Raw genomic sequence first — 72,089 nt, 5'->3', positions numbered from 1 at the left:
CGAGGACCGGAAGATTAAACAGTCGACTGTTCAGGTGACGTAACACATTTAAACGCATCAAACAATATTTTGCCTCGAGAGTAGACTAATCTTCCTTCAACAAATATCTGTCATTGCAGTAATTGCTTTCTGTTGATAGTGGTTGAATGGTTCTAAAGCTTTGTGACAAGCAACTAATAGTTAGACAGAAGATGAGAAAGCGCTCTCTCGATCATAGTGTTGTGAATTATTTCCTTTTCTTGTTCGTGAAATGCCCAATGTCGATGTTACAATGCAGTCTTTCATGTGCATGATAGGAAGTTTCGCGCATTAACTTTAAGTTATTCCTAATGACGACTAGGCAACTTAAGCTACCTTTATGAAATGTCTCCTGTTCTTCATTTTCATTTCATCTCATCTCCGTAGATGAAAAATCTTGGTCGGTCTATTTTGTATCATCGTCATAGTCTTGTCTGATTGAAATATTTCAACATCCAGGCATGGAGTCTCGTGAAAGTTACCGACTTCTTGATTGTACTATGAGCAATTATGCATGTTTCTTTCATATCACTCTTTCCTGAAGTTGCTTTGGAAAATCTTTACAGGTTTGCGAAGTTATAGTTTTTAGCCGTTGGGGAAAAAGTGCTTCTTTTGGATTTCTTTATAAATAGCAGTCTGCGTATTGAAAGAATGAGATGGCGATAATGTTTATCGATGCATATACAGTGTACCTCAGTCCCGACTTAATCTCTGCGTGCACTTCTTTTCATTCTTCACAGAGAAGAACACTGAATCCTGTGTTCAATGAAATTTTCAAATTTCCCACCACCTACGAGGAACTGCAAGAAAAGATCGTCCGCTTTTCCGTTTTCGATTTCGACAAGTTTTCGCGCCACGATGCGATCGGCGAAGTCGTGATCAGAATCTGCGATGTAGACGTGTCACGTGAGCTAGACGTATGGAGCGAACTACGGTCTCCCCAATCGGTAAGTTCTTCAGTGTTGCATTCAATGAATTAAAAGAGGCACATGTTTAAAATAGGAAAGGTGGTTTGTAACGCCTTAACGCGTTAAAATGGGCAGGGTGTGACACTCAACAGTATTGAGGTCCGAAGTAGCAGCTGCATATTATACAGTTTAACCCATATCCTGTTCTTTGTAAAGAGCTGCCATTCTATCCGTACAGGATATTTTGTGGAGGGCCCATTGTGTGTGAGAAACATGTAACCAAGTTTCCCCATCACAAGACGTAAAGAGAAGGAAGGAATCCATTGGAATACAATAGATCGGAAACGGCAAGGCAATATATTCTCAAGAAAAAAAAAACATTCTGCAAAAGCTCAGTCAATAATTGTCAAAGCTTTCAAATTTCAAATTTCATTGCACCATACCTCTGTTAAAGGTAAAAAAGACTGGTGACCATATAGTACAAAAACAAAACAAAACAGAACACTGAATCACAGTAGACAGCTCCGTGACCTTAAAAAATGTCTGTAGAAGTTAATTGAAAACATGAAATGACAATCGATGAAGAAAAGAATGTATGGAGTCCTAAACACATTGGGATGCATCATACACGTCTCCTGGAAATTATGTTTTGATTAGATTTGATGATTATGGACTCAAGAGTAACGGGGGAAATCGTGAGTAGAAGGTGAAGCATCACAGACTGCCATAAACCACATGGAGAGAGTGAAACGCACAAACAGGCAAATCAGACACTTGAGAATTAGTTTATTGATGTCTGAAATGTGTGTTTGCGTAGGAAAAAGTGATTGATCACCGAATATTTTTTTTAATTAGTGTATAGAAATATCACAAACACATAAGCACACACATACACACGCGCGCGCACACTATTTTAAGCAATATCCAAATAATTGGGAAACTTAAGGCTGCAGAGCTGCCCACTACAAGCCAAAAACCCATACCAAGGTATATCTTTAATGTATACATGAACAATCAAAAGCTGTGACAGAGCATTTTACTTTATAGTGTGTCGATGCATGGAAAGCTAAGGAGGTTCGTCTGCTATACGTCACTCGTTCCCAGTCTCTGGGAGGAGGTTCGGATGTTTTGAATCTGACAACTTGCAATATCAGAATCCGTTGCATTCATTGTATATTGTTTCCGTTTCATCCGCATCTTGTAAAAGATACCTTTTGCGATATTCTGTCAGGTGTCCATGCGCAATCCCATTGTCTTTTGAGCGTCTTCTTTTTTTCCTTTTTTCCTTTTTTTTTTTTGGGGGGGGGGGAGGGGGTGTAGGTTGGGGTTTCTCGAAGGCTGTATCTGAGTCACTTTGCACATTGGCGTAATGACATCCTTTTGGAGCGCTGTACGTATCATGCTGTCTCAATGTTGAATCATATGATTCCATTTCATAACAACACACGATGGCAGCTCTTGCTGCAATGGCAAGTGTCATGCATGGTAATTGCTATCATAACATCTTTTATGAAATGAGACCTATAGAACAACATTTCGTAATCCTTAATCAGGGTCTCATTTCATAATTGTTATGATAGCAAATCTTGCTAGATTGGTAACTTCTTGCAGCAACAGCCAATCAGGAAGAGGGATTTTTGTCATTACAATGACACTTGCCACTACAGCAGGAGTTGTTACCTTGACAACTTGTTATGAAATGGAGCCCAGGAATAGCATTTTCTGTATGTGACATCATAATCAAGCTCTCAACTCGTTGACTTTGCTCCTCGTTCCTATCACCCCATTGAAACTGGCCGAGTTCAAGAATAATATATCACCTTCAGTTGTTTATGTTCACCCATTGTACCGCTAATGTTAAACGACGTTCTCTTTCACTTAATCGTAAATACTTACTGATAAGACCATGTGAACGCTATGAGCACATGACACGAAAAAATATCCACAAAGCACCAGAACGGCACATTATATAGATGATGACTGGCGGGGGAGGGAACATACCGAATGTTCCACCCGAAGGGTTTGAAATGCTATTGAGGGAGGTTATAAGTCCCGAGACGAAGTCGAGGGACTTATAGCCTCCCGAAATAACATTTCAAACCCTGAGGGTGGAACGTTTGGTACATGTTCCCGACAACAAAAGTCATCATCTGTTATATTATATGGGTTAGTCAAATACGTCAACGTCAACCACCAAAGATCGTAGAGATTCAGTGTACTTACGCGTAGCTAGCGTAGCCCGACCAGCTGTTAATACGCAGTGCGCTACACAGCGACTGGGCTGTAGTGTACGATCTTTGCAACCACCAGCATGCATCCGCATATCATGCAGAGCACAACGCACTCGATCGCTCGCTCGCGCAGAGCCAAATTCACTGTGCGCGCGGTCCTAGGCCTTCTGTCATTAAATTTGTTACGTGTAAATGTTCTCCCATGGGAGAACATTACCAAGAATGTTCGCCCATGGGCGAACATAACGAATGTACCTCCATCACGTGACTCTGTTTAGCCAATCACTAACCGGTATTTAACTAACCCATTTAATATAAATGAATAGTGACTTGCTTTCATCGCATTTCAATCTTTTGGCTGATTGCAGAGAAAAGAGGAACTGGGTGATCTGCTGTTCTCCATCAGTTACCTGCCAACTGCAGAGAGATTGACTCTTGTGGTTCTCCGAGCTCGGAACCTTAAAACCATGGATATCAATGGTAGTTCAGGTAAATTTACAACAACAGCAATAGCGAGCGTGAAAAAAAAAAATAACACTAAGAGTATTTCACACTTTGGCATTGAGTGCGTCAGACTACGTACTGTAAAATTCAATGGAATAAAAAGAATATATATCGTTTGTGGTTATTTCATTGTGAACGTAATACCTATACATTTTCAAACAAAATTGAATGAAACATACGAAAAGAAGAATGTGTGTGTTAATGAATAGTCTACAATAAAACAACAAATAAACAAGGAGCATTGTGATGTGCCCATATGTCGGAACGGGTGAAAATTTCTCGTCCGCTCTCGTCTTATTTGATGATGACGATGACCTGATGCAGATTAAACATTCGATTCACAAATATCAATCACACAGCATTAAGGCCTGAAGTACAGCAGCTGGCATCTTTTTTTCTCCTTTTTTTTTTCAAATCCAACTTTGGCTGCTTTGACTCATGAACGTGATTATTAGCTTACGTGAATACCACATTATTATAAGAAGTGATATGCTTTTTACACCAGCCTTAGAGACAGTCATTTGTCGTTTCTACCACCAGATCCTTTCCTGAAGGTGTCTCTTCTCCAAGGGGGAAGGAGAGTAAAGAAGAAAAAGACCACCGTCAGGAAGTGTAATTGCAACCCGACTTGGAATGAAGCTATCATTTTCAACGTGCCGGCCGCTGCTCTCAGTGCTTGCAGCTTGGAGGTACAAAAATCTTCATTAATATTGTGTTCTTTTCTGTTTGGAATATTCTTGAAGAATGAACAAACTCTGACTATCATTTGTGTGTGTCTGTTTGATGAGAAATCAATTCGTGTGCTTTTTCTCATTGTTCGAATGATTTCTAGTTGGAACGAAACATTGCTTGCCAGCAACAGACATGGAAACGAGAGATACACGTCTTGCAAGTATATAATTTATGTCGAAATAAATCATACAAGGTGTAGACGAATACAAGTGTTTATGGTGCAAATATTTTGCCGTAAATAATGTTATATCATGTATTTCATAACATCATTGGTTATCACATAATGCATGTTAAAAATAAATTTGACAACAACTGCGAAATATCATTTTGTCTATGCTTTACAAATCATCACTTTCAACGGGAGTTGATTAATACATAATAATTTGGTCTTTATCATATGATGGCGCAATAAGCCTCTTCAATTTCGTATCGTCAGGCCCCGTAAATCCATCTTAGATGTCTCAACAGCTGTCACTGGCAACATTATTCATGCGTTCATACAGGTACATAATATCACGCTTGAAGTCCCCCTCCTGCCCTCACGCCCACACCGTGACACACACACACACACACACACACACACACACACACACACTCACACACACCAGGGAGGTGAGAGGAAACACACACACACACACACACACACACACACACACACACATGAAAAACCCGAAGTTTTCTCTTCTGATTAGTCTTCTTGTCATTTCCGTACTCGGTTTCGATGCAGCTTGTAGTGATGGACTACGACCTGCTTGGTCAATGTGAGAAGATCGGCGAGACCGAGGTGGGACCTCACTGCGGTGGCATCGGCCAGGACCAGTGGACTGAGATGGTGCAGAACCCAAGGAAACCAGTCTCCGTTTGGCACACGTTAAAACCGTAGAATTGCACATCACTTTACAGACTTGAATCTTGAAGTGAGAAAAAAAGGTAATATTTTGATAATTTAAAATATGAACGACACCGGTAGAAAGCAAAAATTTAAACAAATTTTGTTGCAGATTTAATAATCTGAGAGATAAGCAATGAACATTAATTTTGAATCTTTGCAGCAGACAAATCCTGGTAACGCGACCGATTTTGTTAACTCGGTTTGACTTTCGCTGTTTTGCGACATGATTAGAAATCTCATGTCCCTGAAATATAAAATTAATCATAACATCATGGAAAATACTCTTCTGAGATAATGATATGTCACATGTGGCGTGATAGGTCTGGAATTTCAGTCAGGTGGCAAAGCCAACAGTTTTCAATATATTCAGATCATCATGTCGTCTCCACGTATCATGAAAGTTAATCATGAAGCCATGGAAGAATACTCGGCAAACATAGATTATTACACAATACGACACGACAGGTTTTGAGCTGGTTCCAGTCACTTGACAAAGTTGGCTAAAAATGCAATACACTGTATAGGGTTCGCAGGAAAAATTGTTCAGAAGTAGGAGATACAAGGAATAGATATTTACTCGCCACTGTAGTTGGAAAAGACAACAAAAACAGAATGTTTCAGAGTCCTTTCAGAACACACCAAAACAAAAGCGAACAAACAAGATTATTGCAGCACCCCCATGATATCACATTTCCACACGGGAAAGTTGCTTTTAATGTCATCTTATATTGCAGCTCATCGCAGAATCCCCGATGCTCTTTTGTTCTTTTTTCCACATTAGTTATAATTATGCTCTTGAAGCTAAAGGTATAGGTACATGATATAGGAGAGATTCTGTCAGTGCCAATTAAATCGACTGACCACTATTAAGAGAGTGTATGATTTCTAAGCAAAGTTGTCAGAGGGTACATCTCCAAACAAGAACACTCGACCTTGTTTGACAATTTTTGTAGCTCTCTGGAACAAAACTTTTACTATCACGATGAAGTTTGTTTTCATCCATAGTTGACATCAGGATTAAAATTATGCCACATTGTAGACCCAAGTGCCTCTAGATTAGGAATTTCAAATCTAGATATCGCAGGAATGTCCTGGGATTTTCTTCTGAATAATTATAGCATTTTCCACCTAAACAAAGAAAGACAGACAACTCTTTAGATTTTATGTTATACTGTTTGCAACTGATTCAAAGCTGTATTCAGTCGGCTTCTTTTGAACACTATAAGAATGCCTTGAAAATGAAGACTTCTTCCTTATTTAGTCAATAATCATACCGTCCTCCCATTACACCCGGTATATAAGGGACATTTGTGTGCGGGTCAGTATGACGTCATGTAAAAGACTACAAACAAACTGTTGCTGGATCATCTATGACATCAAATGGACATTACCTGCAGTTACCGATGGATGGTGGTAAAATTTACTACAGCCAGTGTAACAATAGTGTTAACTCAAGTATAGACGATTATACGATCTTTTGATCTGATGTGATATATTCAGGTGCTTGTAATGTTACTATTTTGAAATAGACGTATTCATTTATTTGTGATATAGACGTAACTTGCAAGTTATATATTATGTTATATACACTCTACTACATACTTTTGTATGGAAAAGTCAATTCAGTATGTCAACGTCTTCTGTATGTATCTCCCTTGACAATTTATCTTGTAAATACTACCTCGAATCATATATACTTGCTGTCAAAAAAAAAAGTTTGCGAAGTTGACCAGAGAAGCTATTTATTCTTGATATTGTAAAGACTTTTCTGAATAAAGTGTATCAAGGAAGATTTTTGGTCACGTTTTTAGCCGTGCTGTATTGATAACAAAATTAATGTATGATGTTGAACAGTTTTTATCACATTGAATTTATTGTATCTGTATACATTATGTTTTCTGACGATTGTGTGGCGAAGTGCTAATGGCAATGTGTACAAATTATAATTTTGATTTCAAGATATCGTAGTGCACTATCGGTCTTGTACAGAAAGGGGACTAAGCTGATGCATAGAGTGGAAAGTGCTTGTCATTCCAACCGTTCTATTAGTACACAACTGTACCTGGAGATTCCTTTGTCTTTATGACTACAGTATTGCATTAATCCAACGGCTCTTTATTTTGCAGGTTCGTTTTCCGAAAGTGTACTAGGGTTCGATATACTAAGAGTTCATTTCATCTATATATGAAACTCAAAAGGGCTTATTAGTCCGAAGATTTAACAAGGTTAGTTGTTCCCAAACTTAAATGAGATTGATCAAAGCAAATATTTTTATTGAGCTATGCTGCTTAATGAATTTTGATTTTTGTTTTTGTTTGCTGTTTGCTCCTTTGCGGAAACTCCTTCTTGTCTGACGGTAGGGTATATGGATAATCTAAAGTCCCCACCACTCTATTGAAATCAATTTTGCTAGGAACTGAGAATCAACGTCCTTCCAGCACAGGGAACCCATCCGCGCAACTGCTCGAGACAAACGATAAAATGTCGTGCGCTAAAATGTACACACAAATCATCCTCCCTGAGACTTTAGTTTACGAGAAAAAAAGTCATATCATATGTTTTTGAATCATTCACGGTATTTTCTTTTACAAAAAGTGCAAAAAACAAACAAACAAACAAACACCTGTTTCATTTTGGAACTAACGAATCTTCGGAATAAATAGCTGTTAGTCATACGATGCTATGGTTTCATAGCATGACTGTCGTTAACATTGATGAATATAATGACGGTTGAGTATCCTCTCCTGTCTGTCCGCTTTGCACGATTCCTCTAAGTCTTTTATATCTTGTAAACCCTCTTCATCCACTGTCTGGTAATTGAATCTGACTACATCGTTCCCAATACAATTTGGAAATTGTATCGTACAGTATTAGAAACTATTACCACTGTATTATGGCAGCAATAAGTTGTACTGAGCAAATTAGTTAAAAGGATCGGTATATTGGCCACAACCTGTGTCGTCACACATGATGTTCATTAGGCGTAAGACAATTAGCGATTGAAGTATAGCCATATACCAGCAGAAACTGCAGCATTATGTAGATGTGGTCATGTTATATACTCTATAATTCTGATCCCCCCTAGAGTAACTGGTTTATTTTTTTTTTTCCTTGCAGTTAGTCGAGTATCAATACGGCCACATGAAACAAATGCATTGACCGAGCAGGTATCCTCCTTGTATCAACCAAGTCTTTTCCTCTTTATAGTATTTAGCTTACTTGCCGATGAATCTATTCTCACAGGTTTTCACCTTGTCATTGCAATCCCAAGTCCGAAGATTTAACAAGGTTAATTGTTTCCAAACTTAAATGTTGTATAATTTTAGATTATACTGTAACACCAAACAGTTCTGTTGGTAGCCAGTAATGACGTATAAGTGTCGATCGTAGTGAATACAGCAGGTTGTGAAGGCTCCATTAACGAGCCAGCTTAGGGATGGAATAGTGTTGGTTGAGATGAGGATTCAGCTTTTAACTTTTTGTGAGATATTTAGAATCTACTTATAAAATGTTGAAAAGCACACAATACTATAAGAGGAATGTAAAGTTTATTTGATGAAAATCGTTTCTCAAATGGCCGAGATATCCTAAAACAAAGTACAACAAAGCGATCCTAATGGTAGGTGGGTCCCATCTATTATCAAGATCGCGTTGTTGACTATCTAAGCCATTTCAAAACCAATTTTCATTGAATAAACTTTGAATTCCTCTTAGAATTATATGCTCTTTTATATTTCATAGCAGGTTTCTCATCTCACACACAAAAAAGTTGAAAACCTGAAGCCCAGTCTCACCAAAAATATACTATCCCTTTAGGCATGTTTACAAGGATTGGTGCGTGTTTGTTATGGTATTACTCAATCTTTGAATACACCGTAGAATTTTGGGGCCTACTTTCATTTTCTGAACTCCGTCTTTCCAGTTTATTTTCACCCGACTTTCTTTTTTTCATACTCCACTTTGCATTCGCTGAACACTTTGCATGTTCCTTTCAGATGTTATTAATAGCTGCGTGGCGTACCATGTGAACCTATCTATATGACATTTTCCTCATGTTTCTTAACTCCAATACAATGGTTGTTTGATTGTACCAGCTCTCACATTCGCTTAATGACATTATCTTTCTTATTTCTCCTTCCTCTCCCTCTTTATCCCTTTTATACCAATTTTCCTTTTTGCTGTGACAGTGCCCTCTTAGAAATTTACCTCTCGCAGGCTGGAAGCTTCCTTTCAACTAAGAATTACGACAACTACGTTTTGAGTGAATTTACTTTAACAATTCCCTGTGTTGTGAATCTCGTGTGAATTTACTTTGAACAAAATACATGTATTGTATTCCAATATTAGTGCAATTGAGGAGTGTATAAAGCATGTCTGAATGTATATCTTCATAATATTTTCAGAGCAATTGTATTTATTTTGAGAGAAAAATCGACTTAATGAAATTCTATTCGATGTAAAATGTCGGTATGGGGGCAAAAGTGGATTTTATGTACAGCAAGGAAAGCTGTAATAGACGTCATATAAATGTAATATGGTATTGACTGCTAAATTGCAATGTAATTGTTGAAAATATTTATGCATGCGAATCACCTGATTGGTCATATCAGGATGACTTTCTTTATATCTCTGATGTTTTATCGATTTTTGTGAGAATAGCGCATAAGATGTGTCTCTCATTTGAGAAGATTATTTATGACATTCTTTTGAACGTTGAAAAAATTGTCATTCTGTGTTTTAGTTCTGGTTTCTATTGTATAACATAAGCAAAGTTCTGTGTCCAGATATTTTACTGTCATCTAAAGTGTTTGAATTAGTGCTGTATATACATCTGTGTGTGTTCTCAACTTGAAAGTGAAGATGTTCAATGTGTGAATAAAAACAAGATTGACGTATTGTTTCCCTACAGAAGAAAAAAACAAGAGACTGAAGGTGTACCAAAGAATTGTGGTTTGGAGTTGATTTGACAAGCTTCCAAATACCGCGAAAATCTCGCCTTAACATGTAATGGCTGTGAACGATAGATTTACAAAAGAGAGAGAGAGAGAGAGAGAGAGAGGGGGGGGGGGGGGGGGGGGGTGGGGAAGAAGAAGAAAGAAAGGGCTCTGTTGGCAATTCGACATACATTATGCACATGCAGTGTAGTGAAAATGCTTTATATACTGTATATGCACACTCTATGCACACACACACACACGCAAACACGCGCACACACACTATACGGAAATACATTCAATATAAATATTATATTATGTGTGTTGCGTGTTAGTATATGCATGTATATTTAGGGGTGGGGTGGGGTAGTGCTTGTGGTTGTTGAGGTCAAGGGTCAATTCCCCCCCCCCCCCCCCCCCCCCCCCCTTGCTCGATGAAGAATGTCTGGATGGAACCCTCAAAAGACATACATGGTTACATTCTCTGTATTCTGTGTATTAAAAAAAATTAAATACTGCATTCTCGTGTCAATGGTATCAGTCCGACACGCACACACACACACAAAAACTGCCAAAATCACTACCCCAACACACACACTAGAAAATGTTCCACATACATAATTGTTGTACGAGATCAAGTACAACATACAAACAAATGTTAGAACTGATTCCTTGAGAACATACATGTTAGACATATGTGTAATGATTTTTTTCCCTAATTTCTGTGTATGTCTTACTATCTAAAACTGTTTACATACAATGTACTAAATTACGTTTTTAGGAAGCATGAGTTACATTCAGCATTTTGCAGATAATGGGAACAATGTTTGGACACTAGTTGTAAGCATGATTTCATTACAGGTGTGTTTGGTAGTTATTCTGCCATAAAATCTGCTTTCAGTTAGTGAATATCTATAACTGAGGAAGGAACCTAACTAACTTAAATGTCTTTATCATGTGAAGACTTAAATAACTAGACAACACACTTATATAGCTGTTCTATATAAAAGAATAATGTCTCTTATGCATTCTTCTTTAAATACCACACAAACTCAGAAATCGGGATAAAACTTCAATCAAGTACTAAGATGATATACAAGACAATCACTTGTGCAAGGCAAATATTTAATGATGATGCATCTATTTTTCAGTCCATCATAGTCATCATACACTACACTGACTGAATAGTTCTTCAGTTAGTGCCAACATTTTCCTTATCAAGTATACTTACTTGACTTCTGAAATATAAAAACTACTACGTGTATGTCTTCTGTTCTCTCTCAAATCCTTTTGTGAGTATGTGTATTTCCACACCAAAAATTTGCAGTTGAAATAAATTCCACTGCTTCTTAGTTAAATGAAATGCCTCCACTTCTATCACAATCACTAAACAGTGTGTGCCATACATGTGCATGCAACTGACCTTTCATATTGCCATGAAAAATTTCTTGACCTCTGACAGATGATTGACCTTAACATCATTTTGAATAGAGAATTTTTTTTTTTTTTTAAAGTTTATGATGTGCATATCCAATTACTTTCGATGCTTTACACTCATGCTTCTCAACCTGTGGGCCACAATGTCTTAAAATATATATATATACATACAATTAATTTGTATTTGATTTAACTGGGCCTCAAAAATCTTTTTAGGGGCCAAAGTGGGTCTCAGAATTAAAATGGTTGGGAAGCATGGCTTCACACCTAGTCACACAACAAAATACACTTGATGAATGGAATTTATGGCTGGATATTGTATTTTTGGTTGGAATATTACTTTTAAGATGAATTTTGGTGGCTTTTGACAATTGATCTTTTCAGCCCTATCATTGCAGGTGACTAATATTCAGAATCTGAATGCTGTTCTGCCAAGAGTAGCTGAAGATTGCATTATATTTGCATTGCAAATATGCAAATGTATGGACTTCAGAGTGCTCATGATTAACACACATCTCTGCCTGACAGCCTGAAAATCGTCCACAGATGGGTAAAGTCAGTATAATGATTATGGTCGCTCCAATATGAGAATATACATGCACGTGTTATTCATGTGTACCATGGCAACATCTTCAACATTCTGATCCCTTCCAAGCTCTCCCATGGATTAGCAGTGCATCTGTTATCTGTATCAGTGACTAGGACGTTAGCGTTTCTTGATGGTGTTCCATTTTTTCTTTTCCACTTCAAAAACAGTTGAGTGTCCCTTGAGTTCCAGAACACGCACAGCTGAGGCACAGTTACTTAATATGCTGCTTATCACAGTAGCATTGCGTGAAATGTCCAGAACCGCTGCAAACTCTGTCTGATTTGAAATGTCTCTCTCTCAACTGGAACAAGAAGGCCCAGTCATCATGTCAGCTTTGGTGAAACTTCAATGCTGTTTATTCGCAGAACAGTCAGATCTGTGTACTTTTCTGTAAACAGAAAAAAGAAAGGAAAAACAGAAAGGTAACCTTTTCAGGAAGGTGCAGCAGAAGGGACATTCATTTCTTTGGATTCTGATAATTGTTTATTCATTTTTACATATCTAACAAAAATCATATCACCACTGGACATGTTGTAGATGAAGGAATAGCTGAAAATGTTAATTTTAACCAAAGTTCCCTGACCTTTGTCCTATACCTTGAGAGATTCTAAAAAATAAAAAAAAAATGAAGCATCTGATCTACGCCTCATGTAGCACATCTGGACCAGGTACATGTACCTAGCAAATTCATCATGCAGTTTCTCTTAGATGACAATAATGAAATGGACAAATGCACACACAGAAAACCAGAAAACATAATGTTCCCAGCACCTTTCAGGGCGGAAGCACAAATCTTCCCACGGTATTGATGATCATCGTAAGTTTGTCACACTGTCTCACCTTTGTACTTTGCAGCACGTTTCCTTCTTCTGAATTTGAAGACGACCTTTTTCTCACTAATGGTCTTCTCAATTATTGTGGCTTCCACTCTAACTGCATCCAGACTGAAGATAAGATGACATATAAAATTCAAATGCTGTTTGGTTGTTTCTAAAGACATGTGATATTAGGTGATGACAAAACCTCCAAATATCTACAATTTTCAGACCTACTACAATGTATTTCAAAATTTGACCAATACAGTTCACATGCCATACTTCGAAATCAGGAAATTCATGGCATTTTACTGCAACTGAATATGAAGCATGCTAATTAAAAGCAATATCATATACTGCAATATCACTTTTGATAGTCATTTAAAGTAATATCATAATTTGCAATATCACTACCCCACTACCCTGCGTTACCTCTGCATTCTACTACCTTCAGTAATCAGTTACAGGCTTTCACTTGTCTGCACTGTCATATAACACAGAGTCAAAGTATGAGTGATATGATGGTGATAATGATAATCAGCATTATTTTATTTACTGCCATTAATAAACTCTTTACGGGGTATTATCATTGTTACATGAAATGATAATGAAGAAAAACTGCTCTTTATTTCTTCAGACAGTTTACCTGAGGAGTGGCTTTCCAATCAATGTGAAGTTATCTCCACCAACCAGAAGAACCTATAAAATGATAAGTATGCATAGAACAAAGAGACACATAATGAATTACAATGAGTACAAAATAGTTGGGGTTGCAAGTACTACTAACTGTATTTGTCAAGCCAAATCCTGAAGTATGCATATTCTAATGTTTATGTGAGAAAAAAAAATATATACAATGGACACTACTACTTGAATGCGAAGTCCTTGTCCTTGCTTTGGACAGAAATTACAATCTTCAATCAGTAGTGACCATACAAAACATCACTTGGAAGCAGTAGAGACATTTACAATTCTGCACAAGATATAATATTTAACTCTTTGAGGAATGGTGTTACCCTATGATTGGTCCTTGTTTTTAATATGTGAATAATGGAATCATTTACACTAAACTCAGTGATTTGCTATAAATGTTAACGCCGTAGACAAAATCAAGCTCTGTTGTCAGGAAAAGCATGAAGAGGGTAGCAGTCAAAAAGCCTCAATCTTTACATGGAAGACAAGCCTCGGCATTTTTCATGACTGATCACAGCAAATTTATGATGCAGAGGAAGAGTATAACAGATCCATCATAATAACTTAAAAACAGAAAGCTGACATCAAGTAGTTCATACATATACACCCCTGATCAGTGAGTCTATGTTCCCATACTTCATGCAAAGAATAGATTGATCACCAGTGCAATTAATGACCATGATTTAGAGGTCCCCAAACTCAGTCCTATCAAATGTCAAGTGTTGCCAGCATTCAATCCTTTGATTCTACCATAACAGGTTGCTGCAACAGAAAGCCTTACCTGTATAACCACAGCAACTGAGAGATTTTTGTCAGTACTTTAAGACAAACCTACTCATAGTCATAATGCTGCATTAAATTACTTACAGCACAAAAAAGACAAGCAATCAACAAGCAAATTTTAGTCAACAAGGCAACATTCATGTAAAAGAGAAACTGGAAATGATTCTTATCCTGTTTGTGGGACAGCAAATTTCAGTCTAACGTGTATACAAAACACCTAGAATAAATACCATATCACCTTCCTGTAGTGTGGCTACTCTCCCCATATTCATCTCATTTTACAATTTAAGCCAAGACTCAAAAGTGTTCCACAGTTTAAGTGACAAATCCATGACGCTATGATGACAATCTTAACGAAATCAACAGATGACATCAAAATTGGGTCAATATCCACACCTTTTCAAGTCGTATCCTCTCTCCGACATCAGGGGGCAAATGATTCTGAACAAGTATCAGATCACCGACGGTGACTTTGTGCTGCAAACCAGACAGATGGACAACAGCGAAAAGGCGTGTGTGGCCCTGGGCGATTTCACCACTGACAGCATCTACAACATCTGTGATTGCAAAGAAGAAGAATGGAATACTGAAAGATTACAATTTCCAAACTCTAACAGGACTTTATTGTCTGTTTTGAAATCTGCCAGAGTTATGGAGAGTGAAAGGGTCAAGAAAGCAGTTTAGAGAATTTGAAAAGACAGCACACTCTTCAACTGCACTATGTTGATAGATATTATGTGTTCAGCATTGCCTTTAATACTTTTTGTCATATCTCAGGAATTAAGCAAACATTAAATGCCCTCGTTCTAGCTGTTACATAAATTCAAACAAATATTTCACTGGACTATCCACATTCAACACTGACTTTTAAAAGATGTCTGGATAGGGTGTTCAGTGCATGAAGTACTTTAAGAGATTTGTCTTATTTCATTCTTTCTTTTCTGCTCATGCAACCATACTGATTGTGTTCCAGTATTCTACATACATTGTACAGCTTTTTTTTTTTTATTCCAACAGCTAGCAGCATGATAACATTTCTTTTATCTGAATAATGTCTCTTTAAAATCAATTTACAAAGCATAATTCATGTCATTCACTGTTGTATGACAATTGTAATTTATATGCTTGCATACATCTGCAAAGGGTTACACATCAAATTTATTCATTTGTGTTCTCCTTGGAAGTCATATATTTTTCAATTTATTTGGAGTTTACACAACTGAATGTTGCATATGTGTGTCTGTAACCTCAAGACTTAGCACTTGCAATTCCCCCAGAAGCCAGTCCTCAAGTGCGAGCAATAAAAGTTTACAAGGAGCACAAGTACCTTGGTTAAAGCATGTTAGTAAAGTGGGGTATCCTTTTTTATCAAGTGTTAATTCACACTTTGCACCAGTGATACTGAGAATCTTTGGAGCATAAGATTACTCTGGCATGATGCTAATATGTAGAGTAAACTTCATTAAACAAAATGTAAACTTTAGAGTGAAGCTTACTGTTCTTGTCTGTTTTAATTATCACATTACATGACTTGATGAAACATGGACATAAAGCATAAGTCATACACTTCCTGATTTATTTGTCTGAAAGGTTAAATCTGAAAATTATACAAACATGGTGGGCACATCCTTCCTGATTGCGAAGAACTCCAACACACATTTGGTTTGAGACCTCTGTAAGGGTTTATAAGAGATGAAAAGACTTGAGCTCACACGTCACAAAATTCCAGTTCTCTCTTTCTACATCCTGCATCATACACCAGTCCACACATGCTTGCTTACCCACCTGATGAATTAGGAGGATGAAGACTTGGTACCAAAGATGAACAGAGCCTGTGAGGTTGCCTGCAGGAACATTCAACATCAACAGTGCATTCTTGATGTTAGCATTGCTATTATGAAGAAATTGATTCCCATAAATATACTGTACTGAAGCCCAACAAACAAACAAACAAACAAACAAGAGACACACATACATGTATCCCATATATATACATGTATATAAAAAAGATCACTATGAATTGAACATGATATCTACTGTAGCTACCATGGGAAATGGCATCATCAAATACAAATTATGTCCCCCAGGGTCAACACTTGCTTCTAGAGTGATCAAGAATGACTAGGTACTAACTGGCTACATGTACTATGTGGACTTATGGACTCAAAGCATGCAACCATTTAAGACTCTTCAAAGCATTTACACTTCTTTCTATGATCTGGTGAAGTACACAATTATGGAACTTGGTCTTCTAAAATACTTGCATCCATAATGAAGAGCCATTCATATTCTTTGCCTTCATGATTCAGCACAACTTCAAAGAGCAAACATACAATTTTTCATCTTTTTTTTAACTCCTTCAGTTTGCTTGTGCTAAATTTGCCTGTTACCAGGAGATCATACTTGTACAGTACATTCATCAACTGAAAATAAATGATAATTGAACCCTCTATATTGAAGGTAACCCTAGAAATGGCATGCATACTGCAATAACAACTGCTACACGTAAACATAGTAACACATCATACCAGTACTAAAAAAAAACAACACTCAAAAAAAAACAAAAAAAAAAGAAAGATATATTTACTCCACATTGTTACCAAGTTGTATAATTTGTATCATTGCTGTCACTGTTGTTCATGGGGTCAAACAGTCGATTGTACAATTCTCACCTTGAATTATCTGGCAGCAAGCTGGACATTGGATAAAGTTTACTGCATGCAACTGGATGTGGAAAGCTTGAATAAACATTCTGGCATACAAATGTTCTGCACATGTGAAGAATATCTGGCTTCTTCCTCGAGAGGTCTATAGAAGTTAAAAGAAAGAAACAAAAATAAAAACAAAATGATCTTGAATTGCTTGGATACCTCATTACAAACAAACATATGATTTAAAGTAAATTGACAGTGGAGAGGATTGAGGATAATCCGATGGCATACAGTGGGTGATTTCAAGTTCAGTGCTAGTGCTAGCTCCCAAATAACAGCGTTAAATCGAGCTCCAACACCGACGGTCAGATTAACGAGGCGATACCGATCAAAATTATCGATCACCAGCACTACAGTGTAGGTGTTGTAATCACAGCACAGCGAGCTCCGCGGGAATTGCGCGACGAAAGAAGTGATGGCGCGTGATTACAGTCAAATATTCAAGATGTAGCCAAACCTGCTTAGTTTTAGACACATAGTGAGGAAGACGGATTAAAATGCCACAAATTTCATCCATTCCCCAAAATACAACTATTTTTATTTTGCTCCAAGGCTCAGATTTATGTAGTCATGTCTTGAGTGTTCATTTACGTTTACATGGGCGAGCACTGCATTAGCATAGACTTTGCACGTAAAACGAAGAGAGGTCTACCTACTTATGGACGTGAATGTGGGTTTCGCACAGCAACGCTAACACCAGCACCGAACTTGAAATGACGAAAATGATAATCCCTAGGGGCTAGTGTTAGTCAATGGTGAAAAAGCATGTACCGGTAAATCGCTAACACAAATGGCGGAGCTCGGTTCAGCAGACAACATTCAACACCGTGTGACTCGGTCGAGAGGAACATGTGAGAGCTACACTGAATTGACGGCCAGCGCATGCGCACAAATTTCAAATCCATTGACTTGATAAGATGTCGTTCTCCCAGGTTCCTCTCGACCGAGTCACATTAAGTCATCAATTCGAACAGAAGCAAAAAGGGACTATACTTGTAGAATTGGCAGAACCAAACGTTGCACGTTACCTGTTGTCAACACTTCAACTTCACCTTTAAGTCTTCAAATTGAAGAACTTTTTCGATTTTAAGTTGATATTCATCCGCCATACTACCTCTGTCATGATCCTGAATGCTACAGTGCGCAGCCCCAACGTGCAGTTAGGCAATGCCTAGCTACCCATACACTATACAGTTAACACAGTTGTAGCATGTAGACCCACGTTTTAGATTCTTATTTAAATTTATTATAAATATTAAGTTAACTTAAGGCCTATACTATGCATGCCTATGGCGCATATAGACCCCGCAAGGTACTAGTACTAGAGCTAGAGTAGTTAAAAAAAGGACAGTTATGGCCCAGGAAAGATACATTACAAGTAGACAACCGCCCTGCTAGCTGAAACTGTTTAGGACCTAGAACTGGGTCTAGTTACTCTAGATACTCTGATACTTTCATGTCTAGTTACCACAGAAATGTGAGCGTATGGGACTAGCGTGGAGCGCGTAAGTGTGACAATCACTGAGAATGGCAGTGAGCTGCACAGTCATTTATAGTTAATTTGTCCCTCTCAAGATGAAATTATAAAATCATTATATTTTTAAAATCATACGTACGACAAAAACGTATATAAATAATAGGGCACGCCAAAAATAGTATCGTTCTTACGGCAAAAAGCAGTCAGTGATCTCCGTAGAATCGTACTCATGGTGGGTTTTCGGTTTTGGTTGATCTTAGCACAAGATGTATGTCCATAAAATGGCTAGCCAGTAACGGGCTAGGCGGCTACTGAATATGAATGAGCAAAAATATAATGGGGGGGGGGGGGGGGGGGACGGAAGAACGTGCTGTGAATACAGTACGCTTGGCTAGTACCATGACAGTGATACTGAGTGCACGTATTAATTTATACATGTACATAATTATAATATCGAGCTCCTGCGCAATCGCCAAGTCCGAATGAACTCAATTTGGATTAAAAGGGTAACAAATATTTGTGGATTGCGAAGTAAAAATGCAGAAATTTTACTAAAACACCAAGACTGAGGGAAATTAGACCATCCGTTGGGTAAAAAGTTATGAATGGACAAGAAGACTGCCATGTTCTGTAATGTCACATTTGAATAATAATGTAAAGAAAATATAAAAAGGATTCAAAATATAATCATATTTTCATTTGGAAGGAGCACTTGGTTTACCTCTTTCTGAAGGGAGGGAAATAATGTCACCCTCAACATGTCAGAGACAAGTGGAAGGAAGTCGTACGTTTTATAAAAGGTGAGCTTTTGTTGAATTGTCTTTATTTTCCATGGAATTATAGCAGCAGTGGCAAAATGATACTAATACTCAAGTACGTTGATGAAGTTCTTACTGAAAGGACTTTTTTTTTTTGATAGAGGAAAGAAAATTTCTTGAAGGTATAGATATCAAATAAAAACATAGATCAACCTGAAGGATATTCGTGGGTGGAATGTCACATTATCATTAGACCTACTTTTACAGACCAAAGAAAGTTTGTATTTATCATGCCTGTGGTAGGCCCATAATTGACAAATTGAGTCATCAAACTCTGTTTGGTAGTTAAAAAATGGTTAAAATGAAATCATTTGCATTCTGGTCTGGAATCATTCTCCACATGCTGGGCGAAGTCATCAATTCGTTACTCATCTTTTTCTTTTCTTTTTTTTTCTCTTTTTTTTTCCATTTCACATTGTCAGTGTTATATGACTTTACTGGCTAGCCATCTATAGGCTTTTACAGCTAATCTGCACTGCTGATAGCCATTCTGAGTTTTTCATATCATTGACGGCGCTGCTCAATGGACAATTATTTTCTTCGTATTATCATGTTTAAAGTGACATTGTTCAAATCTTGCACTGTCCTTTCCATTCATTACCAGAAAATGATCAACCTGAAAGAGGTGATTTATACAGTCAACAGCACAAACCCAAGAAGGATTATGCTGGAATGGCAAAGTGAAGATCAGAGCTGAAACTTTTCTGGAGCCAAATCATAGGCCTATAGGCTATTGATTTTTAAGTTTGAAAATATGACCGTCCCTGATTGGGCCCCTCTAGATGAAATGTCTGAAAGGGGTATATAAAATGTTAAAGGGATGGATAGTTTCGGTTGAGATGGGGCTTTGAACAGGTTAAAGGGCCGTTCACACTGGAGCGGTTTTGCGGCAGCGGCAGCGGCAGCGGCGTGCCGCAAAAATCCCTCGCGTGTTGTTCATGTACAACCGTTCACACTGGAGCGGTAGCGGTGACTTTTCAGAGCGGCAACCGCAAGCGGTTTTCTCGAATCGCTCCCCAGAGCGATTTTTCTAGTCTGCCGCTGCGGCGAGGTTGCTATTGACCAATCATAATAGAGTACAGTTCGTGACGTCATTATGTGGGTGGGGTCTAAACTTTAGCTTGAAAAAGAGTCTCGCGAAGGTGCAACACGTCGGTCGAAGAGCGGAACGAAGACGTCCAGAAAAGACAACTTTTGTACAATAAACTCAATTATGTTCACAAAAACACTCCTGAGGAAAATATCGAATTGGAGACCATTGGTGATGAAATCGGGCTAAATGGTAAGTTGCTCATTTGGTTTTCTCAAGGTTTTGCCATTTGTTTCGACCCTTGACAGCGGTCACTCTCTTGCAGAGGCTACATTGCAGATTGTAACTTTCCACGTATTTTGCCATAGACGCAGACTCGCCAGCGAAAGAAAGCAGTCTATCACAGTCCCATATACGCCTATCTATGTCTGATATACTAGTAGTATTCTGCCAACGTGGTACTGAAGCCTTGAAGTCTAGAGTAGATCTAGAACTACTAGGTCCAGTAGGAGCACTCGTACTATCTGACTAGTCCCACACCTACTAATGACCAGTAATGTATGGAGTCCATAGATGGGAAGGGCTTCTCATATGATAAATGGACCACAATATGGTGGATTGTATACCGGTAGGCAGGCGGTAGGGCCTGGCCCTAACAATATCCTCATTAAAAAAAGAAAAAAAGTTACGTAGGCAGGCGTATGCAACATATTCAACGTTACAATATGTTTCTTAACTGTTAGTAGACTAGACACTCTAACGTGAGATATATTTGATATCATAGAGTATTTTTGAATTATTTCTAATAAAATTAGAATAATGTAGGCCCTGCCTAGTAGAGCCAAGACTCCCAAGAGGGAGTTTTTTTTTTTTTGAATTAGAAAGTAATTCATAAGTAAAAATTTGGCATTAATTAGAGCTAATACGAGGAAAAAATGGTCAATAAACGGCAAATAAACTCAAATAAAAACAACAGAAACATCTAGCCTCTAGGCCTGATACTGTTTTATTGTTAACGTTTTTTAGACATAGTTCTAGACTCTAGTCTAAAGTTTCTAGACCTAACGTGCATTAGTGTCTAGGCCCTTTAGGTATGTTCTGGGTATTGACTCTGCCTTTATACAGGCCTAGATCTAGGTCACGTACTACGTAGGTGTTTTTGTGCTGCCATACTGCCACCGCACTGGTATAAATGCATACACATAACCACAAATTTGTCCATTGGCATTGGCATGACAAAGACAATCTACTTGAATTTACTTGCGTTCAGTCTCGCATCATCAGACAGGCAGTGAAGTAGGAGTAGGACTGATTTGTCTTGTTAGAAAGTGAATCAAATCCTCTCATGAGTCTCGGGCTGAGTCTGACCAAGTTAAGGGTAATGTTTTAAAATCACTTTAACTGTAACTGTACTGTAGCTGGTAAGCATACGTGTGCATTATCTTGTCTTGCCTTTCCAAAGATGCCCACATTTCCCACAATCAATAGACTTGGACGGTTTCTTCAATGTATGGTAAGGGTACCAGCTATCGGCAGGGTACATCGACACCCTGCGTATCATGGCTGTTTGCGTATAGAACAAAAAGGTACGCGTGGGATTAAGTGCCATTTTATAGCTATGAAAACAGTAACAAAGAAACGAAAATCAAGCCAACAAAACAAACTAAACACGTTTCAATTACACATCCACACAGTATTCAGTAACAATGCATGACTATGAAATTCACATGTATTACCTATGGAGGGAAGGGGTGCAGATTGTGAGGTACCCTTTTTCAGCCACGCAAAGAAAATGCATCGCACGCACTACAATTGCATAATTTTGCAACAGAGATTTGGAATCAACAGAACGGTCACAAGATTTGAAACTGCAGTATTTACAGGTTATTTGAGGAAAAACTTTGGTGAATATGTTTTATACTTTTGGAATAAACGAGCTGCAAATTCATAGGGTGCCGATAGGTGGTACCCTCATTCATACAATTGAAATGCCAGTGATGCAGTGGTTGGTTAATTGCTGACCCTTGACATATTGTATCAAGGGTTGAAGCAGCCATTACTTCTTCTGGGAGGCTGTGCCAGTCCTTTGTGTTCCTCAGTAGGAAAGATGACCCTCTGTATTGTGTTCTGCAGGTAATTCAGTGCATTAATTCATGTTGGTAGCAATACCAAATGTATATTTTCATGAATAGTTTCATTGATATAAGCACTTAGCATTTTAGTAATACTTACACTGTGCTGCAAAATGAGCAATTTAAGAGCAAAAATCAGATATCAAAAGTTCAGGCAATCAATTCCTGCATGTGGTGTTGGTTATGGGAGTGAAGGGCTAAGGTGCTTTTTAAAAGAGAGCTGTTTATATTACATTTTCTTTGTGCTGAGTAAAAAGTTCCCCCTATTCATGTAAGGAAATAACGTTATAATGCATTGTACATGTATAACACATCATTTGTATAACACCTCACTTGTATGAATATTATTTACCCTCAGGTAAACAGTGATTGAATCTACTTCCCTCCTTTTCAGTGAATGCGGAAAGACCATGCAAAGGAGGCTGCATCCCTGACCAGGCTTTGATGCAAGCTCACTCATTGACTGGAAAGCTGTGAGTTTCAGCTTTCAGGATTTACTGAAAGTGCATTATTCAAAAGATTGACATTCTAGGTACATTTATACCATAACCATTGTTCAGAACTTGACCTACTCCTGTGGGAGGAAAAAACAACAACTTTATTTTGGAAGTGATGGTACATGTATTGTAGTGTACCTGATGATTCTAATGACAACACAGGTACATTATTTTGTATGTCACCTAGAACTAAAGAGTGATCTTAACTTAAGAGTGAAATTTCTGTGAAGGCACATCTTTTAATCTTTACCCTGCCCCTTCATTCAAGGAAGTGTACATGTATGTAGATTCTTCTCTTTCTTTATAATGTATATGGCAACATCCCATACATTTGACAGGTCTGACAACATGCAGCATGAACCAATCAATCATTTTGATAGTATATATTATAGTGTACCATAGGTGCCTAGGTCTAGTAATTGGCCCATACCAATTTAATCAGTTTCGGAGGACATGAAAATGCAAGTTAAATATAACTTTGAATGTAAAATTGTCTGTCACTTTTATTATATTTTATTTTATTTTATTTTTTTTTTTTGGGGGGGGGGGGGGGGCTTGGTCAAAAAAAATTGACTTAAGACAAAGTTAGAGGTACACTTCTTTGCAAAGACAGTTCTGGTTTGTAATTAAGCTAGACATGGGAAAAAAACAAACAAACAAACAAACAAATAGCACCATGAAGGCCAGAATTGTGTGAATTGTTCTGTTGTGATCTGTAGCTTTCTTACAGGCCTGTACTACCTCCCCATTCCCTTCTGAAACAATTTTGCCCCCTGTTTCCAGATATCATGTTTGATTCACTCCTGCATGTGCATAGTAGATCTTCAGCTTTAAAGAATGACCTTCTGATCTTGGTCACTCTTGCTCCTAGTTTGCTGGAGTTGCTAGTAAATATATGATACAAAATTACTGGAAACATCATGTGTATAAATGCATAAGAAAATAGTGCACATCAATATGTTCTAAAAATTTTTACACTGTTTCCATATATGCCTGCCTTTTTCGTTCTTCCAGGAAGGACTGTTTTAACTACTCATATGTGGTCGACACAGAACATCCGCAGTCACAGCCCTTCATTCTTCTTATTGGAGAAAGCAAATTATACCCTCTTCAGGTACGTGTATCTGCAGTTGTGGAGCACAGGGCACAGTCCTCAAGGCATTGTGGGTACAGCTGATCTTGTCTTCAAGTTGATCTTCGTTCTAAATCGCAACTACTGGCCACATTGCATGGCGGTGAGACCATTTTAAAAGGGACTCCTGTACAAACAAGGAGGATTTGAAACTTTGGCATCCATCCCTTATTTTCTAAATTTGCCGAGTCAACCATAATGCAACCATTTATGTATCATCTCCACCCTTCCCATAACAAGTCTGCATAATAAAACAGCATTTGCTTGAGAAGTACATACAATGTTATAGGGAAATAGGCACTGACCCATTAATTGTGATCTCCTCATAACAGTGACCATGTTATTTCACAAGCCATTTGCCATTTGGATATTGTTGTATTTTGACTGTACACCTGTACCATGTATGAATGATAAGGTAACTTTATATTGATACTATTAGTGGTTAATGCTTCTCTGAAACATGTACATGTATTCACTTTTCAAGGAGTTAGTTTTACTTATGATAATGTAGACAAGCATTGAATATGTGAAAAGCTGCTAATTCCATTATTACACACCACGCCCACACATAATGTGTACAAGTTGACAAGGGATGTATCGATCGCACCAAACTGTGACATTGCCATGGAGACTAGTTCTAAATGACCTCACCTGGCCTAAATATCTGTCAACAGTATTTTTGCTAACCATGCTTGCACCTTGTTCCAACACAAGTTACAACGACTATTAGGAGAATCATGCATTATGGCGGAGGCATACCAGTCGCCTTAGCGACATTTCTAGTTGTTGTATTCCTTTGTTTATCCTGATTTTCTTGTGTTTGTGTTTGTAACTTCAATACATGTCCATATCATTGTAAGTCTCAAGCCTCATCCACCCTTATGTATCCGCTCTTTCTTGCTCACTTCATTTGATGAACTCTGTACTGCTCTTTTCTCTCAATCCTATTCTCTCCTATATTTTTCCTGTCAAACAGATTTTTGTACATGCGTATCCGAGCAATTGCCCCAGAGGGCAATTACCCCCTGGCTATACAGGTTAGTGGTGAGGTAAGAGTAAAGATTAGGGTTAGGATTAGGTCAAGGGTTAGGAGTTTGGGTTAGGATTAGGTTCAGGATTAGGATTAGAACCAGGGGAAGGGTCCGGGGTAATTGCCCAGGGGATGATTGCCCTAGACCCATGTACATGTAATACAAATACTTTTTGTTTCTTATTACTTAGAAAGATTGGTCCTTATGAGGTTTGAAAGTGAAATGTAAACAACTTATTTGTTATATGTTGTAAAGTATGCAATTCTGCTTGGAATTTGTACTGAATTAATTCTTCTTTTTTTCAGATGTAGGAGATGAGAATAATATGCTTATAGAAAATTGGTCCAAGATACAAATTACGTTGGTGTTAATTATCATACATGTACTTCAATCATTCATAAAATCCAGTACCATACTACCATTACTGTATTGTTTTGACAACTCATCTCTATCCATTCAGATTTGCAAAGTTGCTCATACAGTGTCAGATCTTGTGAATTTTCATTTTACATGTGAATGTGCTATATTACTTCCCTTCGCAAATGTTAACAGTATATGTATACACTGTACTTTATTTCTGCAACAGACTGCCATATTAGATCACATCAAATGAGATTGTATGTTGGAACAATTGTCCTGAATTAGTGTCTCAAGTGCTAAATTTGACGTGTGGTTTGTATTAGTGTATGTACATTGTTTGACGTGTATTTCGAGTGATGTTTGTCATTTACCGACATAAGTTGGTTAAAAAAAAATCCTGTTAACTAATGTTTTCATTCGGTAGTTAAATTTCGAAGAAAAGATTTAGTGCAATTCCACAAAACTTGCTTAAGATAAAACCGACCTCAGTTGGCTTTTGGTAATCACTTTACCCAACAGTTGTGTGGTTCACTTGGAAATCGACTGTCTGTTAAAATGCTATCCAGATTTCTGAAAGCGTAGATTTAATGGTGTAATGCAGATGTATGAATTTGAAATCCAAACTGACATCGTATGTGTGTGTGTGTGTGTGTGTGTGTGTGGTTTTTGTTTTTGTTTGTTTGTTTGTTTTTTCTAAGAGGATGCAAAACGGCCATTGATTTCTTCCCCATGCATAATATAAAACACATGTTGTGGAGAGTAAAAATGCTACTCTTGTTTTTCCATAGCTGGGAGTACAGTATGTGGGTGAGTTTATTATGGGCCGTTTGTGGATTACATTATACTCTACATACGTAGATCTAGTAGGTTTGAGTAGGAGAGTGAATGGTAGGCATATTCCCTAAAACATCCCCTCACCTTTGTAACTATGACACTTCCAAAAAGAGCATGAACTATGACATAAATCAAATCAAACATTAACATTTCATCCATATCGAGTTCATCGGTAATAATGCTAATAATAATACAGTATACATTTAATGTGCCAATTCCACATGACTAACATGCTCAAGGCGCTGTAGGAAAAGTGAGTTATGAAGTACAAAAATCATTACACAAACATGCACATGAAAATGAATGACACAATCATGATGATCTACATATATATGTATATATATATATATATATATATATATATGAAGACTTTGTTCGCAAAAACCGATAAGTCCATATTTGCCAAATGGAGATATTTGCGATTAAAGGTCAAGAAAAGTAAAGAAAATAAAAAGAAAATTTGTGCTTCTTTTGGCCATAACTTCAAAACTATACCTTTATATGTAGTGACCAGGTATTATTTTGTACCTTATGATAGAGACCATAACTCAAAATCTTCAAAAATGGACTTATCAGTTTTTGCAAACAAACTCTTCATATATACATGTATATATATATATATATATATATATATATATATATATATATATATATATATATATAATACCGGTATACTATTCTATGGTAAAAGATTGGAATGACAACTAAAGAAGTATGTTGCTGGTTTTTCTCTTTTTTTTTTAAGAGCTCATCTTTCATACAGTTGATTACTTTGCCGACACCAGAAAAAAAAAAATACTAGTCATTTTCTCGTTAACATGAAACAAGATAAGATATCATTACTTTGGATGCTGCTAATTTTGTATAAAAAAACAAAAAAACCCAATAAAACAAAAACAAGGAAAATGTGACATTCGCAGATCATATTTGAGATATTGAGGTGTTGGATGTACACATTTTATGTACCGCCTTCTCGGTATATATGGCAGTGGTCCGATGCAATAATTTCTGCGTGCATACCAATATCAGTAACACAAGGAATATTTTGCAGTTTCATTGAACAGTCTGTGTTGATACTAAAGTGTTCTTTTTTATTTAAAGCAAAAAGTTGAAAAGCTGAGATTTCAGTACTGATTGTCCAATAGTCTTCTTGCATGTTACGCATCCTTGATTTCCTTTATTGTTTGTTTTGTTTTGGGAAAGTGATTTTGTAAATTCTCAGATCCATGGGGAATGTATTCACGGTATACATGTGCATGATAATTATGTAATTGATTACAATAAACTGCAGGTGCCCAAGGGCAACAATCTAATTTGCATATTACGCGCGGCAAACCGCTCCAGTGTGCACAGCGTGCCGCTGCGGCAGAGTTTAGCGGCAAACCGCCGCCGCTGCCGCTGCCGCAAAACCGCTCCAGTGTGAACGGCCCTTTACAACGTTTTATAATGATCTTTTAAGATAATGAGAAACCCCTTATGAAATATGAAAAAGCATAAGAGGAATTCAAAGTTTCTTTGATGTTGTTGGTTTTGAAATTGCTGAGATATCCAAAACAAAGCAATCCTAATGAAATAAAAGGTGGTTCCCACCTTTTATTAGGATCACTCTGTTCTTAATACTTTTTTAATGATATATTAGTCATTTCAAAACCGATTTTCATCAAATAAACTTTAGATTCCTCTTAGAATTGAATGCTCTTTAACATTTTAGAAAGTGGTTTCTAAGCATCTCGCAAAGAGTTAAAAGCTGAATCATCATCTCAACCAATACTATTTTTTTCTATAAATTTTGAACCACCATATAAAAATCGCCCCATAAAATTCCTAGTCGTACAGGCCTGTGATAGCATCAGTGTTGTTTTGAGGCTCTTATTTCAGGTTCTCATGCATGTGAACTGACGGCGCACCCACCATACAATAGGCCGAAATTTCTCTTTGCCGCTTCATTAATATTCATAAACACATGTGGACGTAGTTGCTTATTAATATTCAGCAGCCTGTTACTGGCTAGCCATTTTATAGACCCTCGTTTTTCCCATATACCTGCGTTGAATGGTAATCATGGCGCCGTTGTCAGCGGACGCCAAAATAGTTCTAGTGATAATTTTCACTGTGAGCTTCAAGCCTGGCTCTCCTCAAACAACGGTTATTTCCACTACTCCTGCTGGTGCAGGAACATCTGCTGGTCAAATTCTAACCACGAATCCCACAACACAGCGAGCTGCTACCACTCAGGGTCAACCTCAGTCCACTGCAAATATTCTTACAACACAACCACCACCAACAGATGCAACTGAAATTCCACCGAACACAGGTAACCAAAGTACACACCGCAGCGACAGCCGTTTTCACGGTCCCATGCGTTATATTCGGCGTCTGATCATCACCGCCAATTCAATGGGGCCGTAGGAAACAGTCGATAATACAAGTTTCAACTTGATTTCATTCATGAGTAGACAACTCTAAGGGTGAATTAAATTTACACTTATTTACTTCGTCATTATTTTATCCATAGAACCATCTATGTGGTCAGTGTATGTTCCAGTCAACCTGTTTTCTTTGTGTGACAATGTAGAAGGAAAGAGTTCCTTATGCCCCCCCCCCCCCATCACTAATTTGCACAAAATAAATAAATTACAATTTTTTTTTTACTAATAGTATAAACTAAATAAAGGTTACACAATTTGTATGCTAGGGTTATGTCTCAAAAGGAAGTCTTCTCATAAATGGCATAACCTCTATTTAGTTCATTATTAGTATTAAAAAAAAGAGTAACGTCAATTACGGTATGTTCACCACTGCGGTAAGGTCGCCAGACATTCACATCGCATGTAACGCGCGCCGCGATCGGAGATCAGGTTGGGCGACGGATTTTCATCACTCTCAAAATACATTCGTAATTCACCTTTTTCCTCCGTAAAAACACAAATAATTGTAATCAAAATATATTTTACCATATGTAAACAGGTGATAAAACCATTTTTAATGCGAGGATGTTTTTGATTTAGAAAGGATTTCAGGTGGCAGATTAAGGGAGATTTTCAAATGCGGTGACCGACAATGCCTCCTTCATTGAAGCGTATGTATAACACACACGCTAATAATATGTTGCAGGTTATGGGCGGCGAACTAATTCAGTGCCGATATTAGTTCGCCAGCGCGGACGTGCACAAGAATTACACACAAGTGGCGACCAGACGGTAATTGACGCTAAACTTTAATTTAGTTGGGGGGGGGGGGGGGACATAAGAAACCCTTTCCATGTAGAATATTAAACAACACATGTAATGCGTCACCCAGCTCCAGAAAAATATGAACTGAACCAAATTGAGTGACTTGAAGTGCCAATATTGACTTCAATCTTTGACATTGTCACCCTATTTGGATTCGATCATTCCTTAACCCTAACTTACACCTAATCCCAAGCCTGGAACCTAAGCCCTAGACTGTAAATTGTATCCCAAAACCTAAAATACTTTAAATAAACACAAACTTTATAATTCTGAAGTAGTTGTAAGATTAAGAGCGTGTACTAGTTGTACAGTACTAATACTACTATATATGAAACTGCTTTAGTGCTGACAAATTTGTCCCAAGTTTTTTGACCAATATCAAAAGTCCCATAGAATATTTGTGTATTGGCAGCAGGGGGTACAAATGTGCTGTATGATGAATTTTCTATTGTTTGTCATGACCACCATTTTTGCCTTTCCCCAGATATTGGAAGGTGCATTTGTGATTTGACAGCAAACGGCTGTGATGTCAACTGCTGTTGTGATCCTGACTGTACATCTGCAGACATCTCTACATTCAGCCAGTGTGAAGATCAGACATATGTGTGAGCACTCACTCAACTAAAACCATGCTATGGAATGCAGTGGCTCATTGGATAAATACCACTCACATCAATTGCAATTCCAAAAGTCTAAATGGTCAATATCTTCTTGAAAAATGTGATAATCATTTCATGAACAAGCGTGTGCAAGTATCTGTACAGCAATTCAGAAGAAACAATAGTTTAGCCATGTACATGTGCATTACTCAGTTCTAATGCGGTTACCATCTTTTGCAAACTCAGTGTTCTGACAGATCGAGCCTTAAGAATTGTAGGCCCTATAAACACTTTATGTACATAAAACTGGCGAATAGAAGTGTGACATATTGTACATTTCTGGATTACACATTCCTATGAAAATTATCAAAATATACTAAAAAGGTTTTGCATCTTTACAATACAGTTCTATATAGAATATTTTAATGAGACCGGGTTGACAAAAAGAGAGCATGTACAGGTTGCATTTATATATTGAAATAACACATAAATGTGTCCTGGTAAGGAAGGAAAAGCAATTTGTGTTTAGTACAAACTGCATTTCATTTGTATTTTTGTTGTTCTTTATTGTTTTTTGTTTTGTTTCGTTTTTTCTTCTGCTTCAACAGTGTTGAGTCTAGAGTATGTTTGAGAAGTACTGTTATATACAGCACCAATGCCCCACCAGAGCAAGTTGATGTGACAGACCCAAGTCTCTTCTGCATTTCAACAGACAACAGTGAGTGATAACAGAGTGTCTCAAGTCTGTCAGTATTTTGGTTAACTGCCCATAGAGCACTCTGCCTACCAAACTCTGAAAATTATTGTTTAGAAATGGAAAAAAGATGATCATCCAGAACTTGAGAAAATGCAGGTCTACCTGTCCTATCAATCTATTTTACTTACATTCCATTTTAAATGTGCCTAAATTTTGAGACAATAGAACTTTTAGCAAGGATATTATTCATTCGATAAGATGCTTTAAGTACTCCATGAAACTGTTGTCTCTATCAAACCAAAGCTGTCTGTAACAGTTGCTGCAATGATACCAGTGTATGGGGAGTGGCAATAAAGTTTGATTCAGATCAGTGGTCCACCCGTCTTGCAAATTTTAGACAAGTGTGTTCTGCACAAATTTAAAATGTGTCACTGCTGATTTTGATTCATGCCTCTTGTATTAGGTTGAAGTCTAGTCAATCTTCTTTCTTAGATTTTGCTTTGCTATCAGGTTACACAAGAACACCTACTGTTCTCAAGCATTACAAACTTCCCTGTCATTTTGATTTCATGGTCAAAAATATGACAGAAACATTGCAACAGTGTCTGATTTATGGAAGCGTGTACACAGTAAGTGTACACAGTACAATGTAATTGTCCATAAAACAAGTAGGTGAATTTTGTTTTCCTTGCCAATAGTGAGTTTGTATTGTTGTGGGCAAGTTTTTGTGTTGGTTTGGTAGCACTTTACTGACCATGGCCCACACTAATATCCAATCCTATCGGCTGCAATTGTTTTATAAGCCATTTCATTGACAACTTCATGAAATGTGCAGACGCTGACAGGAACTACTACTCCGTTCCTGAGGAGGTTGAGACTGTGGAGAGGTTTTATGAGCTGAGTGAGCAATATGGGGACACATCCTACCAGCAGCCCTCTGACGGCAATGACACCTACAGTGATTTCTATAAGGTCAGCAAACAAGGCTTCCTCAGCCAGGCATTAAATGATAATGCTGGTGCCAAATGTAGAAAGATGTTAGCTTAAAGTTTGATTCCAATACAAATGCCCATTTATCAATTTTTAGCTGATGATTTTATTGTCTATCCTTTCGGGTTATCCTTACTGTGTTGAATGGAAGACCTTAGCAAACAATCTTTTTTATTTCCCATAAGCCTCAAATCATGATTTAGTCCTCCAAAATTCCAGACTGTCAGAATGATTTTCATGATCCTGAATATGGGTGGTGTGTAGTATTTAATTGACTTCTGCACACCATTCATATGTGGCATCATATCTTTATACATTGCAACAGCCGTACAGCAACTTTGTTGCTCCTGCATATATATTTTAAAGAATTTTGTAGTTGATAATCTTCGCTTCATAGTCACAGCTTGACATTAGCAGGGTACCGGTGGCTCGGTTGCCCAAGCAGGCCACCAGAGCAAAAAGTTAGTGTCAAGCCGTGATGGTGATATATATACATTTCATTAATGATGATTGCTCTTATAAAATATTCTACTTTCTTTCATTCAAGACTTTCTGTTTCACTTAAAGTCTTATATGGGTAGTTCTGATCTTTGTTGTTGTTGTTGTTATTTTTGATAGTGTATAGGTTTATAGATTTGGATTACAGTTTTATTTGTGTCTATATGGAGAGCATGATGACAAGATAGCAAGTGATCTTGATTGTTCGTGAGATAAATAGTAGAGTAAACTAGAGATGTCACTACGGCGACTGGTGTATGCCTCCGCCATAATGCATGGTTCTCCTAATAGGTCTAGAATGTCTTGACAATGTGTGATGACACTTTCACACAACTGGCAAAATATTAAAATGACAGGTTTGCCACAAATGTGCTGAATGTTCACTTTCCTAGAACTAGGTTCAATTGGATGAATGATTAAAACGTCAGAGTGCAGGTATTTGGGGGAACTGATGATTTTCACTTGACTTTTGACCCTTTTATAAGTTTATGCATTGAGTAATTTTCAAGGTATTGAGAAAAAGTATAATTTCAGTATCAAATGGTAAAATAGTATTATCTAAACCTGGCCTTTGACCTTTGACCCCACAGTTCCAAAGAGAATCACTGTTAGGTAGAACATCCATAAATATGTAAGTTTCATGATAATACCTTGAGTTACTTTTGAGATATGGAGGAAGAAGTGCAATTTAGCACTTTCACTTGACCTTTGACCTTTTGACCTTTGACCTTTTGGCAAGAAACTTCCCACAGAATATATATTGGGTTATACATGCATACATTAAGTTTTAAAAAATCCTTCAGGCATTGCATAAATATAAGGCAAGTAGTGATATTTTGAGGAGTTGACCTTGACCTTTGACCCCCTGACCTTTGACCCCCTGACCTTTGACCCATGATCCCCAACTTCCCTAGATAATCACTGCCCATCGGTACATGCATATATACTAAGTTCCATGAAGATACCTTGAACCATTTGCGAGATATGGAGAAAAACATGAAATTTCAACAAAATAATCTGTGACCTTTGACCTTTGACCCCGTGACCCTAAAATTGAAACAAAGTATTATCCCCCCAGGATATACCCTCATACCAAGTTTGATGCAAAACCACCTCACGGTTCTTGAGATATCGACAAAAACAAAACGGGACGGACGGACGGACGGACGACCCGAAAACATAATGCCTCCGGCCACTTCGTTGGCGGAGGCATAAAAATGCCTGTTACGTTCAGTGGTGTGTACAGTAAGAAGTGTAACTGTGCATGAAGCAATACTCCAGCCCTGGCTAGCACTTTTGAAAGTATGTTTGTACTTGGGAGAGCAAAGAAATTGGAGGAGGTACAATTGTACCAGAACTAACTTTAGAAGCAAAATAGAGAAAAAGGCAGAAATTGGTCCATGGGACACCTTGTTTGACGACTCAGAGCAACACTTTCATTACACACACAGTCAAGCACATGGAACAGGTAAACAGCTATCAGTGCACAACAGCGCACGACCATCACTTGAACAGTCAAGATGTCACATGACCTTTAGCTAAATTTTTGTATTAGTTTTGCAAGAGGCTCATACCCTTGGGAGGTAAAATAACCAATTAGAAGCATTGAAAAATAGGTAATCTAAATATAACAAAATGTGAGTCTCTATAAGGAGCTCTGTGATGTGCTAGATTTGTCTGCAACTCAAGTGGGAGTCTTGGGCCATGGGGCGTCCAGTTTTCACCTCAAGAATGTTTCCCGCAAAACAGATTTATGCACCAATGGGTGTAGGTGCATTGGAAAATCAACCCATGAGACTTTGTGGGTTTTATGATTCGGTGTTATTGTTATATATTGTATGCTATTTTCATTGTTCACCCTGCTTTATTATCTATTTTAATCATATTGCAACACATTTGTTCTTCTTCTTTCAATTGAGCCAGTAAATGTTCTATCACATTGGCTTCGATAGCATAATTTATTTTTTTGACATTTATTTGACAGTCTGGAGACACGATCTACACCCTGTATGAGACGCTGGCACTGGGCCAACTTGGACTACCACAAGGACTAGTGTCTGACATTTGTGATGACAACAACCCTGCTGGTTAGTTTTTTTATGGGATAGGTTAGATAGCTCTTCTTACAACTTTTTTTTTTTTTTTTTTTATACTGTCAGTAGTTTCATCAAATTTCATTCCTTCCCGTCATTTTTCTCTTTCTGTGGCAATCTATTGCTTAATGTAGGTTTGGATATGTTTCAAGCAAATAGATATTAGACGATGGCAAATATCTATGCCGATATACCGTCAGCTATGTGTGTGACATTCAATACGAAATGTTTCTTTGGCAGATACATGTATAGTGATTGTGTATAAAGAAATAAAATGTTGTAGTTCTTTCATGCTATCTTTTTAACCCTAAAAAGACTGGGGGGGGGGGGCCTAAGAGGCCCACCCCCCCGACATTTCGCGCGATTATTCTGCAACACGCAATGCTCTCGCCGCGATGCTCTATGACTTTTTTCTTTCGAGTTTCCCGCACATTTTGACACCAAATTTGTGACGCCAGGGGGTACGGTTCTGAAGTTACATGACTTTTTGTACATGCACGTGAGGCCGAAAATGGCTCAAAAATGTGATTTTGTGTACAAAGTCAATGCAAATTGAGTTTTTTCATAGTTTGGTTCATATAAATATGCTTATTTTTACTCTCAATGGCTAAAATTAATTTGTTTTAGGAGTATTATGCTTCAAAAAGTGTCTGCCACAAATTTTGTTAAAAAAAACAACAAAAACAGGTCGAAAAAACACAGAAATACATAAGAAATTCATAAAAGAATAAAATAAATAAGAAATTAATTTTGATACCAATTTTTTTTTCAAGTACATTTGCTAAGAATGCCACAAAGAATAATTAGACCAAAAATGAGCACTTTTGGAGCTTTATTTACTGATTTAGGTCAAAGAGTCTGATTTCTCGCATAAATTAGCATAATTAATCAAAATAAAATAAAAAAAGACTATTTTGGAAAATTTAAATATATGATCTTGTAGATTACATCACACACTACCATTGTGCAAATTTCCGCGGCGATCGCGCGATCCACGGCCGAGATCTTAAGGGGGGCCCTTTAGGCCCCCCAGTCTTTCGAGCTACCAAAATAGCCCAGTCTATTTAGGGTTAACATTCTTTAACTCTATTCCCTTAGGAAGTTGGATACATCATGCCCTTATAGTTTTCTGCCTGTCTATCTGTTGTTTCATCTACACACCCCAAATTTGTTAATCACAATCCTACATATTTTCTTTGTTTTTTTCATTGTAACCAGCATACCTGTATGCTGCTACATCAGTCTGTACAAGGAAACTGACCAGCTTGAGAAGGGATTGTGAGAACCAACCTTTCCTATCTGCCAGAACTTACTACAGTGGCTTCAAGATTATTCCTGTGAGCATTGCCTCTACTTTAAAGTATACATCTGTGTATTCATGATCTGTCATATTGATTTGCAGTTTGGGCAAACCCTGTTATGACGAGATAGTCTGGACCGCAAGAATTTTATAGTCACAGTATAACAAATTCTTGTTAAAAGTGGAAGCCTCTGTAGGTTGCTACATAAATACACAAATGTAGGACTACAAACATTATATGTGCGACTACCCATGTTGTAATGGTGTTCATCATAGTAGGGTTTACTGTATTTTGTCCTGACTTGTGTTATACCAAAGGCTAATTCTTACACTTGAGTTTTTTGGTCACAACAACATTTCACGTTTTGTGTTTTTTCAAATCTCACAAAGCAAATGAGGCAAATGAGGACTGTTCTACTGATAAAATCCTTTTCTACAAAGAATATTGTGTCAAGTTTCAGAAATTAGCTTGGTGTATCATATGAGTTCCAGTGTGTGTGTTCAAAAAGTCTTAACCATGAAAATCTTCCCACAATGACATAATCTTGTTGGTTGTTGTCTGTTATACCAGAGTTTGCCTCTATCATCATTTCAAATTAAAATCATCTCACAGATTGCTAGTGTGTGTTATGATCCCCAATTCGAAATTCCCCTGTTGGATTCACAAGTTTGTCTGGTAAAGTATTTGGATTGTTTTTTTCTTGCAAAGTCCATACAGTGCAACTTTTTCCGCATTACAAGATACTGAAATATGCACGTAATTAACATGGTACCTTTTTTTTTTGGGGGGGGGGCATACTGTTTGCTTTGATCTTTTTCCTTCTTTTGTATGGAAGATACCTTCAGGCCAAGTAATGAAAGTGTAAAGTGACATAATTTTCCTAAAATATATCACAGCATTCAACAAGCTTATGTGCATAAAGGAAATAACTTCCACTGGGTCAAATGAATACTGATGAACATATTTGAATGTGTAGCTGGCGTGACTGGAAAACTGTTAAGAAATTTGTTTCAACCATTAGATAGATTTGATTGAGTTTATAGTGAGGATTCACCCGTTTGTACTAAAGGTAAAGATGAGTACTTCATTTTTGGCTATATATCTTTCTATTCTTCCTATACTAGACGCCACAGTTTCTTCAAGACAATCCACTCCCACCACCGGTTCTGGTCAACCTCACCACGCCCTCACTGCTCACCACAGGGAGCACCACTACAGACTCCAACTTTGTATCCAATGCAACCACAGCTCTCCCCCAGCCAGGACCGACCACAGAATTTCCTGGATACGGTTTCTATGACAACCCAGAGCTGGTCAACATATCGGTCCAGCTACCCATCATGTGCAGGATTGAATATGACTTCATCGTTGACTGCAACTACACTGTGGATGAGATCCCTGTCCCCTTTTACAACAGCTCAACAGATACTTGTGACAATGTAGTTACAGAGGTACGAATGTATTTTATTCATTAATTTTATAAGATTTCTTAACTTTCCAAACTCTGTTGCAAAGATAATTGTAATTACAGTAACTTACCAAATACAACATGTAATGATAACCTCCTCAGCAACAAGTATAAAAATCTAATGAAGGGACATCTCATTCCGACAAAGTGCACAAACAAGGCTAGAATTTTTAGGAGACATATGGATTAGTTATCATTGCATTTGTAAAGTACTTTGAATTATTGCCTTGTTTCAACTAAGCATGCGTGCACTCAAAATGAGAATAGATGCTCTTGCAAAATGAGATCTGAAAGGTTGCCCTAGGACATGCTATGTTTCAGTGAGTTTAAGTATGGTGAAAGAGAAATCTATTTATATATTTTTCCATTACCTTGTTGAATGACTGTGTGATAACCTCAACACAAGTATCTAAAATGTTTTAAATGTACATTTTTGTGTGGAGTAGAATAGTTTTGATTATCTTTGAAAAGATCAGATTAGATTAAATTATAATTGAAGTAGATGAAGTTAGATTGAATTAGATTTAGATTCCTTTTGCTTTCCTGACATCTGATATATCTATTATGCATAGCACCCCTTGTTCCCTAAGATATGAGGTGAGTTGTGCTGTAACTTTGTCATATAGAGGTTGCATCATTTTTTAATGACTGCTGGTCCATATGTTAGTAGTTGATATGAAGAATACATCAGGCAATTGCCTCCAACCAGACACTTTTGGTTGTTCTACAATAACTGACAGAGTAATATTTGAATTTGTTTTTTTGTTACCAGGTGAAGTACACTATTACTCACAATGCAACAAATGGAATCGAGGCTGTGGACGTGGGACTTACTCTGGGGTCATTGACCTCCAGCGACACTTCGCCTTCACAAACATTTTCTACAGAGTTTGTCAAGGTGAGAATTTTGTTTTTGTTGGGGGGGGGGGGTGTTGTAGAAATAATTTGTAGTCAGTGGAATGCCTTATGATATTTTTATTGGGCCTGACGACACATAGTCATGTAAAGTTGGAAACTCATTACCTGACAGAAAATATCAACGTACTGCAGTAATCTTAGTGAAATTGGTGAAAATGTAGGTTCAGTGTCTGATTAACTTCCTGTTGGAATGGTAGAGTCTTAGAATGTTTGGAAATGTATATCTTTTTATAAGTTTCTGAAGTATATTCAATGTGATATATAGCCATTTTGAAAATCCCTCATGCTGTTGTTAGTAACGACAGTCATGAGTGAAGAGCTAGAGAGCGGAGTCTAGTGCAGTCAAGTGCATGAAGTGAGAGGGCCTTCTGAGATCTGCCATTGTGATTATCTTTCATGACTGGGAGAAAGGCTAACCAACACACCACTCCTGAAATATTCAGTCACTACATAATCCAGTCAGTCTCTTGGATCAATCAAATTGCATGAATTGCCCATTGGACATCAGTGCGAAACATGTATGCAGCAGCCTCATTGGATGGAGTTCTGCTGATTGGTTGTGATTTTTGCTACCAAACACTGGTAGGAAAATTCAGTGATTCAAAGGCATAAGTTCAGAACTTCAGAGAGATCTCCAAAGAAGCTCTTGTTCTGGACTCTTGCTGGTGTCTTGACTAGTCTTGTGAAACAACCCTCTGCTTGCTCCTCTTGCAATCACTACAGCAAGAGAGTCTTTGACAAAGACTAGTACATTGATTTGTCCTGTTGAATTTGAATGCCTACCAGGTTATTCTCCAGTATGCTTCATTACGTGACACACAAGTCCACCACTGAAAGCTGTGTTTGTTTATAAGGTGGTCAACTTTTTTTCTTTTCTTTTTTTAGTAGGAGGGGAGGGGGGACTTGGTCATTAAAAAAAAAAAAAAAATAGCGTCAACAACTCTACTTGTCAAGTGTACATACTATGTAAGCAATGTATTTTGTAGGGTTCTATTTCTGAGTATTATGCAGGTTGACTGGTATTCTTGATACTAGCAACTAATGTGAAGATTGCCTCCTGTAACACAGATATCATGTTTAATGTCCCTAATATCAGTAATCAGTAAGCTTTCTTGTGGAAAGGGATAATTCCTATTTCACACTCTGTTACTTCTGTTCTCAAGCATGAATTCAACCTTTGACGAAACTGTTCTTGTGTGTCCAAATTTGTGTTATATGTAGTAAGAAATTTGATAATATATCTAGTAAGAGACGGTATTGATCCAAGATTTTGCAAATGGTATTACCGCAGTATGACTTTCGGAAGAACAGTAATATAATCGAAAAAAAAAATTTTTTTTCTTTCATTACTAAAGCTTGGAGAGACAGGCAGCTTTCCCCGAAGCGGTAATCCTGGTTACGTGATTGGTCAGCCCCTTGTTGCTGGGAACCTTGTCCAAGAGACCCAACTTGATGGCTCCATCTTATATCCTTTGTCAGGAAGAGTACAATGATGTACTATAAATTATCTTATCTCAGCATGCCTTGCCCCACACTACCAAAGCTTTGTGTGTGGTGTCCATTTCTTGCTGTTAGCCATTGCCCATAGTGCCTTGTTTGTAATGGGAGCAGTAATAATTGTGATAACACAACAATGGTCACCACTGCTGTTCTACTGTTAATACTGCTGCAGTTTTTAAAAAAAATAATGATTGAAGAGTTTAGTCGCAAAACAGGTCAAGTGCTATTCTAATATATTTCAAAGCAAGTTCATCATCAGAGCAAAATAAAGCCTTTCCAGGTAAACCTCACTTGTTGCATAACAGGGAATATTCTTGAAGTTATTAAAATGTCTGATATTTTTTTTTCTTTGTTTTTAGCAGCTTTAATCACAAATATCTCAAATTAAAAAGAATGGAGTTAACTCGTTTTGCAATCAAGCTCTTCCCTGCTGCTGCTACTAATTTTTGTTGATGTAAGCATTGTTCTCCTCAGACACTTTTGCTTTGAATGCAGCTAAGATTTTGTGTTTCTAACTGTATATATGGTACAGTATACACTAAACATGTCAGGAAATGACCATCCACAGACCTGGCTTAAAAGATGATTTTCACGTATAAATCCAAAATTCATATTGCATTATTGTAGAGGTGAAGTGTGTTTCTTGTCATCAATATACAGCTGGAAACCAGTGTATGATACAAAAATGCTAGTTGGTGTCAGTTGATGCAACATTTCCAAATTTTGTAGATCTCAAATACATAGTGATGACTCTTGATTATCTTTGAGGGGTAATCAGTAGAAACATACATCAGAGACTAGTGATGGAGGTATAGCCTTGACTTTAGCCATACAGAGGCCATCTCACTGAGTTCGGACCCCACCAACTGGCTGACAGTCGTCCGGAGCTCTGCTGACGGATCATGTTTGACGGACGCCGACTCCAGGATTCCGGTCACCTTTGGGGAAAATCTCCGCAGCGGCTGCACTATTAAGTGAGTTTCCTAACAGCCAAAGGTAGTACACTTGCCGACTCTCCTGGCAGGTTATAAGCATCAAAGACCTCAACTAGAGTCACTGCTTCACTTGCCTGGAATCTCTTATATTTAATGCTGTTTCCAGTATATTGCTCACCTGTACAGTGGTGCAGTGGAAACAGTACTTATATGCCACAGAATTGATCTAGCAATGTATCTACAAATCAAAACGTTGGTCTCTGCTGTAGGAGACTATTGCTTGTAGACCACAGCCATAAGACAGTGTATGTAGTAGGGTTTTGTTACACAACAGAGACCAATGCATTATTTTATGATTCTTAAGCAATCCTAACAAATGTCATTGCTCAGTCAGTAGGCCTATAGTTCTACGTATAGTTCGGCTTTCTACTGCACGAGGTTATTTCTTGTTCACAAACGCTGTATGATCTAATCCTATCATGACATGCTCTTTATCTCATCTCAGAGTCTCATACAACAATATTTCGGACATCTGTGGGTTGATCCAGTCTGTGGCCCTGAATGCACTCAGCGGGAACCAGCCAGGCTACGTGGCTACATTTGGCAATTCACAGCCAGAGGTTCTTGGTGACTGGGTGGAAATCTTCAAGGACGAAATTAGTGGTTCTGCAGTGGTAAGTAGGTTAATGTATCCGAAGAGGTAATTGCATATTGTAGTCCATTTTTACGCCTTACAGCTATAAGATAGATATCATGAAGAAGGACCATCTTTGAACCAAATCATGGACAGTGGATGTCTTCACAGCATTAAGCTTATTGTATATTATGTAAGATTGAAATAACACCGCAGATGTGAGGATGTGCTAGTGATTGTGTAGGTGATTATCATTAGTTACAATTTTTTTTCTCTTTGTAGCACTTTCAAAGCAATAATGCACCTCCCAAGCATTGGTTGTGGTATACCAGTACCTGCTTACTTGTTTAAGCCCCCCCCCCCCCCCCCCATCCGATAGATATATACATGTGCGATAGGAGGACCTGTCCAGTATAAAGCTAATCACCAAATAAGTTTATGAAAATTTCGTAACATCTCCAAAAGACTGGACTTTGTTTGTGTGGAGATGACCAAGAAAATTCCCACAATATCCCAAAGATCCAAGAGCTACCTCTATATGCTTATGAATCTCATATTGATCCAGGTGTTAGTTTATGAGATTCTGGGCAAAATCCCTCAATGTCAAAAGTCACTGAATGCTGGCATAAGTTTACTGCAGTTCTGCCTTCTAGCTGTCTTTAAAGTATAGCAAATTGTGACCTTTTTGTTGTCTTATTGCTGCTGTTTCAGAGCAACGAGCAAGGTGTGTGTAACAACATGTACATGGCCTTGCACATTGAGGTTCTCTATGCCAATGTGGGTGCATTGGCCAACCCCCAGGCCAAGATAGTCGGAGTGAGATTCTACTACCCAGATGGGTCTGGGCAGACTCTTAGGTATCAGGTGAGTTTGAGTTTCAGGGGAGTTTGAGTGAGGGAGGAGCTGATAGACTTTTAGGATGAATAGAGAGAGACACACACACGCTCAGGCACAAACACATACACACACAAACACATACACAGTAGGGAAAAGGAAAATGAAGCATACATGTACAGAGACTCCAACCCAAAGTACCTTCTGATCTGGAGATTCTCCCGCCTGAAACCCCTAGCAAACGGGAGACTCAAAGTTGATGTGTGCAAAACGCGAAATTCCCAGGGTTCTAGATGCTCTCTGGTGCTATGTAAGGCTTATTTTTCAACATCCGATAGAAATATGTAGGAAAGACAAAGAGCCAGGGCGGGAGAAATTAGATCTCAAACTGGAGAACGGGAGATTTTGCGAAAATGGGTTTTCGGCGGGAGATCTCCCGTCGAAAACGGGAGAGTTGGAGTCTCTGCATGTACATGAGAAAAATGGTCAGAGCAATCCAAATAGCGACAAGCTGATTTGAATTATGAGGTCAATCTTGGAAAACATTTTGTCATTTGTAATTTCAGGTTTTCTTTTTTCTCAGTAAAAGCCATTATGGCCAACAGATAACTACATTATATTTACAGTGGAGATTATCATGCATAGCTTATTGACCTCTGAACTTAATTACCATTGTTCTCGTCATTTTGTCCTTTTTTTTTTCTGTCGTTGTTTTTCCTCTTATTTCTAGTTCATAATCCATCAAGCTTAAATGTTCTGCCCTTCTCTTTTTGTTGAATGTATCTTTCATCCTCATCATTTCCCATCTGACCTGCCTTCTGTCAATCTTGTGCCCCCCAGTGTATTGGCCCGTACTGTCAGGAAGGTGCTGAATCTCTGGTCCAGCAATTTGAAGTCTCCGTCTCGGTGGACTTCATTGACACCTCCACCTCGCCCGGCTCTTACTGGGCAGAAAAGCCTGCCTTTCAGGCCAAGCTTCCCAATGACTTCTTCTATCCTTTCACAGGCGATTCGAAAGCAGTCCGAGCATCACTCAACTTTCTCTTACATTTACTAGTTTTTATTGTTTCTGCATGTTTCTTATTATGATATAATTTTTGTAATTGAATGGTCTTTCAATATTGCAAACATTTACCTTGCTGTACATTGTCATATGGGACTGTGGGAAGATGCCTGTGTAACATGAATACTTGAGTTTGCATGGCCTGACCCTTTAGAAGTTCTGGTCATCTGTATTGTTGTCAAGGCGGGCCCTCCTTTCGTTGATCATTTAATTTTTTATTTGGCTTCCATCGCCAGAAAGTCGTCATCAGCAATGAAATACATGTGTAGCTTCCATGGGAATATTCAACATCGATTGCAAAGGAGAAAGGAAACAAATAAACAAGTTGTAGACCAAAAGGAGTTTTGACTCCCATGGGGGAAGAATAATGTAATAAAGAAGTATGTTTTTTATAATACTTTCAAGGAACAAATTCTTCTTTATCGATCAAGAAGGTGCCAAAGCTGTCAAGTTTTTATATGCCTAATAAACGGTGCTGGAGGAATTAGGCTTTCAGGTTGGTTTTGGGGGCCTATTGTTGTATTACAGACATAGCATCACTTGGTTAACTCTGTAATCTTGTGTAAGGCAGAATTTGATGAGGGTCCTCTATGAGCTACAACTTGGTATGCAGAGATTAATCCGTCACCTTTATGGCTTTAATGTTGTGACTACCAGTACTATCACTCTTTGAATAGGACTTTGTAAAATTTGATGTGCAGTTTCAAACACTGATTTGCGGTCCTGCTGTCACACTAATGATGATGTACTAAAGTGGTGTGCAAAAACACCTTTTTAAAAGTTACCTCTTCAAGGTGTAAGACACTTTACAATTAACTTGGCAAACATGAAATTTAATGGATCAATTAAAGTACATATACAGTTAACCATGCATCAGCGAAGATAAACAGCACCAGAAAACTTTGGTTTAAAAAAATGTTGATTAACATGTGTTACACATGCTTATACCATTGTGCCAAGTTAGCAGCATATTCACTCACTGGAGTTAGTATAAGTGTAAGATGATATGACCTTTGGAATATATAAACAAAAAGGTAAGTTCAGCAATGAGTCTTGTAAGTAATGTATTTACAGGCAGAAATATAAGGTCAACTCTGTTGACAACCTTTACTGCCATCTTGGTCACACCAATGTTTTGAAATGATGTGTTTCCATTTAGATGTGAAGACTGGAGAAACAAGAAAACATTGATCTTGGAATATATGTTTTGATTGGATCCAAAGTTGGTATAGATGTAGTGCTGCATTTCCCAATGCTTTTAGGGGAAACAGAATGACAACACAAAGGACCCGAGAAAACTTCCTGTCGGGTTGCCATTTCGTCTCTTCCCATAGAACCAGCACTGAGACAATATCAAAGTGACACTGAAATAGATAGAAAAAGGTTGATGAGAAGGAGTAACTTGATTTGTTCTTAAGATCTGTGGAGATGTAATCAATCTTACATTGCAGGCTTTGATGGTTCAAAAAAGTCAAAAGTCAAAATTGTACACTCAGATATTATGGAGTAGAAATGCATAATGCATGAATTTCAAATGTTGAGAAACAATGTGATACAATGTATATATAAAGAAGTTTGGTGTGACATGGGTATACATGTACCATCCTGATTTTACACATTATCTTATAGCTTAAACTATAACCTTCGTAACAATTGTTATGAAGCAATATATTTACTGTTGCTGGTGTTAATGAAGACTTTTTTTAAAATCCCCCTCCCCCCAACAAACACACACACACTAGTTTGACAGCAGGAATCAAAATAGACACAGCTGACCACACAGCACAAGGAGCACAAGACACACACACACACACACACACACACACACACCACATTTGTATTGGACATGATGACACATACTGACACACTTTAAGCCCATCTGCATGCAGTACAGTGTATATTTATTTCTATGAGTAAGTCAATACCACAGAGAATTGAACCATACTGCCGATAATCAAGCATTCATGTTATGTCTTTGGGTATTGGTAGTGATATACATAGATAAGAAAAATGTCGGTCAATTTACATTAGGTAGTTGATAACAGAATTTCCCCAGTTGCGACTGAGAAATCATGTCGACACAGGAGTGATATATTGACTGGTGGTTAAATTAAGAATTTCATAAGAAATATTTGGTACTTTTTGATTTTGTTCACTTACCCATCATAACCCATGTCCACTTATTGTATATGATAGTGTTAACTGTACATGCACCTAGTCTACATGAGGAATTCTCTGAAGCAAAATGCCACATATCCTTGGTCTTAGAATATTTATGGACAATTATACAGTTCATCAGCAAGGAAAGGGTTTGTCTTCTTGAATCAAAGTGTTTGTTTAACAGACTGGTATAAAGGTTTCTCATCCTTCACATCCATTCTCTCTACAATGGACTCTCATAATAACACTGACACAACAAACTCTTTGCTAGCCAGTTTTTGTTTTTGTTTTTCCTAACCCATAGTTCATACTGTTTATATTTTTACTTTGCATTTCACAATAAAACAAAATTGCAATACATCAAAGTGAATGCAGCAGTCCCAAGAAATTTAGAATTGCTGTAATGGGAGTCCACTGTAGTAAATTTGATAGTCTGGTTGAGAAAAGGGAATGTAATGCTTAAATGCCTTGATCTGAAAACCTTGTGGGTACATTTGTTTAGTGCATTTACATGGATGAAATGTGTTTTTCCATTGATGTATAATTTTGTACAGTGTATAGTATTTATGATCTGTAAATATGAAATTATGCTTAGTTTTTCAACCTGTCGACTGATGATTTAAATTCATGCAAACATCACAAATTTGCCTTTGTGATATGAGTTATTGATACATGTATTAAAAAAAATCAACTTGCCATCAGTACATGTATAATTATTACGACACTCTCATAGCATCTTCAGATAGTATGAAAGAAAACATCTAAAGGTTGTTTATGTGTGTAGCCTGACTAGTTTACATTTATTCCATGCAGCCTGGCAAGACAATTTAAAGCAAAGTGTGTTAGATTTGATAAGACTTCTACCTTGATTCCCCATAGGAAATCACATACAGTCTATCTCTCATATGACATTTCTCTATGTGGAGCAAGTCAATGTAGGAAATGATAATTCAGGCATTCTTCATCAATATCTTAGATATCTTTACTAAAGGGGAAAATGTTACAATATGAGTTGAATTCATAAGATAACTGCCATTTTGTCAACAATAAATGAAATCATTGTACTTTCCTTTCTCTGTCTTTGAGTTTGATCTGTGCAATGACTTCTATGCAACATTATCCTCAGCAAAGTCTCTCAAACCGAGAGTTTACAACACAACCACAATCTTACTTTCCACTTAATATCTTCCTCAAAGTTCTAGTAATGAGATCACAAGAAGAAGGCAATTCTGACTATTTGAGATTGTTTTGTTGATGTTGACTGATGACAGTAATGCCCCTCTCAAAGCTAGGTTCACGAGTGCTCCAGAAGTAGTATGGAAGTGGTATGTGAAGTGCACTGTGCTTACAGTTTATACATGTATGTTCCAAGTTACCAAGCATGCAAAGGTTACCATGGCACTTAAGCCTCTCTCAGCCAATTCCATTCGTGGTGTTGGCAAGTGGTGACTTTTTGTACTAAAGATTCAAAGGGGCACGAGTCGAAACGCTTCAGGAATGCTTCTGAGTCCAACTTGATGTAGAAGTGGGTACTAGTATTGTTTCTACATCAACTCCTTCCATAAAATCATCACTAACATACCTCTCACTTGATGACATTACTATAAGAATCAAATAAGCTGATGCAAGAGTCAATTATTCCATCCATTCACAGTATGTCATCGTCTATGACATATTAGATGTTAACGAAAGAGGTCCTTTGTCTTCTGTCATCGCTTATATTTCCTTTCTCCTTTGACTTTTGCCATATCATTCTTTGTGATAACCTGCACACCCCTGCTGTATTTTCCAAGCTGGCCATCAACATACACTCCCCTCCTCTGTGTCTTGTCGGTCCAGAATCCTTTATTCCTGTTGGAAAAAGCAAAATATACAATTTGTTAGATTGGAAGAGCTAAATATGAACACACACAGACCTTCAAGTTTATCCAAGTAACTTCTGCAATTTAACCACATTAGGGTTCTTACCCATTTTGAATCAGGAGTTCTAAAAGACTGAACACAGACAAATGCATTTAAAATACACTAGGTACACTAGGTGTCTAAGCCATGATGTGACACTAAATTGTACTTACATGATACACATGTACTGAGAAGACATGATATTTTACATTTCTATGAAAGACCAAATTGAGTCATCACCATAGGCGCAGGAAGTGGGGGGGGGGGGGGCGCCCCCCCCCCCCCAATCCAAATCCACTTTTGGGATTGGGGGCCGCCCCCACCCCCCCCCCCCCCCCAATCCAAAAAGTGGGGGGGCAAAACGCATTTTTGCCCCCCCAAAAAGCCCCCTCCCCCCCCCCCCAAAAAAAACACAAACAAACAAAAAAACAAATAAATAAAAATAGATAAAATAAGATAGATATGTATATAAATGAATAAACGCGAAAAAAACATAGCTACAAACGGCAGTTTTTGGACTGGAATGTCAAAATTTCCAAGCTCGCTCGCTCCGCTCGCTCGCATTCAATCGCTATGACATTCTCCTGATGTTGCTGCCAGTAATTGCCAGCAGTTGCGCCTGGGCCGCCAACCCCCCCCCCCCCCTTAATTTCCACAGCGAAAAAAAAAATTTAGCTACAAACGGCAGTTTGGGGACTGTTAAATGTCAAAATCAATCGTCAAATTTATTCGTTATGCCATTTTCCTATAAACGTTGGAGCCACTAATTGCAAGCAGTTGAGCCCGGTGCGCCTCCCCCTTAATTTCCAAAGCGAAAAACATAGCTACAACGGCAGTTTTTGGACTGTAGAATGTCAAAATTTTCAAGCTCGCTCGCTTCGCTTGCTCGTATTGAATCATTATGCCATTCTCCTAATGTTGCTGCCAGTAATTGCCAGAAGTTGCGCCCGATGCGCCCCCCATTAATTTCCAAAGCGAAAGATTATAGCTACAAACACCAGTTTTGGGACTGTAGAATGTCAAAATTTTCAAGCTCGCTCGCTTCGCTCGCTCACGTTGAATGGTTATGCCATTCTCCTAATGTTGCTGCCAGTAATTGCCAGCAGTTGCGCCCGATGCGCCCCATTAATTTCTTAAGCGAAAGATACAGCTACAAACGCCAGTTTTGGGACTGTAGAATGTCAAATTTTTCAAGCTCGCTCGCTTCGCTCGCTTGCATTGAATGATTATGCCATTCTCCTAATGTTGCTGCCAGTAATTGCCAGCACTTGCGCCCGATGCCCCCCCTTAATTTCCAAAGCGAAAGATATGGCTACAAACGGCAGTTTTAGGACTGTAAAATGGCAAAATTTTCAAGCTCTCTCTCTCCACTCGCTCGCATTTTATCATTATGCAATTCTCCTGATGTTGCTGACAGTAGGCCTATATAATTTGTCGTTTCACACCGTCATTCCATAATCCATGTAAGGAAAACGTACAATGTTGCTCAATGACTGCGTTGTTGAATGTATCACATTCCGTAATGTATTGTAGTCCCATTATTGCGCACGCACACACGCACAAGCATACACACCGTCAAAATTACTTTTCCACAAGGTGCCCACCCCCAATGTTTCGACCCACCGTAAGCCACTTTACATATATATATATATATATATATATACACACACACATATATATATATATATATATATATATATATATATATATATATAGATGTGTGTGTGTATGTGTATATTGTGTAACATATGTATGGTCTATCGTGAGCCCCCTGCGATATTTGCCCCCCCACTCCAAAACTGCTTCCGGCGCGCCTGGTCATCACTCTACCCAAGATGTATCTAGGATATGTATCATTTTATGTTTCATGATCTTGATAATTGTGAGAATCATTTGTAAATATTGTGATTTCCTTTGAAGTAATAAAAACAAAATTACACAAAAAAAGGATATGTATCACGCTATAACACACCTTCCATGTCAGAGAAAGTTACTTAATTCTCACAAAGATGATCATATTTTTTTTTTTGCAAGACAATCTCTATTTCAGTGAAGCTAAGATCCAATGACAATGTGAACTACAATGTATTACATCGTACATAGTCTCTGTATGTTATCACTTAAGTTGACTTATGTCAAATGATGTTGTTTTATGTTGCTCTAACTTTTGATGCACTTATTTAACAATCATAACAAAAGGGGTTTGTCTTTGCATATCATCTTTCTACACAGGAACAGTTTGCTGTTTCATTCAATATGGTCATTCACTATGAGTATCTTTTGATAAGAATAACACTTGATAGTTTGGAGGTAACTTGGCACTTTTTTTAGGCAAGTTTGATTTTCATTACTTTTTTTCTTTTTTCTTAGCTGGCATTGTTGACAAAAGAACACACGGTGCCAAAGCAGGTTAGAGATAGGCTCTGTGCTTCAAACTACAGAACGCAGTCACCTCAAATGTATCTTATCAGTCCGCTTCTTGGCCACCTTCAGCCCCATCTGTCGATCCTGTAACATGGAGACAACATGAAACCAGTTTACTTTTGAGCCTGGAAGATACGAGAGCCTAGAGGAACCCATTACATTCAAAGAGAAATGACAATAAGTGACATCAGAGCAAATTTGTCCCACATTAGGCAAATAGGAAAACTGAACAGCAATTTGAATGTTGGTACAATCATCTAGAATGGAAACATTTAGGCATGGCTCGACACTAACTTTTTTGTTTGGTGGCCCGATGGGGCCACCAAAATCCTAAATTTCAAATTTTTGGTGGCCCGATAGAAAAATTTGGTGTCCCGAAAAAAAACAACAACAATAAAAAACCGAAGTTCTTTTTTTTTGAATGAGTCAAATATTTAAGTTTTATGATAGTAAGAATTAGAAGTTGGACATATTTACTCATAAATAAACTTCAACAAACTTGCTACACTCACTCTCAGGCACTCATTCAGTTCTTTTCATCCATCCTTTAAACAAATTTAACTGCTAATTTCCGGCGCAAAAAGTTACGAATTTATTGACATACTTTTCAAAAAATTTTGGTGGCCCGAGGCGGGCCACCAAATTTGCCCTTTTTTGAAATTTGGTGGCCCGACTTTCATTTTTGGTGGCCCCGGGCCACCGGTCCACCGTTAGTGTCGAGCCCTGATTTAGGGTCCATCACTCGGCAGATTATTGTGTTAATGTTTATGTTTATACATTGTACTTGTACATAGCTCCCTATTTGTTTCCTGCATGACACACTAAAAACATTCTTTTATAAATCTACACCTCTAATGAAGAAATCACCACCTGAAGTCCATATGGATGTCCAGGGCATGACAACCTTGATTTGCTTTGAAGTAAATTCATCAAGAAAGTGATTCAGGTGAAGACTTTAGGGTAGTATATGATGTTGGAAACAAATAGAAAAATGCACACAGGCTCTAATATGAAAAAGGCACGATCACCATTGCAGCTGCCCATGAGATTAAAAAAAAAAATGGTTAGACAATGCACAGTGTATTAATTCATTAAAGCTATCATCTGTTTGATATTCATTATGGCCATGTTCAAGTGCTCAAAAGCAAATTGAACCACACCATACTCTACCTACCTTCGGATTAGGAGCATTTGAGCGCTCTGTGGAGATAGTGTACCTCATGAGCTATTTTGGGACTCAGGGTTCCAGGACTCGAAAGGGACTCGAAAGACAGGTGCATTGTATGTAAGGTACAATGTATTGGAATCCATGACCCTTTTAATAGTACATGCATGAGTTCTGGATTCAGACGGCTACACAATGATGACAGTCTTCTGGCCACAGCAAGATATTAGACCACTTTAGCTGATTTTAAGGTTGCATTTAGGGCCTGGTAATATGCATATTTCTCCTTTCATTTCACATCAAACACTGAGTGCTCACTAACACTGTGGAATACACTATATTCCCTCAAAAGTGACTGACACAACTACATGTACAAATAATTTGGTTTGGCAATTGTAGTACTCAGACTCTGATCAAGGAGCTTACGGATTCTCTCTGCCGTTGTTCCTTTTCCTTCTTCTTCTTCTGTGTCTCCATGTAGTCTTTGTAGTTCAAGTAGTCCCTTTTCGGTGGCTGGATTACAAAGAGACAAAACTACTGAATATCCTATAGGCCTAGGCATCGTATGACACAAAGAATACACAGTTTCAAAATATAGTGGAAACTCGATATAAAGAGATAACAAAAACCTGATATAACAAGCTACAGTAATTCTCCTGTCCCAATGAATTTATTTCCTTTGTTTTTTATTGTTTATTGACTACTGATATCACAAACTATCTGATATAAAGAACAAATTGTCTTGGTCCCAAGGATCTCGCTAAACTGAATTTCCACTGTAATCAAATTTCAACCACGTATGCCTCCTGGATCCATGAATCCAATCCAACTGTGGGTTGTGTGGCCGCCAAGCCAGACGCATTACAGGGGATTCGCATTACAACGGGGATCTATAAACCATGACAATTACTTTGTTAAAGGCATTATCTACCATTTCAGATAAAACAAAACCCAGCTTTAGTGCTTAAAAACAGTTCTAAAATGTGAGTTAGGGATATAAACAACCAGTATAGAAAAAAGTTAATCAATATAATCAATGTTAAGTATTGTTAAATATACAAAATGTGAACAATAGTTATGATAAAATTGTTTCTAGACTGAACTGTCTACAGTTATGGTTAAGTGAGTAAAATAATGATATCTCCTTGTATTTTAGGCTTTATTGCAAACTGACCTTTAAGGTTTATCAGGTTTCTCACTATCTCAGGTCACAAAACAAAGAAATATACAGAGATATGACACACGAAATCCCCTCATGGTAGGAGGGGGTTACTAGTACTTTAAATCTGACCTCCGTATACAATGTAATGATGTTCCACTGTAATTACATGGATTATTCCAATACGAGCATATTCAGTGCAGCAATCAAACCACGCTCAATACAGCATTAGAAGTGCATTCAGCAGCACTCTAAATATTTTTACTGTTTTCAAACTAAATTGTACATTGGCACTGCATTCAAGAGCCAAAATATATCTGCAATGTGGGAGAATCATTAGGGGCAGGTTTGAAGCACTTTGCTAGTATTTAAATGGCATTCTAATAAAGCTGTATAGAATTTTGGTTGATTTTACAATTCCCACCTGAATTTGGCCTAAATTTTGAAAATTCTTCATTCCAACTGGTTCTACTTGATTCCTGCTGATTCAAAACATTGAGTATTGTTGTAATGAACATGGATACAAGGTTTTATTACATACAGTACAATCAAGCTGTACCCCAAAAATAAATAAATGAATAAATTCTGCTTACCACCCCGGTAACATTGAAGACATACAATTGTATTGCACCTATCAATGTTTTTAAATGCTAACTACAGATAGTATTGTATAAACCATTATTTTGCAGGGTTTTTATCAACATGAGTGGGGTGCTACATTCTATTCAGGAAAGATTATATCTGATACCAATATGAATGTGATGTGCATGTGTACACTTCTTCATCCATTGCTGAACTCCACAACTTTGCAAAATTCAACCACTTACTCATATGACAGGAAGTCCTAATTCACAAAAATTAGACTTGCTAAGTACATGGTGTACACAGTAAGTGCTGTGTTGAGTACTCACCACAGCTCCAAGTTGGATAGCTCTATCAGCCTCATGTTTCTCCTTGTCTGCAAAGGAAAAGCCGCTGATCCCATACTTCCAGACATCATGCCTGACTTTATCAAACTCCAGTTCCTTATCTTCATGCCCCATCATCCCCTTGCCACTTTCTCGGCTTTCTTTGTGTGCTCTTGCTGATCTCTGAATGGAAACATTAAAGCAGACATGGAAATGGTACAGCAAACAAAGGAAACATTTCATACTGTATGAGAACATAAATTTACAGCTCTGTATATCTAACAGAACAAGATAGGCTATGAAGGCTTAAATAATTCTTCCAATAGACAAAAATTTGATATTGGCACGCATTTCTGTGGTATTGATTGTGCTCAGTGTCCAATATAACAACCATTGAGTAAGGGCTAGAAATTTGCTATTATCTAAAGGCAACAGATTGGTTGCTGTTTTTTATGTTGAAATTTGTCATAATTATGCATTCATTTTTTTTTTCATGAAAGCATTGCCTTTGTTTAGTTTTGATGATAATTTCTAATCTCTATGTCACATCCCTATAGTGGATGATACAGTGGACTCCCATTTATAACGAAATTTTCGAGACCAGCATTTTTCTTTTGTTATATTGAAATTTAGTTTTGGCAAAACAAATTAAAATTACAAAAAATAAAGGGGATAATGTTGTGGCCTGAATTTTTACTTTGCTGTAACCGGAATTTTGTTATAATTGTGTTCGTTTTAACGGGAGTGCACTATACATGTACATGATGCCTGGGGTGGGGTGAACACCAACTGATAGTCACAGCTGCACTATAAATATCTATATTTTATACTTTTGTTTGCATGTTTGGGATAAACCTGTATAGACAGCAAAATTTGAGGATGCAGTCAAAGAAATGAAAGGAATACATGTATGTAATTGCTAAAAAAAAATAACAATAAGCCCACTGCTGTGAACACAAGAAAATATCCCCAAATTTCTGTCGCTAGCAGTGTTGCCAAATTGTTGCTGCTCCTGGCTACTGTATATGCCGAATATTTTGCAAGGTTTTTATTATCGCGAATTTCGCGAGTAGGTGCTATTTGCGAAATTAAAGACACAAGAAAATATTGACTCTGATCCCGATGTGAATGTGACGTACGCGTGTACACTTCTCCGTTCAATACAGGCCTCCACAATCGCAAATTTAACCACTCGTGAAATTGTTGGGAAGTCCCGATTCGCGAAAATGTAGACTCGCAAAATATATGGCGTATACAGTATTTTTTTGGTGTATTTTTATTGTTTACAGAGTTCTTCAAACCAGAGAAGGTCAAATAACACCTTTTACCGCAGTTTACATACGTCTTTTTTCCTTCTGGTCGGGTCTTCAAAGACAATCACCTCTGGAGCTTTCCTTTTTTGTCCCTTCACTTCATCCAAATCTTTCCTCCTCCCAGACTTCGGGCAGCAAGTTCTGTTCTCTGAGTCTTGCATTTTTTTCTCAAGTTTTTCCTCACATTTCTTTGGAGAGTCTTGCTTTCTTGATGCTCTTTGAAGCTCTGATTTAACAAATCCACATGTTTTCTTCTGCTTTTTCTTCTTCTCCTTTGCACTTTTCTTCTGAAGTTTCCAGTCTTCTTGGGTGATAGAGGTTCCCTTGCATCTAGTTTTCACAGAGGCTTCCTGTGGACTGCTGTCAAGCACACTATCTCCTATGAAAAATGAAACAAATGAAAGGACAGATTCATTGTATTTCTCATGTATCTAATTACAATGCATTTTAGCACAGAGAGATGAGGCATTTTCTTATCCAGTATTTAGAACAATTCTAGTGCTTGCATAAAGCTGTTAAAGACAATGTCCACACATGACAATGACACATTACTTTACTATGACAATACCATCATCACACATCACAGATCTATAACAGCACTACTCTTGCAGTTGGGGATGGGTTGTAAACTCTTTGTATTTGTGGGAAATTATGTTTTGGAGTTGAACCAAAGATCTAATTGATGTCATTGCTTGGGAGAAAAAAGTGGGAAATTAGTTTCAATAAATCTTTGATTAATCATCCCATAAGCATTGAACACAAAAGCGTCTCAAGTTCACATACAATGAACGGCAGCCCCTCACTGAAGTGCAACACTGCTCATATCTGGGATTCAAGATATCCATGACCTCACCTGTACCTGGTCCCTTCATACACAGAAGGTACATGTATGCAACAAGCCAAACAGCATGTTGCCAAGGCTCATGTGAAGACAGGACACCCACTGTTGTCCTGTTGAGGTAATATCAATCACTGGCAAACCCCTGATACGCCCAAGACTGGAATATTGTAACAATGCTAGGACCCTCGTTACAAGACACATAAATCGTCCATCACAAAAATCCAGTTCTAAAAGAAGTTCTGCATGATTTGTGACCAATAACTACAACAGTGAGATCAGCTCATCCTCTCAGATGGGAGCCTCTCAAAGATACTTGCAAAGGAGCTGGACTTACAATGACCTTCAGAGAAAGTCATGGACTGAAAAATCTACCCACAGGGATCATCACCATACTCAACATGTAACATCTACATGGTCAGTTCTCCTAATCCTATGAAACACCAAAATTTAGCAAAGACTGTTTGAAGCACAATGTATTAATACCTCTACCTTTGTACTATTCCTGAATGGAATCTATTATACTACATGTACCAGATTGCATGAAGACACAACTCTAAACCTTGACAAGTTTAAAGCTATCATATCCAACTTGGACATACATGCACTTAAAGTGCAATATGATCTACGAAGATCTATATTCAAAATTCAATTATTGTTGCCAAAAATGCCTTGACCACTGTAGCACCGTGATAGCACACCAGGGCATTGTGTGCAGTATTCAACAAGAACCAGAGCCAGAATCTTGTGACGAAATTTTGTCCAATGTAAGCTGTAGAAAAGCAGACATAATAATGGCAAACACTGAGACAGTTCTGCATCTTTATGTGTTCATCAACACCCTTCAGTCAGTCATTCTTTGATCTTCCCAGGAACACGAACAGTCAACCTTTGGCTTTGGCAATCCTGGGTTTTACGGGGCTAATTTTTAGGCTTCTAACTTCAGCCCAGCACCTAACCTAACTCTATAATCCCTATTAAACCTGAAAGCCACCTATACTAATCAGTTCGGGAAACCCACTCACAAGGGGGGCCCCTCCTTATAAGTAACCCGTCCCCCTTATAAGTAACCCCGTCCCCCTTATAAGTAACCCCCGGGGCACCCCTTATAAGGAGTCTCCACGCTTTTTTGCAATGCAACGCGAAAATGAAAGGACTGCGGCAATTCGCTTGATTATGTCCATAAAGCTTCACAAGTTTCCTAGTTACTCACGAAATTTGAGCAAAATCGGTTTGAGGCATCATATCTAAAATCATGGATTTAAATGTGATGTCAAACGACCCATGCGAATGCGGAAGTGCGAGCGATTACTGGCGTGAGTGTCGCCAGGCGCGGCGGCGCGGCAATGCTTGAGTGCAGACGTACGTGGCGACTGAGTACGAAAGTCTCCGTACTCAGTCGCCACGTCTGCACTCAAGCATTGCCGCGCCGCCGCGCCTGGCGACACTCACGCCAGTAATCGCTCGCATTTCAGCATTCGCATGGGTCGTTTGACATCGCATTTAAATCCATGATTTTAGATATGATGCCTCAAACCGATTTTGCTCAAATTTCGTGAGTAACTAGGAAACTTGTGAAGCTTTATGGACATAATCAAGCGAATTGCCGCAGTCCTTTCATTTTCGCGTTGCATTGCAAAAAAGCGTGGAGACTCCTTATAAGGGGTGCCCCGGGGGTTACTTATAAGGGGGACGGGGTTACTTATAAGGGGGACGGGGTTACTTATAAGGGGGACGGGTTACTTATAAGGAGGGGCCCCCCTTGTGAGTGGGTTTCCCGAACTGTAATTCACATTACTTTGATACATATTACTTTTTCTTCAATTTTAGCGGGGGTAAATTACACATGGCCTCCTAAAACCCAGGATTGCCCAACCTTTTGTTGGAACAGCCTGCCACATTCACAGTTCAGCTCGTAAAAGTTAATAAATGGTACCGTATCTGTGGGTAAACTCGGCCTATTAACAATCAGCCCCTTGTTAATGGGGTCGTATAGGGGCCGAACTAACCCGTTAGGCAGAGTTTACCAACAAAGACGGCACAGTCTCCGCGGAACATATCCCCGACGACAAGATACCAATAATATTCGGTCAACTAGTTTACATACATTGTTATCTACATGCGGGACTACACAACATCACAAGACTTTTCAAGACCAAGTCGTGGCCGTGGGTGATGATCTGATAGACAATAACGTAAGAGCAAACACAGCTACACCTCTAGACAGAATACCCACCATAATCCATCAGTTTAGCTAAAATATCACGTTTAATATCTTCGTCCATCGTGGTGTTTCTGATGAAAATGATCAGTCCAGTGATCAGCGTTCTTCAGGGTAATAGGCACATGTGTGTTCATGTTGTTGTTGTTGTTGTTTTGTGTTTAGTGGCGTTTTCCATTCTCTTTAGAATATTTACGCCAAACACTTATCTATAAATTTCTTTTCCTTTTATCATTTTTTTTTCCCAAAAAGAATATTGTAATGAGTATCCTTGGTCAGCTGTCGGTACGTCTATTTGCCTGCTTAAAATATCATATCTTCTGGCCAATCCGGCTCATTGTCTCGAGCAGACTTCTCAGCCGTTAAAACGGCCTAGGCCCCTCCGATATGCAGGCAGTAGAGTCCGATGCTTACCAGCACAGGAACCTCAGTTGGTCCGATACAGAGCCAAACAAAACAAACAAGCAATATTGATAAATTACAAATATATATAATAATCACATATACATTCTTTAATAAAGTAAGCAATCTCTGGGCTGTGGTGCGCATGAAAAGCCTCTTCAGGGTACCTCGAGGCAGAGTTAGTGCAAACTATGTACACTCATAACATGTATGAAAGTTTATCTATCAGAAAAATCGTTGTGATCTTTTAACATATAACACAAGAGCTTTTTGGTATACTGGGTTAGTTGAAATTAGTAAGCTTTGAATGCTGTTCTCATGAATTTTTGTTTCAACTAATATCATAGCTCTGGGTATAATATATCTGGGGCAGAACATAAGAAAATGATCAACTGTTTCTGGGACGTTACAATATTCACACATACCCGACACATGTTGGTTTATATGAAACAAATTGTCATTTAAACCTAAGTTCCCCATCCTAAGGCGATGTAGGATTGTCTCAGCTCTTCTGTCATTCAAGGTGCATAAATAGATCTGAGAAACATTTCGTTGAACATATTTCAGGGGGGAGTTTGTCTCCTCCCATTTAATTTGCCATTTTGTCATATAACACCTTTTCAGTTTTTTATCAAATTCATATTTATTCAACTTGTTATTCACTTGTATGGAAACATTTCGTAAAGCCTTTTTTGCTGCTTTATCTGCCACTTCATTTCCTGTTATTCCACAGTGTCCAGGAATCCATTCCAAACTCACTAATATTCCCTTAATAAAGTATAGATTAGTACAGAAACTTAGAATTTCTGTAACAAAACTTTCTTCTCTTTGAGATCGAATGGCTTCAAGGGCACTGAGTGAGTCACTAAAAATAACTACTCCTGTTTGAAGTGGTGGTAGTTGATCAATCCAATACAAAGCTAACGTGATAGCCGCCAATTCGGCTCTATAAACAGATGTTTGGTTCTGCATTCTTTTACTCTGAACACATTTATACACTGGCACATAAAATGAAGAGGCTACCTTGCCTTCAAGTGATTTGGAGCCATCTGTATATACATGTAAATAGTTTTGCCATTTGTTATACATCACTTCTAAGGAGGCCTGTTTTTGGAAGGCTGTGTTGTCAGTCTTTGACACACACTCTTTTAATTGTGTCGATACACACGGAGGCTTCCACATCCAGAAAGGCACGTTGGGAGGTTTTACACACAATTCAACATGAAATGGATCTAAAAATTCAAATGAGTTTAGAGTCCTTTGTCCGAAAGGTTCTTTTGAAGCAGTGTTTTTACAAAATTCAAATTGCCAACAATTCTTAAGCCCTTCTTTCAAAGGATAATTGGGAGTACTCTCAATACGTGCTTTCAGTCTAGCCGAGAGCATCTCTCGACGTAACTCTAGGGGCATTTCTCCGAATTCCACTTGGAGGGTTCTTAGGGCTGTCCCTTTTTTTGCGTTTGCACAAATAGTTAAAGCCTGATATTGTATGGAGTTTAAAACATTCTTGACACTCATAGTAGCAGAATCATAAGCCTCACAAGCATAATCTATTATTTCACAGGAGTGAAACTGTAGTCTCTTTCAAGATGTCTGCACTATGGCTCTTGGAGTCGGGGGGAGGGTCTAAATTTCAGGACAAGAGTAAAGCAAGTTGGTCCGCTCAAAGTAGAAATGAAAGACAAAAGACACTGAGGCTTATTTTTCATATCTAATAAAAGTATATTTAGGCCTAAATTCAGGTTGTGTAAGCACGTGTGTATCGCCATTCGAGCCTAGGGGAGAGACTATTACTGGGAAGTGACCAAGAAAACTGTTTGTAGGCTGCTGTAAACAATGTTTGCTGTCAAAAGTGATCTGTTATTCGAAAACAGTAATTGAGCATCCCCCCCCCCCCCGGCGGTCAACCATATACACAACAATTATGCTAGTTGCAGATTCTTAGAATTTGGGGGATAGAAAATGGTCAGAATTGTGACCTTTGATCAACGCCTGCAATTAAGCAGGGAAACCAGTATCAAAATTACCCCCTATCACAGGTTTTTACGGAAGGGAAGATAGCAAAATTACTCCCTAAATAAAGGAAGATTTCAGAAGTGAAGAGTATCCACAGTGTTAGCCTTTGCATGGACAGGAATATCTTCAGAGACTTTCTCATCACAGCAAACGCATTCGGGGGAATCGGGGAAAATACCAAGAAGCCGCACTCACACTTTTGGGAATTTTCGAGGGTTTGAAACTGACCTTGTTCGGGATCCTACTTCAGGGTTGTTGGGAAAAGATTAAACCACCCTCAATTTGAAATATATTTCCGGTAAAAATCTTGTTAGACCCCCTATTTCAACAATTTTCGTGATTTCACATTTTCAGAATTTTTAATCTAGGGATTTAATTTGATTCTGCATTATATAGATTCCCGTTTCTATTTGGTGACTGAGCATTGAGGAAACAGATTTATATATACATATATATATATATATATTTTTTTTTTTGTATGTGTGTATTTTTTGTATATGTAATTTGTCAATTATGTTTTGTCATAATAATGTAAAGCGCATGTATAGGGAACATTAATTTGTCATTGTGCATTCAAGAAGCCTCATTGTTGTTGTTATTATTATTATTATTATTATTATCATTATTATTATTATCATTATTATTATTATTATCATTATCATCATCATCATTATTATTATCATATAACAATGACTGGATTTGGGGTGAGGTCAGTGACTGGAATATACCTTGGCACTGCTTATACACTATTCAGTCTGCTCACTTCTGTCTGTGACTTGTATACACGTATAAACAATACGCACAGAGATTGAAAATGCAAGTTATTATCATATCAACATTATGCCAGGAAGTATCACGTATTGTATCAAATGATTCCAGACAATGGAATGAGCGAAAATGAAATGGGATGTGGTGATAGTTGTATATATCCCCCCTCCAGCCACATTACTTTTTCTTTCAAAGTAAAATTAGTTGTCACGTGGCTTTCTCATAGCGTTCTTTTCTTTTCTTTCTTCTTTTAAAAAAATGATACGAATCTCATTCCCCCCCCCCCCCAAAAAAAAAAAAGAATATCAGTTTCCTTGTGAGTTTGCTCGGAATATACCCGTGATATAAGTCTTTTAGATTATCTTTTTATGACATGAAACCGATAAATCCCTTCGCTAAAAATTCCTTGTCTTTTTTAACAAAGTGCAAAAAAAAATTGCATATAGGAGATACATAATTATCATAGTCACTCGTCTGATGGGTTTTTTTTTCCATCAAGAAGCTAACTGTTGTAGCTCCATGGTTTCATTGCTCATAGCCATCATAATTTATGTTGTTATCTCACGTACACTTGATTTGATTTGATTTTGATTTGACAGACAGATTAAATTGCATCTGTTTGATTTGACACTTGACAAATGCAACGTGTTTAATAATTGTTTCTTCTTTTTTCCACTGCCCAGCTTCCTTTGATAATTGACACATCATTGTCTTGGCTGTGATAAACGTGGATGATGATAATTATAATCTAAAGCCCTTCACCACTCCAACGGAATCCACGGACAACACAGTTTAGTCATAATTATGAAATGTATCTGATGATGTTCGTTATTTTAAAGATTCGTTAATCCAAAAATGAAATGAGGTTATTTACTCTGAAGGTTCGTTATTCCGAAAATGAATAAAATTCGTTAATCCGAAAAGAATACAGAGTTCGATAATCCAAAAATTGAATAATGTGTGGCGTTTTTCTCCCTTTGAGTGACCTCTTATTATATGATATTTGTTTCTAAGTCATGCACGGTTCATCCTGATGATAATGTGGAAGAGGGGAATTGTGTCATACGGAGGAGAGAGGGGAAATACTTTTTGTTTTCATCAATAGCAATTATACAGATTACAATTTCAGGTCGTCAATAAGTATGTATCGTGTATGTTTGTGCTGTATCAATACATGTCTGTCCAGTTACTTGTGTGGATGGTGTGTGCATGTCTTCATTGCGTAATATCCACCCATTTTTCTGTTTTTTTTTTCTTTGTTTGGTTATAGCGGATTGAACCTTCGGAACAATGAACCTTATGGATAACGAACTGTGAACAATATTTTATCTACGATCTTTATTTATTTTTTCCAGATCTGTTTGTGGGTAATTCAAATCGGTATTTAGTTTTCATCAACATACAGTGATGAACATGATTTGCACACACACACACACACACACACACACACACACACACACACACATACACACACACACACATACACACACATGCGCGCACACATACTCACACATACAGCCATAAGTGCGCTAAGTGCAGGAGATGCATTTTCTTAACTGGTATGGAATCATGATGTAGTTTTCATTAGCAATTCAACTCTTTTAATTGTTTATTTCGTATTTCTTGCAGGCGGTGATTACAACACACATTCATCCTCATGTAACGTTTACATAGGACACCTCATGAAGTATTGAATATATAGAATTTATGAATGTATAGTCTTTAAGCACGAAATGAAGGCGAAGAATTGGGATTCACGTTCACCAAAATGATTTATACGCATATACTCATCATGTAACATGATTGTGTCCCCACAGACACCAACGAGGCTATCTTATAGATGACAATGTACGTCTTGTATATCACAACAGCAGAAAGGTCATAAACCAATGCTATTAATTGCGTCACTGCTGCTTTTGCTGAATTTATTTTTGATTTTTTTTTTGCAAAAAAACCCCCCAAAACAAACAAACAAACAGACAAACCAAACCAAGAATAAAACAAAACATAACTGAGTGTGTACACAATGAATAATGTCTGTTAAAACAGTACAGCGGTCACTACAACATTTATACGCGTCTTATGCAATAATGTGCAAAAACAAACAAACATACAAACAAACAAACAAACCAAACCAAAAATAAAACAAAACATGACTGAGTGTGTACACAATGAATAATGTCTCTTAAAACAGTACAACGGTCACTACAACATTTATACGCGTCTTATAGCGAAGACAAACTAGATAATATACCTTTACAAACAGGATGTCCTTAGCAATACACATAATGTATATGAAATAATAACTTTTTACATGTAAATCTTTGAAAGTGCTGAATTTTGATTGATTTGATTTGATTTGATTTATTTCTGCATTTTTCACAAAGTATATATTAACATAACAAACAATATATCATTTTCCAGTACTATACATATTATATCCAACAGTAATTTATGAATAAATTTCAAATCAATGTGATATAACGCGTCAAAAAATAAAAACAATCCAATAGAGAAAAATAGGAGACTGTAAAACTTGGTTAATTGTCATGGAGTAACAAAGAGAATCAACGATCACCCTTCATTATACAACAATAATGAATGTCCTTCCATATTTGCCTTGACTGAGAATTGACTAGAAGATATTTTAATACAATTAGGAAGACTATTCCACAAGTCAGGCCCATAATGTCGTATAGATTTATCCGCTGCTAACAATTTTGGATTCGTAAGATGAAAAGTTCTGGCATTACGAGTTGGATATGAATGAATACTGTTATCAAAAGCAAAAAAAAAATTATGAAAAGATGGATGAAGTTGTTTATTGATATACTTAAACATAAAAACTGCGACTTTAGGAGCATTGATATCAGCCACTTTAAGTGTTTTCAACTTATAAAACAATGGGTCCGTATTAGCAAAATAAGATGACCCTGTACAAATGCGGACTGCTCTTTTTTGTCATAATAAAATAGGATTAACTTTAGTTTTACCACAATTAGCCCAAACAATATTACAATGAAAATATATGGTAATACCATGGTATCATATAACAAAAATATAGTGCTTAAAGGTAAAATAAACTTCGGTTTGGAGATAATTCCGACACCTCTAGATATTGAACTTAAGATATAACGTATATGAGCATTCCAGCTTAAATTTTCATCAATAACCACACCAAGAAATTTGGAGTGTTGTTTCTGTTGAATAAATAACTCATCAATCTTAATGTTTAAAGGAGTAATAACCGACCTAGCATTGTAATGTTTGAAACGTATGAAATGAGTTTTATCTATATTCAAAGATAGTTTATTACATCTGAACCATTCAGAAACTTTCGGTAATTCCAAATTTATTGTATTAACTAATATTTCCAAATTATTATGTGAATAAATTATATTCGTGTCATCAGCAAATAAAATGAATGATAATAAAGGTGACGCATTAGATATGTCATTTACATATAAAAGAAAGAGAAGAGTTATGGCATCCATGCAAAAAAAAAAAAAGTTTCTGGAGTCAGTTTATCAAAACATCAACAAATATGTAGAACTTAAAGCTTACATTGTTATATAATTCACATACTCGGCGAAATTACATACGACACACCTCTCTGTTAAGTATGTAGACGCACAAAACATGGTATTCTAGTAGTGACTGTATGTGAGGCAATGCATAAGTGATGATGGATCGAGGTCTCTTCAGTCGTGCATGGCAATGCATTGTGTAAACGTGGATAGTCATAATGTGTCATCTATACACCAATAATTCCTTGATAACAGTATTGACATTTTCCGTAATGATGGATATTCACACATGAGAGATTGAGATCCCTATGGCAAGATGAGCCAACATTAAAAAAAAAGTAAGTATATCAAGTTGTATATCATATTGTAATGATATACCAATTTTATCATTACCATATGAAAGTGAGGACTATAGGTAGAAAAACATACAAACATTCTGTTTGTTTGTGTGTGTGGTTTTTTTTTCTGAAGGATACAGGTCCCACAAAGTGAAAATCTCGAACAGTCCACTCCAAGGGACACAGAGAGAAAAAAGTGCTTCTGATTGCCTTTGCTTGTGCCTAGAAATTCGCGTCCAGTAAGTAATTTGCAGTGTATGTCGTCGTTCTGCTATTTGATAGTGTATACATTATGTCTAGCATAACGATATAAAAGACAAACAGACGTAGGCCTATATACTTGATTCCGTTGCAGACAGGATTTAATGTGCGTGCTATATACGGACAGTATAAGCTTTGGGGTACAGAGGAACACATGCCAATGGGTTATAACGGTCATATCCTGTAGTAGGTATCACTCTCATTGCTGTAAGTTTTTTTTTTTCTCGTGTATAGTGCTTGCACTGTTTGCCTTACTTTTGTAGCCATTGGTTGACATCCGTAGGGATGGTGAAATAAGGAAAGCCAATAGCTCTGGTCTTAAAATGAGTAAATCCAGAAGCATGTGCCAGAAGCCAATTTTCTGTGACCTCCTGCTGAGGAACAGCCATGGACTTTTCTCCTGTCTTGGTCTTCTCCCCGCCCAGCAGCCAACTCTCTGAAATGGTATCTTCAGAGAGTTTCTTCGGATATTCTTCTGACTGACATTTCAGGAAGCCGGAGATAATGTTGGACTCACAGTCGCTGGTAGGGTTGGCTTCGGGGACCAGCCATTCCCTGACTTCATCTGACTTCTCCATTTCCACTTCTTCCGCAGTTGGTGAGCCCTCTGCGCAGGGTGGATCTTGCTTGAGCCACTGGTTTTTGGAAGACTCTGGGGTATCTGTGGAACCAGGGCTGGTCTTTGGCAGACAGGGGCCCGGACAGGGAACAGTAGCTCCAGTGGGGGTCTCCTGAACACAAGTTAGACCAGCCGGATCTTCAATCTCTACTGGCTGCATTGAAAACAATGATAATAAACACATCAACCACATGGATACACCTTTTGCTGTTCTTGGGACATATATACCAGATCCCACAAAATACAATTTCAGCACCAAAAGTTCACTACCCGTGATCATAGCACATCTTGAAATTATGAACACATTCAATCCCCTGTTGACATCTCAGATGTTATTCAATTGTCAATTTGAATTCAGGTTTCATTTCCATGCTATTTTTCTCTCTATCCCATGTAATGTAAATGTTCTTTCAGGGCTAAACACGTTTGAATTTGACATTTTAAACTCTCTATTCCTGAAAAAAAATAAAACCGACACGTCAGTCAAATATATACCACTCCTTTGAACTCATGTAGGAAATACAAAGATAATCAGGGCACAAAACTCACCTTAGCTGGCTTCTGACTTGTGCTACAAGTGTTATTCTCCTGGACATTAGTGGACTGCTCATCCTGTGGACATGCTTGGCTCTTCCGCAGCCAATCCTTGGTGCTACCAGATGGCACACTGAAGGTTTGCAGATACCAGGAGACAAAACATAGCTTATGATCATCACAAGCATTTACACATCTACTGCTATATTATTTCCTTGTTAAACATTCAACAAACTTAATATTACAATAATCTATACCCATATGAAAACTAATGATCTTTTAAAAATTATCATTTATTATTATTATTATTATTATCATTCATTCGACCATGTAGGTAAAGAATATGGGATACATATCATAAACATTACAAACATGAAACAAAAACCAGAATGAACATTACAAAGGAATACACTGCAGGCCTACTGTACATGTTACAAAAAATGAAAATGAAAATGAAATAAATGTAGACAACATGATTATATCAAGGCACTGCACAGCTTTATCACTCTGATCAACTGCTGAAATCAACAAATAAAACATCTTAATTTTGCCTTGTGTGGTAAATTTGAGAGAAGAGAACACTCACACCTGCGGGGACTTCTGCTGGTGGTGACGGCTAACTCCCACTGGTGCCTTGTTAGACTTGGGTTTGATCCATGTGACGTTCGGCGAGTTTAAGATGTTTGCAAAATAAGACTCCACTGCTTTAGTATGAGCCCTACTACCATCATCATGTTGGATCATACTGGTGTCATCGCCATTATCTGCTGTCACCATCGCAAAGTCACCTGCAAAAAGGATTTTAGTAATTTCTTACTGTTTGAATTACCTTTGCATCTTATATTTCAAGGATACCTTTAAAAACCTATATGGAAGGTTTTACCGCAATATTCCCATCCCGCACACACATACACACACTTATTTTGTTTGTTTCTTTCTTTCTTTAGATTCCTATGTAATGATACTTACTTACCAAAGCAAACAAATCTATATCCTCAAATTAAAAACCAATCAGATTTGACTGCTACACAGGAAACCGGGATATAGATAGTTCCGATCAAAAGTTTTGCCCACATGCACATAAACATACTAGTAATGTGGGACTATCACCCTGCAGGTACTTCATGACACTCTTCTTTTACAGCTAACTTGACAAGTATTGCTTACTGTTAAATGTCGACTAATCTAAAGTTTCAAAAAATCCCCCTCCACCATGTCTTGTGCCAACGTAATACATTAAATTCTATCCGTCAATTACTCAACTCGTTGATACTCTTTCTATAACTCACCATTGCTTCCCTTCAGGAGCCATGCACACTTGTCAGTTTCCTCCAGAAAAACAGGATAGATGATGCAGGGCATTTCATCAATTTTACCATCATCTGGTCCTGAACGCTCCGTCAGCCACACCTGAGAGTCAGCAAACTCTTCATATGATTTCATAATATCCTGCAAAAGACATTTTACGGTGTATGACAAAGCTACGCGAAAATACAATTCATTGTATCCAAACTTTCAGTTTATCAGCTATCAATCATAAAGAATTAATACAGTCCAATCATTGCCACTGAACTTCAAACATTAAAACAAAAAATCACTGTATACCAGTTGAGTGATGTTCGTTATTCTGAAGGTTTGTTAATCCGAAAATGAAACAAGGTTCGTTGTTCTGAAACACACAAATTCACTGTATCTACATGTGCGTTCATCCGAAAATGATAGGGTTCGTTAATGCGAACATACGTGGCGTTATTCCGAAGGTTTGTTATTCCGAAGGTTTGTTGGTCCGAAAATGAAATAAGGTTCGTTATTTCGAAGGTTCGATAATCCGAAAATGAAAAGAAGGTGCGTAGAAACGAACCTACGGAATAACGAACCTTTGTAATAACGAACTGCAGCCTATACTTTTACCAATTGTTGCATTAGGCCTACGCTTCTCCCTGTAATGGTCCCGTTGTGTGATGATCTTGTGATCTTGATAAACTGCTAATATCTGTTTGTATGATTAATATATATATATATATATATATATATATATATATATATATATATGTATATATATATTGTGTGTGTGTGTGTGTGTGTGCGTGTGTGTGTGTTTGTTTGCTTGTGTTGTGTGTGGGCCTATAGGTGTGATATATGTGTGATGAAAGATGACAAAGGGTGTCGCAGGAGGCCAGATATTAATGATAAGCTTTTGACATTAATGTCTTTTTCAGATTTATTGGTCTGTGCAAACAGATAGAATAATCCTGAGAAAAAAAAGGCAAAAACATCGCGAATAAGTGGAGGCGTATACCATGAGACAGAAATATGGGAAAAGAATTCGATATACATATATATATATATATATATATGATAAAAACCTAAAATGGCATATATATATATATATATATATATACACTGTGCGCTACCTCCATCTGTTTAGCGCAGTGACTTCTTTGAAAGGTGAGTTTCAAAATCCGTCTGCCCATGATCAGACGTGTTTTCATGTCTGTTTCAGAAACGGGTTTGATTAAGATCTTTTGTCACACCATGGGCACTGATGAAGAGTGTGACCTTGCCTTTCAGTATTTGAGAGCTATGCTCCGTTTTTAAGATCTTCAAGATCTAGGATTGATTATTATTTTTTACGGCGTTCTTTTTCTACTGATTCGTTTACTATATATATATATATATATATATATATGAAGTATACATTTCTTTTTTATAAGAAATGCTGTCTCTAGGAAGGCAACAAACCCGTCAGAATTATTATATAAAAATTATATTAAGCAAACGTTTGAAAAGTTATGATCATTTGAATATCAAGCAGCTGATTGCTACACCCCGTAAGGAACATCCCTTTAGTCACTGTGACGTTTTAGAGACTGTTTTAATCATTCTTCCTCATTTTTTCCAGCAATTCATATTTTTTTAAATAATTGTATCGTAATTGTCAAGAAACAAATGAGTTTCTCATCATTCAATCATTCTGTGACGCTACTCAAGCTACATAAGGGCCATCATCATTTCTCAGCAAATAAAATCTCAAATATCATTTTTGATATTGATTTCTTTGTTTCTAAACAATCCAAACCTCTCTACTGATCTGTGCCATTCATCCATTTTCACTTATTCTTTTGCTGTCCCTGCTTTCACTGCAAAAAAAAAATGTATGACAGAGTTTTCAGGGCTTTTTGATAGGACATTTTTAAGGGTTGCATAAAGGAGAAGGACTCATATAATTCAGAGTGTATCCACTCTCTTGTCTACACGGTAATACTCACTCTTGGTGCAGAGGTTTCAATGGCCTTTTCAATGCGAGGACGCTTGGGGTTCACACCTTCGAATGACGCAATGTCCAACGACGTAGCATCCTTACCATGCGTCAGTTGCTGCTTCTGAACTCTAAAAGAAAAATATTTGTGGATCATTAAAGCTAATCACAACACACCACAGTCATTCATGTTCTGCATTGCGCCTTCTCAGACGAGTATTTTTGAACAGCAGAAAATAAAAAAGTGGCACATTGGTAAGTCTTCCTGGTGTAGTATAGGACACAGCAGATCAGGAACAAGAACACATTTTTTTCCAAGCATAGGCTTTCATTTTAGGGATCAAATTATCAAAACAGGAAGTGTAACCACAACCACCATCACAATCATTTCTAGTCCCAAACATCCCCACACTGACTCAGACCTGATTAACATATTAAAAAGCTTTGATTTTTTTGATGTCATTGCATGTTTTATCGATATACTGATATGATCATAATAGTCAAAACATTGAAGCAGTCATCAAAACATTTGGTTGCTGACTTTTCTTCTCTCTCTCTCTCTCTCTCTCTCTCTCTCTCTCTCTTTCTTCTTACTTTCTCGTTCATAGTGGTCATTCATTAATCACCAATTTGAAGGCACATTTTGGTCCCGTCCCAGCCGGTAGCATACAGTTTATATTTTCCTATTAACCTTTTCTCTGTCAGTTTTTTTCTTACCGTTTCATGATGACGTCCACTTCCAAAAGACACACCCCTGTTCTGCTAGACTTGATTTGGTTCACAGGTATCTCTAGAGCTGGAGTCGAAAGTGTTCCCGTATAGATTGTGTCGATTCGGATGAGAAGATGCACTTTTATCGGCAAGGAGGGGCGGGGTGGGCTTTCGAAATAGAAAGAAAAACAATACTCACTCGTATACACACCATACACCACACTTCTTTTCACATTGCGTCATAATGTATGCACAGATTCTTCAGGTTTATGGGCAAAATGTCACCTTGTTTTTGTCTTTATGTAAAACGCAAGTCGAGTTATATACACTACGTCGATTTTTAGGCAAGTTGTGCAAGAACTTTCACCATTAGTTTTTATGCAAGCAGTGCAATAGCAAAGTATGAGGGTATAGTAAAATAATGCATGTGGTGATTTGAATCTCTTGGCAATTTTCAATGTCACCATTCTCTGATTGCATGGAAGCATGATATAACGTATTCCATGAACAAGGAAACTTATGCAACAAAAACAGTACTGTAAGGCATACTTACATAGCGTACAATCTGGATTTCCACGTAAAAGTCCCTCAATTTTCAGATTCATACACAATATGAGAGTTCGATATATGTTTGAACTTCAGTGATTTGAGATTGTGATGAACAGTTCTGAACACCAATTGTTGAGCGAAGAGAAGGATTGGTATCAATATCTACCAGGTATTATAGTGTGTTTGCGTCAAGAGTTTTCAAGGGTTTCCTGTCTAATGTTGCAGGAAGGAGCAAATCCTGGCGTAGAGCTGCTATTGGCTTGATTATTAGCATGTGACTGTCTCTTCTTTCCTTTATGGCACTGTTTCAACATCGACATCAGCATGTTTACATCGAAATGACATCATGTGATTATACTTTTCTTGTATAATGCGGCAACAGCTAACAGTAATCGTGTTTATACATTGAATTAAACACAGGAAGCAAATAACAGCTGGACTGCACAGTTTGTGTGCCAGAGGATGAACCTTGTTTTATCGTCCGCCCAACATTTTTGATGGTTTTCCCCTATTTCGAGGGTGTTGAATCCAATTCTCCAGGCAACTACTGCATGCCTAAGGGTTCTAAAATAACCAAAATGGCCACCAAAAACTGAATTTTTAATATAGGCATTTCCTTAAACATGGTGAAAAAAAGTGCAAATCAAATGATGATTTTACCTATTTCGAGGGTGCTGAATCCGATTCTGGTTGATATAACTCTTGCATTCGTGAAAATTTTGATATCTTCAAGACGTCCGATAAAATGGCCATCAAAAATTTGAATATCTCAAATCCCTCGAGGATGCAAGAGTTACCTTAACAAAATTTGGACTCAGCATCCTCGGAGCCAATGTAGTTGATAACCTATCAACTGCTTTTCAAGTTATTTACGATTTATGAGGAAATACTTATATTGGAATTTTCATATTTGGTATATACACTTATCAGAAAAAAATTATTTATACATAGCTCTTTTGTTCAGAGAAGACAATAATGTTGAAGGAAAAGTATGACAAAACATTGCATATAATTAAGAGCAAACGGTCACAGAGTGAAGATTTTTTTCTCATGAGGGGACTGCATACTACAAGCTCTGTTTAGCAGTCCCCTCCATTTCGAGCAATTTTGTCTCTGCCTTTACCATAATGATATAACATTTATTTGTATCTTTGTTGATAATTTGCCTGTGTCTTTATTACATGTTATTATGTTCATTTCCTGACATCTGTATATACGAACATATTATTGTATTCCTATAATTTGTTTGTTGGAAATGAAATAAAACAACTCGACTAGACTTGAAGATGACGACAGGAGAAATCACAACAAAAATTCTGAAAAAAGTATAAAATTGCTCTTCTCAGAAAAAGAACAATTTATTGTACGTGTATAGGTTACTATTCACTAAGAATTCAACAATGTATGGGGAAATCTGCACAGCATCATAGACTCTCTCATCAAACATTATGTCTAATTGAGGATCTTGAGGTTAGAAACGTAGAAAAGAAGTAAAATGGTACGATGAAAATAAAATTGCGTTTTGAATTGTATGAGCATATTGACAATACATATAAGCTGGCAGATGTCGGCTATGTTAAAGGGGAAATTCAGTCCAAATATAAGTTAGTCTCATAAGAAAGAGTAAAATATAATGAGTTCAACGATAAAATTGTGATTGAAATCGGGTGAAAAATAAGGAAGTTATGACATTT

At 37.6% G+C, this 72,089-nt stretch overlaps 5 protein-coding genes across 6 annotated transcripts in view; 2 read left to right on the top strand and 3 right to left on the bottom strand.

Annotated features, from left to right (window-relative positions):
• LOC139715995 (synaptotagmin-5-like) overlaps positions 1 to 8,004 on the top strand; it is a 43,892-nt gene extending 35,888 nt beyond the window's left edge. Inside the window, exons 4-8 of the mRNA XM_071627554.1 lie at positions 1 to 34; positions 759 to 965; positions 3,526 to 3,646; positions 4,202 to 4,350; positions 5,121 to 8,004. The exon at positions 1 to 34 is cut by the window's left edge and continues 70 nt beyond it. Coding sequence (XP_071483655.1) covers positions 1 to 34; positions 759 to 965; positions 3,526 to 3,646; positions 4,202 to 4,350; positions 5,121 to 5,276 — 667 coding nt within the window. The 3' untranslated portion in view covers positions 5,277 to 8,004. The remainder of the gene's footprint in view (positions 35 to 758; positions 966 to 3,525; positions 3,647 to 4,201; positions 4,351 to 5,120) is intronic.
• Positions 8,005 to 12,159: 4,155 nt separating this feature from the next.
• Positions 12,160 to 16,937, bottom strand: LOC139715978 (large ribosomal subunit protein bL21m-like). Its single transcript, XM_071627530.1, has 6 exons — positions 16,927 to 16,937; positions 16,322 to 16,380; positions 14,933 to 15,093; positions 13,707 to 13,759; positions 13,086 to 13,189; positions 12,160 to 12,633 (listed from the first exon to the last, which is right to left on the bottom strand). Exons 1-6 carry the CDS (start codon positions 16,935 to 16,937, stop codon positions 12,569 to 12,571), a joined length of 453 nt encoding a protein of 150 aa, XP_071483631.1. The 3' UTR covers positions 12,160 to 12,568.
• Positions 16,938 to 28,619: 11,682 nt separating this feature from the next.
• LOC139715977 (tectonic-1-like) lies at positions 28,620 to 44,749 on the top strand. Its single transcript, XM_071627529.1, has 13 exons — positions 28,620 to 28,872; positions 30,276 to 30,396; positions 30,999 to 31,108; positions 31,923 to 32,059; positions 34,560 to 34,662; positions 35,887 to 36,005; positions 37,094 to 37,420; positions 38,210 to 38,335; positions 39,711 to 39,820; positions 40,689 to 40,829; positions 41,296 to 41,464; positions 42,136 to 42,288; positions 43,099 to 44,749. Exons 1-13 carry the CDS (start codon positions 28,620 to 28,622, stop codon positions 43,345 to 43,347), a joined length of 2,118 nt encoding a protein of 705 aa, XP_071483630.1. The 3' UTR covers positions 43,348 to 44,749.
• Positions 44,750 to 47,190: 2,441 nt separating this feature from the next.
• On the bottom strand, positions 47,191 to 57,527 carry LOC139715988 (uncharacterized). Of its 2 annotated transcripts, none has more exons than XM_071627541.1 (6): positions 57,427 to 57,527; positions 54,382 to 54,731; positions 53,043 to 53,222; positions 51,399 to 51,485; positions 49,836 to 49,891; positions 47,191 to 47,332 (listed from the first exon to the last, which is right to left on the bottom strand). In XM_071627541.1, exons 1-6 carry the CDS (start codon positions 57,473 to 57,475, stop codon positions 47,191 to 47,193), a joined length of 864 nt encoding a protein of 287 aa, XP_071483642.1. In that variant the 5' UTR covers positions 57,476 to 57,527. The 2 variants fall into 2 exon arrangements, with proteins under 2 accessions (XP_071483642.1, XP_071483643.1); XM_071627542.1 differs by having other exon boundaries at positions 54,421 to 54,731.
• Positions 57,528 to 64,974: 7,447 nt separating this feature from the next.
• Positions 64,975 to 70,537, bottom strand: LOC139715976 (uncharacterized). Its single transcript, XM_071627528.1, has 7 exons — positions 70,400 to 70,537; positions 69,853 to 70,014; positions 69,146 to 69,266; positions 67,166 to 67,325; positions 66,463 to 66,664; positions 65,892 to 66,009; positions 64,975 to 65,496 (listed from the first exon to the last, which is right to left on the bottom strand). Exons 2-7 carry the CDS (start codon positions 69,858 to 69,860, stop codon positions 64,975 to 64,977), a joined length of 1,131 nt encoding a protein of 376 aa, XP_071483629.1. The 5' UTR covers positions 69,861 to 70,014; positions 70,400 to 70,537.
• Positions 70,538 to 72,089: the final 1,552 nt, after the last annotated feature.

This window comes from Diadema antillarum, unplaced genomic scaffold (assembly GCF_040938485.1).
Source record: "Diadema antillarum isolate AM-2024a unplaced genomic scaffold, OU_Dant_1.0 scf00000059, whole genome shotgun sequence".
NCBI classification, from domain to species: domain Eukaryota; kingdom Metazoa; phylum Echinodermata; class Echinoidea; order Diadematoida; family Diadematidae; genus Diadema; species Diadema antillarum.
Note: the sequence above shows the minus strand (reverse complement) of the source record. Positions and strands in the feature narration are given on the sequence as shown.

Coding starts and splice junctions, on each gene's coding strand:
- LOC139715978 (XM_071627530.1), bottom strand. Junction 15,094..16,321: donor TCATCCTCCTAATTCATCAG/GTGGGTAAGCAA, acceptor TTGCAATCACAG/ATGTTGTAGATGCTGTCAGT. Junction 13,760..14,932: donor AGAGGATACGACTTGAAAAG/GTGTGGATATTG, acceptor ATCATTTTATAG/GTTCTTCTGGTTGGTGGAGA.
- LOC139715977 (XM_071627529.1), top strand. CDS start 28,620: ATGGCGCCGTTGTCAGCGGACGCCAAAATAGTTCTAGTGATAATTTTC. Junction 31,109..31,922: donor CTGCATTTCAACAGACAACA/GTGAGTGATAAC, acceptor TGAAATGTGCAG/ACGCTGACAGGAACTACTAC. Junction 42,289..43,098: donor GGCAGACTCTTAGGTATCAG/GTGAGTTTGAGT, acceptor TGTGCCCCCCAG/TGTATTGGCCCGTACTGTCA.
- LOC139715976 (XM_071627528.1), bottom strand. Junction 66,665..67,165: donor GCTCCTGAAGGGAAGCAATG/GTGAGTTATAGA, acceptor TCCTTTTTGCAG/GTGACTTTGCGATGGTGACA. Junction 66,010..66,462: donor CAGCAGAAGTCCCCGCAGGT/GTGAGTGTTCTC, acceptor GCAAACCTTCAG/TGTGCCATCTGGTAGCACCA.
- LOC139715988 (XM_071627541.1), bottom strand. CDS start 57,475: ATGGACGAAGATATTAAACGTGATATTTTAGCTAAACTGATGGATTAT. Junction 54,732..57,426: donor AGCTAAACTGATGGATTATG/GTGGGTATTCTG, acceptor CATTTTTCATAG/GAGATAGTGTGCTTGACAGC. Junction 47,333..49,835: donor ACTGATAAGATACATTTGAG/GTGACTGCGTTC, acceptor TTTTTCCAACAG/GAATAAAGGATTCTGGACCG.